This window comes from Ptychodera flava, unplaced genomic scaffold (genome assembly GCF_041260155.1).
Source record: "Ptychodera flava strain L36383 unplaced genomic scaffold, AS_Pfla_20210202 Scaffold_28__1_contigs__length_4768798_pilon, whole genome shotgun sequence".
Lineage (NCBI taxonomy): Eukaryota > Metazoa > Hemichordata > Enteropneusta > Ptychoderidae > Ptychodera > Ptychodera flava.
The window spans coordinates 1,689,827-1,761,915 of NW_027248350.1; the positions used below are offsets into that span (position 1 = coordinate 1,689,827).

The 72,089-nt window shown below is 38.1% G+C and overlaps 1 protein-coding gene and 2 long non-coding RNA genes across 3 annotated transcripts; all 3 read left to right on the top strand.

Annotated features, from left to right (window-relative positions):
* The first annotated feature begins 16,378 nt into the window (after positions 1–16,378).
* LOC139126996 (uncharacterized) lies at positions 16,379–49,568 on the top strand. Its single transcript, XR_011550883.1, has 3 exons — positions 16,379–16,464; positions 46,866–46,925; positions 49,360–49,568. It is a non-coding gene; the product is annotated as an uncharacterized lncRNA (long non-coding RNA).
* Positions 22,452–24,692, top strand: LOC139126932 (uncharacterized). The gene is made up of 4 exons (XR_011550877.1): positions 22,452–22,675; positions 23,051–23,104; positions 23,589–23,663; positions 24,418–24,692. It is a non-coding gene; the product is annotated as an uncharacterized lncRNA (long non-coding RNA).
* Positions 49,569–52,887: 3,319 nt separating the features above from the next.
* LOC139126938 (keratin, type I cytoskeletal 18-like) lies at positions 52,888–58,205 on the top strand. The gene is made up of 5 exons (XM_070692858.1): positions 52,888–53,059; positions 53,730–53,906; positions 55,431–55,556; positions 57,328–57,494; positions 58,148–58,205. Exons 1-5 carry the CDS (start codon positions 52,934–52,936, stop codon positions 58,203–58,205), a joined length of 654 nt encoding a protein of 217 aa, XP_070548959.1. The 5' UTR covers positions 52,888–52,933.
* The last annotated feature ends 13,884 nt before the right edge of the window (positions 58,206–72,089 follow it).

The following is a 72,089-nucleotide window of genomic DNA, read 5'->3' on the forward strand; positions in this document are numbered from 1 at the left end:
AGATCATTAAAAGTCTCGAGGAAAAACAATAGGTTGCATACTCTAGAAATAATGGGCGACACGCTGACCATTTACATTTGTTTATTTATGGGCAAGGGCGAGAGGAAAGCCAAAAATGAACGAGTGAGGTTTGCCGAGCCCATTAATTTTGGCTTTCTTCGAGCCCGTGCCCATAAATAAATGTTAATGGTCTGGGCGGAGACTGTTATTTCCATTATATTATCAACGAACTCAAAAAAAAACTGTCAAAATTTGCGAAAATTTCCCAAGTGAACGACAACGGGCCCTATAAATAAACAATACGCGACGCACTGTCACGTGCGTTATAAAAATTTGGAGAATCCGGAGATGTTTTCAGAAAAAAGGTATTTCAATATGGCCCACAAGTGCTCCATTTTATTGTGTGGTTGATTATAATTTACAATTCAGCTGTAAAGTTACGATACTTTGAGTTGTAATGTTGTTACTGTTTATTTGTGGTCAGTCATGTGGTTCAGCTCGACCAATCAAAATGCGACGGGCAGGGCATGGTAATATGACTGTCAGTATACCACAGTAACCAACTCATAACTCATTAGTTAGCTTGGCCACAAGACAGTAGGCCAGAGGTAATGTTTCAATGTATTGTCTTTGTGAGACTATACATTGAAACAAAATTGATGCTGCAGTGGTCCCTTTGGGCTGAATTGCCGTGTTGGTTCTTATTAAGAATACTTTTAAATATTATTTTATGCCATCGTAAGTATTTGATAATACCAATATGGCTACCAATTAACGTGACAGATTGTCAATCAAATGTTGTATAAACCACAGCATGAATCTCGTTGTGTGTATTTAATCCCAATCCATATCAACTTGGTACTATACACAGATCAAAACAATGCTATAGTCATTTCAATTTGCATTCACCGGTCGTAACCCTAGCAGCACTGTTACGTTAATGGAGTCCTCATTCTTGTTCATATGATCAAACGATGCAATGTAAAAAAAAATATCTGTGTGTACAAGTAATAATTTTGTATGCTTTTCGCTGCGTAAAATTGCGACATTTTTTGTATTTGATCATGTCCCTTGATAAGGTTAGTGAGAATTTATGATAGTCATAACCCTACAATGACGCAAATTAGTATTTTTTGACTTCTACCGTTCAACAGAGGAGCAAACGTATTGTGCTTTTGTGTTTTTTGTATTGTTCTCATTAGCATTGAATTATTATCAATAACTAACTTTGAAACATTTAATTTAGATTAGATGATACCTACTTCCGATCTAAAGAAGTAAGCTGAGCCCTATGCTGGTCATACAAAACGTTTTCTCTAGATTGAGAGCTTTCTTCTTCCGCGCTCGACTACCGATGGTCGACACATGTATTTCTTTCATGTACATATGAAGTGCTAAGCGGGTGCAATAAATTCGAGCAGCCAGTGGTAAAGAATATGTAAAAATGAGACCGACCAGGTGGAGTAGATGTTTTTCAGAAAACCTGAAGTTTTGACCCTTCTATGAATTCTGAGCTGGTTACATTCGGTTCATTGTTTAGAAAACTGTTTTATGTGTACTGGTTAACATACAGCCCTCGTCGCAGCTGAAAGACATGGGAGTAGATCGAGGTCATTAAAAGTCGTCCTGATTTTCGGAAATAGCTGTTTCTTGATGAACATCACCAATAAATAAAAAAAACCTCTTACTGTATTCTTATGAAATAATTTTAACGTTAAGTGTGTCAAAGGGGAATAGAAATCATCCAAAAAAGTTTGGAATGTTTCTATTTCTTTGCTTCATGTCAAAGATACAGAATAAGCGAAACTTCTTCACTTTAAACGTGCCTAGATACATGGAAATAAACAACCTACACTTCGTTGCAGACTGCGAAATCCTAAAATCAAATCTCTTGCTCCTATGGCTTGCAAGATATATGAAAGTAGGATAAATGTCATCCGAAGTCATCAACAAATTTAAGAAACACTATTTGGTACGTATTCAATATTGAAAGGCAATCATTATTTCTTGTAGTTACTGAGATATATCTAAGCAGGTGATTCAAATTCATTCAATAAACCAATTTGGCAAATATTCTTGAGTGCTTCGTGCATGGTTTAGCTTAAACGGCATGTTAACTTATAGTATATAAGTAATTTCGTGCGCATCCATCCCATATAACAAAGTAAAAATCCAATTTCACTGTTAATCTTAAGTATCACTCTCTTTGTATTCAATTTAAATCAGTGATCTTTGACATTTAAAGGGAGGCTCCGCCTGTAAAGATCAAGCTGTTAGCTTAGAAACTCGTCTCCGCCAGAACTAAGCGTGTTTTAATACAAGAACGGTCGAGGTCGTCGAATGCACGCCAGTCCACCTGCACATGGCTGATTTTATGAGCACTGAACTCAATTGCACTTGCTCATATTGGCAGACGAGCAAGGTCAGCATAGTGCGAACACGACACAGAGAAAAAGTTAGTGGGTTTATGCGTTCTGAACGCGTAATGTTTTGCACAGATTCGGACTGAGACGTACTGATTTACACGTGAACACTGAACTCACACATTTACACAAAAAATTTGCTTTTGAACTTAAGGTGATAAAATTTGAAATACTGAAAATTTAATTTGTCTCTCGGTGTTAAAACAAATGACAACATTGATTTTAGAAGCCCGAATCTCATCAGTATGCGACATCTCATCATCTGCGATTCCTCTGCACGAGGTACTTTAAATGGTGTTTAGTGCAACTTTGATCCATTTTGTTACCGAAATATTTCAAAAATCAGATGGCAATCGATGAAAACTACAAAATGAAGGGATATCAGTATTGAACATCGGGTCTTCAACGTGGAGAGCGTAAGGAAGCATTCAGTTATTACGGCCAGCGGTGGGCCGGCAAACTCGAGGGTGGTGGGTTTTGACCTTAAATTTGTATATTCAAAAGGGGGTGTGTTACGTATTTGCCAAAACGCAATGAGGAATTACTGGATTTTCATAAGTATCTATTCCGTCAAAAAGGTTTTTCAATGTTAAAAATATCTCGGGGAATAAAAATAATACTCATTCATTCATTCTCTGAAGTCATTTCACTGTAATCCTGAATATAAGTGTAATGCATTATCTGCTTCATGAAGATCTTGCCATGGCAACGCTATAATCTTCTCGTTAATTGAGCTCGTTTAAGGCAATGGCATATTCCTATAAGTTTTTGGCTTATGTAAGGCAATTGTGAAAGTGCAAGCCACATGTTACTCTTAAGCCTGGCATAATTGAAAAGATCCACTTGTGCTGTTGCATAGGATATTTGACCACTTGTCAGGTAAAGGATGTACAAATCTCTTCTGGATAAATAAAGACAAAGGTTACAGTATAAATTAAACGTTTCAATTATTCTTTTATGTTAATTAGGAATAAGAAAGAAGAAGTACAATATAACTTGTATTATAACTCTTAAAATACATAACGTGTATAAAAATATAGTAAAGTAAACTGGACAAAATGCTTGATACACGTCTTTACGTATATGACGTATATGGAAAACAATATTAATTGTATATGTAACATATGTCTTAAATATGGAACATTTCAATACGTTGATATGCGTAGCGTATATCTATGCAGATCAAGAGTATACGTAATGCATATCTTTGCATGCATATTGTACAATTTAAGGCATTTTATTAGTATACGTATGTCTACACTTAACGTATTTGACACATGTACACAATCAGTATATGTGTATATACTGTTGTATATCAAGCATTTGCAAGGTGGTATCCTAACCCTTCAGGGCTGGTATGATTATGGTATTCTGGACTGTGTATTCCACTACGGAGCATGGCCCAGTGAAGCACATTCACCCTACCCCTACCCTACTTTACTTCTCCTTACCTCAGGAGCGATGGGTATCCAAGCATGTAAATTGACTGTGTGAACCCTTCATGACCTTATATCATGACATTCGTGATGATACAAGGGAATTTTCAAATGCAACATTTCCCTGTGAAAAAAAGAAATACCAGGATGGTGGTCAAAGGAGAGGTCAAGAAAATGGCCATGTAGGCTGTAGTTTAAAGCCTATTGAGAAGTACACAATATGTTAATAATTAGTTTAATAATCAAGATCAAGGACAATTTGGGTAATATCACTACAGATGAGTACTCCTATGTACTATGTTGATGCATTCATGGTTTGTGCAGCCTCTCTTAGGGAACCAGGAAAAAGTTTCGAATACCTATTTGCATGATTAAAATTATTTTATCATGCGTATAATGGACGAAGAAAAATCACCCTTTAGCTACTCAGTCAGATGTATTTTCTATCGCACCCTCACTAGTTCTCGGCCAAAACAGGAACTGCGCTGACTGCTTCCACGCCTTGCGATCGTCTTTTGCAATCAATGTCCACGTGTTTGACACTCACGTCTCTCAACGAAGCAAAAGAGTACATCGTTACTCACCGTTAGTTATAGTAGCGAGTAAATGCTTTATTTAATTACTTTAACTGTGTAATAAAGGGTCGTAATACAGGCAAATGTATCGCCCGGTTCTACTGTTCTCTGCCTAAGAGGTCACACACTGTGCTTTCGCCAGCCACACTTCTCTGTACGGTGGATGACACGGTCACGTATACGCCAGGCAACAGTTTGGGACGTGTTCCATGGCCTACTATCCATCCTTCACGTCTACACATCACGTATCCATGTCTCCCGTCTGCATTGCGACCCCATTGATAACCAACTCTTTTCAACATTGATAGGAATGAGACCAGTGTTGGAAATTAAGGAGAAATTTCAACCGGTCAGAAGGACCAAGAGTACTCAAAAACTCCAGGTCCGCCATGAAAACTGCCGGTCCTTCACTCAGTCGGTCTACAAGTTTATGCAAGTTCAAATCTCAGTTCAAAACCAGTGTTTGATGATAATACTAAAGAATTAGTTTGTCTTTTATTTTATGAACAAAATGGACAGATATGGGTTACTAAAATTAATGTTTGTTAACTTTTATTATAATATCACTAAAAGTCTGCAAAAAGATGACACTCAGACATCCTTGTTTCTTTGCATTGTATAAGGTATGGGTACTAATCAATACTGTCTGCTAAACCAAAGAGGTCAGTTTCATCACTTTCAGGTTGTCCTCAAAATCTGAACCACATGATTCAGTATGATTCTGTCAGAGAATCAGTCACTGTCTCCAGCAGATTTGTTTTGTTCAGCATCTGTAGAAGAAGAACACTGCTCTCCAGCACTGGCAAGCATATCCGTCAACAAAGCTGAACTTGTAGCCATGACGTTTGGTCTACGGTCTGTTTGAACCTGAATTCCACATATGTATTGCTGGTGTGGGATCAAAATCCTCTGTCTTTGGAGAATGCAATTTAATTCTCATAATCTCTGTCATACTTTGAGAAGACAGTTTGTTTCTATAGTCAGTTTTTGTCAATTTCATAATGGAAAATCCCCGTTCACAATCTGCACTACTGGCACTACTGGCTGGAAGACTGGACGTGATCAGGACTAGATCAATCAAATAAATTATGTTGATCTCACTGATCGCTGAGATGAAGTGGCGGCATGCCAATGCTATTCTGATATGTCTGTCCAACATCTAAACCTTTTCTCTCATCAAGGGACGACATCCAGTTAAAATCATTGAAGAGACGGTTTGACAGACATATGGTATGTGCATTTCGGAAAAGGTGGCTAAGTTTACCGAAAACTGCAGTACTCATTTTCTGCAATGCCATCTCAGCTTAACTCTTCCCAGCTGGCGCATCACGGTTTCGAACATCTTCAACAGCAAATTTTTGATATTCAGATTTTGCGTGGGCAGTCAACGTTGAGTGTCTAAAGTTACTTGTTTCCACAACAAACGGGTACTGAGAATTATTCGAGAACGAACGACGACTTACATGGTATTGGCAGTTTATTGACGGAGGAGAGCACCATATGCTTTGCGACAGGTCATGCAGTACATCTGTGATTATCGTACAGCAGCCAGTCCCGAAATTCCACCTGCCATGAAGACTGAAATGATCTCGCCCTCGTGTTTTGTCATACTCTCTCTGATGGCAAAGTTTTTTTTCGGGGGATTGTTTTGTCTTCTTTTTGGGCGGCTCACAGCCTTCCAGAAACCTCAACATCTTGAACACGGAAAATCACCGCCAGTGCTTCAGCGTGTGTGCAACACGTCACAGTTTGATGTATGGAATGATTTCATAGGCGGAAAATTGTGATAGCCACGGAAATTAGCCAATTCGGTACGCTGTAATGCAAAACAAATCTATCGTCTTATAATCCTAACAGTTCACGACCACCTGACCTGATCAGGTCAACTTTCGTGCAATGTTTCGCCGTGCCGTGCCATAGATAATTAATTGTACAAGCATTTATCCAGAGAAAGTTTCGAAATAAAAGCAACAAAACTTATGTAACCGCCAATGAAGAGTGTAATATTTCAGTCGGTCACCAAGGACCACCTACGCGACGAAACTCTCGGTCCAACGGGGAAACAGTCGGTCTCGGACCGCAGGACTGACGTTAATTTCCTACGCTGAATGAGACGTAGTGCCGCCAGACAGGCTGCTCTCAGGGACGTTCCCTTGATGAGAAATTACCGATCAGCTGTTCTGCTATTTGAGCGCGAAACATGAGTTGACGTCTGTATCTCTGTCCACTTTGGCCGTATCCATGACCTGATGCCCTGGTGTTGAGAGAGTTGAAGAGACCATTACCCTTGTCCAGCTCGTGGTAAAACAAATCGCGGCGATGATCGGCCAGCCGTTTAGCTAACAGTTGAGTTAAGTCAGCTGTTGCTCGGTCAAATCGTCACCACGAATGTGTTACAGTCATACGTATGTTCGCGCCCTCCACGGCTAAAACGTTTTCTTTCGGGTGTCGTTTCTAATTAGGCCATTTAAAGGAAATTCTTTGTTTGCCGGAAAATATATTTTATGTAATAGTGTTATCATTGTTTTTGTTTTCTTAATTTTCTCTGAAAACCTACCAGCACGCGGACGGCAAACAAAGTGTTCTATTATGAGCGCCTCATAAAGATGAGGCCGAGATTTCAGACATTGCTTCTCAGTTTAATTAGCAGTGTTTTTCTCTTAATTGCTATGTGGAAGCAGTCAACTGATGAGTTACCCATGCGCTGAGCTGAACACTTACATTGTCGGGTCAAAAAATCAACAAAGTTACCCTGGTTTCAATTGGTCTTAGTGCACTCTAATTTTTCTGTCTATATTATATCAGATAAATTATATCTGGCATATTTTCGACCCGAGCATCCTTCAAGCCGACGTGTCTGTAAATAGATCGTCGACAATAAAAAATCTTATCTGCTTTTAATCGATATTGTCTTTTTTCGATTGCAATCCATTACATTATCCACTTACACCAAAATTCTCTGTTAAAAAATATGAAACCACTGCTGTTTAACCGATGTTAATGCTATTCAATAATTTTGCTTGATAATTTTAATAACTTTTTTGCTAGTATGGTAGACATACTAACGAAATATTTACGGCCTCTAGGCTAATTGGTTATAATGTTGCATTTCTTATAATCTACAAAACACCTATTCTGCCCGCTGGAGTTTAAGGATTACATGATTCAAATATTAAATGGACTCCAAGTAAGCCAACACTTTTCCTGTTGCACATGCAAAATAATCGCAATCATACCAATTCATAATCCGATAAACACTAGGTCAGAATTCGTAATACAATAGTTGTAAACATAGACACAAAACTGCATAGAACAAACAGTAAATAGATGGTACACAAACAAAGTCAAATGCATGAAAGAAAGATATATGGACCCCTGGTCAAAAGACCAAGAAGTGATGTCAGGTGTTTCGAAAATAGTAAGCGCATCATGCCCCACATGTGGCACCCGTCGTATATAAATCTGTAAGTCAGATAGGTAGTGGTCACTAACTAAGGCTCAATGTCACCGATGCCATCAGCGATCATTTGTCGAAGAGAGATATTGTATTTATCTACCAGCTTGCAATAACTGCCAAAAAGCGTTTGAATGTATTGACAAGACTCACCCCGGAGTAACCCTGATTCAACAGTTTGTAAGAGAAATGGCCATGTCTCTCTACAAAATCACCATGTGAACTGCATGCTCTTGCATATCAAATAAGCTGGGAAATGTATACCCCATAAGCCGGTGAAAGTGGAATATTACTGACAAGGTGTGGGAAATTGATTTACATAAGTTGAAATCATTTCTCTTGTCATATAGCCTAGTAGAAAGGTGACCATTAGAGTCAAATTCAAGTAAATGTCCAGATATGAATTAGAAGAGGTCGTTTCTGTAGTTTCTTTAATCTCCAATTCTGGAGGATAAATCATAGCGAGATAGTCACTGAATTTAGAGTTATTATTGAAATAACAAATTTATGTATCTATATGTTAGGTTGAAAGTTCTAGCTACAGAGACCTTTTTCTGTTGATTAGGTTCTGGATAAATTCTGTCTCGTATGAGAACAGAAATAAGTCGGCAAGCAAGGAATCGCAGTTAGTACCCATAGGAATTCCTATACACTGTTGGAAAATTTGTCCTCCAAATCCAACAAATATGTTGTCAACGAGGAAATCAAGCAAACAGATAATGTCCTTCCCGGTATAAAAATCTTTAGCATTAGTAATATTTTTAACAAAATAAGTAGAAGTATACCCTAATACTCCATATTTGTAACGGCGTGTGAACCATTTTCGTAGAAAAATGCTTGGTTGATGATGTTTTTCAAGCGTTTTTTCAATTTATTATGTGGTATTCTGGTATATAATGTGGAAAAATCGAAAGTTTTAATAGATGTTCATCTCACGTTTGTCGTAAAAATGATTTGAAAGTATCCACTGTAACAAGTCAAATGCTTAATCCCTTGTTTTATCACTCATTCCATTGGGACCTTTCCATGGTATTTCAGTAATAGCAAAATAACATAGGTTTCCACGGTGGCAATGTCTTGTCTTTACCGAAGCCAATGTTTCTATGCTTGCAGTACTTTAAAAATTGGCACTGTCATATAAAGTTTTCCCAGGATCTTCAACGTCTTTGTTGACTGAAATAGGCAAATGACGTATTGGAATTGAAATTGAAATTAAAAAGTTTATTGTGCTCATCGTGTCTCTCTACATTATCAAATCAAAAAAAACTTTTCTTGTGTACACCTATCTGAAACACGTATTAATTCATTTTATCCTCACAGATATAATCCTAAGTTTGCTGGAATTGCAGTCTGCTGAAGACGCATTGCTTGTGAATTTAAAATAATGACACCAGAATTGTCACCCTTGACAGCTGTATTTCACAAACCTGATTTGAAGATTAACAGGTTTTTAATTGGACTTCTTATCGGAATTTCGTGCATGTGAGTAAAATTCATGTCAAAGTAAACTGTATGTATGTATGTATGTATGTATGTATGTACATGTATGTATGTATGTATGTATGTATGTATCTATGTATGTATGTATGTATGTATGTATGTATGTATGTATGTTTGTGTGTGTTTGTGTGTGCGTGCGTGCGGTTGTGTGTTTGTGTGTGTGTGTGTGTACGTACGTACGTATCTATCGTGTGTTTCATGCGAATGTGTATGTGTGCACATACATTGTATATATGTACCCATGTGAATGTGTTTTTAAGTAGGTGAATACAGTGCTATCCACTTTCGCTGGGCAAAATGCTTGGTATACAACAATATATACACAAATACTGAATATGTACATTTGTCAAATACGTTAAGTGTACTATAAAATGTATAACATACAGTGTACACTTGGTGTGCAAAGATCTGCATTACGTATACTCTTGATCTGCTTGGATATACGCTATATACATATCAACTTATTGAAATGTTCCATGTATAGAGATATACATTATGTATACAATCACGCTTACTCTACCCCAACGGTTAGGAAACCGCCCTGTTCCTTTGTTTTCGCCCTTGTCTCGATAAATGTTTTGGACGAAAGGTTGTCAACGAGTAGTTCACACGTTGGCCTACTGGTATCCAGTGGCGGCACACGTAATTTTAATGGAACGGTATAGAGTCAGGACCTTTGATGTAAACAACCTGATCCGGGTAGCGAAAAAAGATGGCCGCCGTCTCTAACCGAAATAAAACAATGTCTGAAATCTCAAAAAAAACAGCATGAAAGGCCAAATGAAATAGCCATTGCAATTAAGTGAGCCTGCAGATGTTTGCAAAGACTCGTAACTAACACACTTGTTGAATATTGCACTTATATTTTGTTTGGAAGTATCGCCGCCATTTTGAAAGACCAGCGGGAATGCAATGTCACGGTCTAGGAATCGATCGCCTTTTTTATTTACAGCAAAATGAAATTAACTCATAAAATGTGGAATCAAGAGTTTCAAATATCCTTAAAGCGATCTGTGGTATCTGTGTGTGGCATAATCCGTTCACTGATTGCCATGCATTTAAAAAAAAGCCAAGACACGAAAGAACAAAATGGCGGAGTTCGACATCGTCGGCAATAACATACGTAACAGTCGTGGATAGGGTCGAAAATAATTTAATTTGCAAACAAAGCAATAAAAAAAAGACACATGCTACAAGTTTAATTCTGAGATGTACAGTTTTCAATACTACACATCGGGATTTGAAGGGTCGAAAGACACAGTACCTGTACTGGCGATGCATGTCTGCCGTCATACAACATACAATTGTCGTTATTTGCCAACATTAATTCTTATAATGATAGAAACTACCAACTCCTCTGTTAAGTATGCATGTTTATCCGTCGAGCTGGGCTTTTTACAAAGTCGATCCCTCTCTAAAATGCAAAGAATTTGTGACTTTCTTAGTGCTAAGGTCATGGTGAAGTACAATGATGCGACGCCAGAAGGCACGCCATTACGTCATAGGCTTTGTGTACGCATCCCGGATGTAAGCTCCTCATTCACACCTTCGAACAATACAAGTTCGTAATGGATGGGGTAGAGTAACCGTGATACAATCAATATTGTGTTCCATATCTGTTAATATATGTAAATATACTGAACATATATCAAGCATTGTGTCCAGTGTTTGCAGTTTTTGTGAGTGTTTGAATATCGGCATGCACACACATTTGTGTTTGAGTGTTTTTAATGAATGTTAGCAAGTAAATTATACCATACAATGATACAATTCTATGTCAGTAATTGTTTGTACACGCATTGAATTAGCATGGCCGATTTAGTCTGTGGGCTAGAGGGTCTATGTGCACTCCACACAGGATAACAAACTTGTATTTTTCAGAAGCCTTGGGATCCCTAGAATAGGAAATATAATTTTACTAGAAACATATCTTCTTGTAAGTCATCTGTTGATCTTAGTTTTCAACATAACCAAAATTGTGGGGTATCATTTGAATGGCAATTTATCGTTCTTTGCAATGGTATATTGTAATATGCAATACTTTCTATAACTTTTGTGAAATAGGACCAAAACTTACCAATGCCGAAAACGTATGTCACAATAACAGCTAACTCAAATTCTAACAATTTTTTACCTAACCATAATACAAAAGGCAAAACTTTGTATTCAATTTGTTTTATTTGCAACAGAAACATGTCGCAAATATCAAATAGACTTTTAACATAAAAAGTATATGAAATATTGGCATGTCATAGTTGTAACAGTCATATTTTGAAGGGTATGGCAAAATCAGAGTATTACTCATGTTTTAACATAAAATGGCTCGTGGGGCAAGTAGTATACAAACTACTGCTTCTGTTCCACACCTCCCTCTTTAAACCTCCATTTTACTCAGGAGGCTCACAACATGCAACAGAGCAACTCGCCAAAGACAAGCAACTCTCGCCTCAAAATGAGAGTTCTTGGGCTATAGTGTGTACTCCTTTCCCATACTCCCTAAGCCATTGCAAAGTGGCAGACTTTTTTTAATTTGCAAAATATTTTTACTGTTAGATATATGATGAAGGGTATGCCTTATGCGATGAAGGGCAAAGTGCAAGTGGCTGATGATGGGCTCTTTGCAGCTGTGCAGCCGGAGCTGCATGAACAAGTTTTTTAGAATACCGCTCTAGGCTCCAGAAGGGGGTGGCACAAAGGCCTCTCTAAAGTTCAGGGTGGGCGTTTAGAACCAGCTTTCTCTTTGTAGAGGGTGTGGGTTATGACAGTTAAAAAGTGAAAGCTTGGCAGGGGAAATAAGGCGAATGATGAGGCCAAGGAAACGGGATATGATAGTTTGGAACAATACCCTGCCATTTTGGCCAAGTTATGGTGCTTTTAAGCCTTCGACTGCATTTGAATTTTTTATTAACAGAAATAAAATTCCTACAAAATTATATATCACTAATAAGTATACACATCAGCTATGGCTGATAACAAAGCACCTGGTCTGGGGAATGACTTACCTTCAGCCGCACACTTCATGCAGTGAAGAACTACCTACAGAGCTGGCAGATGGATGTTGCAAAAAAGCATCGACTCGGAGCTGACCCCTGAGCCCTCTTGATGAGGTTGAGACTGGTGGAGGGGGTATTGTTCGAGTTGGTACTGAGGATCAACCTTGGGCTACACAAATAAGGTGGCAACCCAGATCAATCGGAGCCAGAATTTCACGACAGGACTGGGAGATTGATGAAGCACTAGACTTTGTCTTCCTCACTCTCTGGAGATGTTGGAAAAGTGGACACAGAGAGGCTCAGGCTGGTTGGCTGATAGAGTTACCACCCTCTAGCTGGACATCACTTAGTACCACCCCTGAGAGGCGTACATCCCACTACTTGCAGCTCTCAGAAACAAGAAGGCAATCATTACATGAAAAACACAGATGACAACTGCTTCCACTGGGTGCTCCACTCAGCTTTGTTACCTGCAAAGCATCATCATGACAGCCCATCGATGTATGCCATAAAAGACAGGCTAGATAAAGCCTTCAATGGCGTCAATACCCCACCCCCTGTCCCACATTGGTAAAGTTGAGAGACAGGGAGGCCTGACCATAATGTCTTTGGCTAGGACAACAGCGGTATTATTGTATTTCACATCAGCAAGAAGCCCTGGGGAATGACTAAGATAATATGATGGCTACTACATTTTTAGTTTAACAGGGGTACAGTAGAGCTATAGCTACCTCCCACAGGCAGGCTTGCGCAACTTGGCTATCAAGCCACAAAAAAAATTGTAGATGCAAAGGATCTCTGCTCTGCTGGGAATGTGTTTCAGGATGATCGAAACCTCACCAGTGTCGACGTTCTCGAGGATGATAGGCTTTTCCCCCACGCCGGTCTTGGCCATCCTACCACACCTCTGCCAGCATGATACAGACGAGCTATATCCTGGTTTTAGAGCCAAGGAGCCACCTTTTCTGGGCATACGGCCTCTGAAAGTCCACATAGAGTAATGGAGGGGTTGCAGGATCTGCAGAGGGTGTGTGGATCATAATTTTCTTGGGGCAGAGGGCTTGATGAAGCTGAGCATGCTTTGTCTATTTTCCTACTATTAATTGCAGATGTCTCACACATCCGCCAATACATGTCTTGCTCGTGAGAGACAAAGAAGTACGGCAAATCCAGCAGAAAATCGGCCTTTCCAAATACAGCAAGTTGCGGCAAATGTCTTCAAAGACAACAAGCCATCTGCCATTCACATACAACTGACTGCAAGTGTCTTGCTCTTGAGAGACATAGAGAAATATGGCAAGTCAAACAGCAAGTCAGCAGCATAGTCCAGCAGCAGTCCCATCAAAAGAGAATCTCTACCTGGATGCTGACAAGACTTGCCGTGGCATAGATCAATTCCATTTTTCTGTCCAATGCTTGGCGTGTAGTACTCTTCAGTCCCCTTCTTCCACAAAAAGAGCTGTAAGTCCTCATCCATTAAAGACTGCTCTCTGTCTGCTTCGAGTTCTTGGCTCTTTGTCTGTCTTTTCCAGTTTTGGATCTGCTGCATCTGCTCTATGTAGACCTCTGTCTCAATTGAATTTCTCCAAAACCCTGCTATGCCTTTCTGTCTCTGCTTCGAAGGCCTACCCCCTGGCGAGACAGTTTCTTGGCAAGCACAATATAATGCCACCTATGAATGCAGTTGCATTGAGAATAGCCCTGACAACTATCATCCAAATATGATTTGAGCCCTCAGAGTGGGATCTTTCAGGATAATGTTTTATCTGCAAGAGCACGTCTTTTGTTGCAACAACCATTACCACAGCTCCCAAAGCTGTAGGATTCTGTTAAAGGTGGCTTTACCAGGGTTGCCGATCTCTATCTTCATTACTTTTCCACGCCCATCGAGTAGACAATGGACAGCCCTCCCAGCAAAGCCCCTTTATATAAAGTGGTGACAATGTGTTCATCAGGCCATAATTATGTAAATATAAAATTGAAAGGCAGAGTCAATAAATTATTCAATTTCGTAAAGAGAATGTCGAGGATATGGAGCAAGAGGAGGAGAAGAAGGAGGAGGGCCCCTGCGGCCCACTGCCTGTGCCATAGCTGGTTGGCAAGCTGGAGGACAAGTATGCTTTCATTCTGAGTGGTACAAGCCTAGGGCTGTCAAAGTTATCCCTGTCAACCCGAGAATGTCACAATTTTTGTACCAAGTCTGAAAGCGTTCAGATCCTTGAAAGCTCCTTCATGCCTTCGATAGGCAGCAAGCTACCCAGGCCCTTACTAGCCAAAGAAACAAGACTCTTGACAATGTTCTCGCTCACACATGCTGTATTGAAGATGGCGGAGTGTTTTCTGATTAGCTTGGGTTTCATCTTCTCAATGGCCTCTAGGGTGAAAGGCATCCCAAGCAAATCATTGCTTTGCTGGCTGCCATCACACACAGCAGGCACCACCTTTACTTTTCTATTGGGTCCTTCCCACTGCCACTGATGCTTGTTTTGATAAACTCTGTACAAGTGTATGGACAAGGGGTTCTCCATGAAAACAGGTAACTTGTCCAGCTAGGATAGGACATCGCCTTCTTCTCTATGATAGACTTTTAAGAGCATGGATTCATAGTATTTCATGTGCGCCTTGAGTCTCCCCTTTTTAGTGAGTTTGTGGGCTGCAGAGAACAGAAGAGCCACTGTCACCATGCTCATCATCGCCATGAACGCCACAGCTGGGATGTAGATAAGGAGAACACCAGCAACAAACACTCCCTGGCCCACATATGTGTCACCTTTAAGCCAGCAAGCCAACTTATATAATTTTTTATACTCCACCAATATGGCATCCAAGGACACAACAAGCCTGTCGTTGTCCATCGTCCTACAATGTCGGAGGCATCATAGGGCAAATAAATAAATAGTCCTCCAAGAGCCACCACAACAACCAACACTCCTGTTATTTTTGCTTCATGTTTGGCGTCAGGCTCTGCTGCAGGGTTGCAGGCCATGCCCTTTCCTGCAAGTGTAGGGGTATGAGGTGGGGTAAGTCTGAGAAAAGGGCTGGCCCCTGCAGGAAGCATGTCATCGTTAAGCCTGTCTGTCTTTGCAGGGGGGCCTTCCATCTAATAGGCCACATTTTTCTTTGCTGCAGCATTGATTCTATCACTGTAGCTAAAACTCATTTCGGCGATGGCGTACTGCAGCTCATTGTTGTACCCTGCAATACTTCAAGTGATTATCAGTATCTTGCTTGGCATTAGCAGTAGATCCAGCAAAACTGCTTGGCCGTCCTGATCTGTAATCCATAGCTTGATACTGCTGAGGTTGCTTACCTTTTTCATGACACCCCACAGGCTAGGTTAGGTCAAATTAAGCTTCGCAGGCAACTTACAACAAGACCGGTTTAACTAAAACGCATATGAGTCAGTAGAAATGTGACTTTACCCTACCTTTCAATAAATGACGTTGTCGCTATAGTGTGCCAAAACTTTTCTGTTAAAAGTCTTTTTCATATTTGTGACATATCCCTGTAGCAACAAAACACCAACTGAATGTAAAGTATTGCCATTTGTATTTTTTCTTGGTAAAAAAAAGAATTGCAGAATTTGAGACTAGCTGTTTTTGCGAGATAAAGTTTTAGGGTATGGGGTAAGTTTTGGTCCTATTTCATGAAAAGTATAGAAAATATTGCATTTTACAATATATCATTTTAAAGAAGAATGAATGGCCTTACAAATGATAACCCACCAGTTAGGTTATGTTAAAAAAGACTCAACATACGACTTACAAGAAAACAGGTTTGACAAAAATGCATGTGGGTCACAAAATCGTAATTTTGCATAACCCTTCAAAATATGGCCATTACAGCTATTGAGTCCCTATATTTTTCTTTTAAAAATCCGTTTCGTATTTCAGGGATCCCAAAGCCGAAGAAAAATACAGGTTTGTTATCCTGTGAGGGAGAAGGGTACCTAGACACTCCCTCTAGCCCATGGTCTAATTGATCTTTTTAAAATATTTTTCCTGCAGAATTCTCTCAGCCTCAGGCAATGAAAAACATTCATCCGGTACTGTTGTGTCAACAGACGATTTGGGCAATGAAGAGGTTTGTCAATAATATCACATTTTATTTTATATAACTTGGCTGTAAGACACTATTTTGTGTCTTATCTGCAAGCTTCATCCCTATTTTTTGTCTGTATTTTGACATTTACGTTCTTATTGCAGTAATGGAATATGCCAATTGTATATTATCAATTCATAACGTAATTTCAAGAATTACTTGTCACTGTTAGTCGGTACTTTTTTTGGCTACTTCATGAAAAAGAAAACAAAAGTAAACACCATCATACTCGCTACGCCTGTATTGCCATTCCCTTATTGTTTAGATAGTTCTAATATCAACCTGTATTTTAACGTTGTACCAGGAAACCCCGACCAAACCGGAGTAGACCTGAGAAGAATTTCGAACTATCGTTATTCAACATTTGTAGGTCTAATTTTGACACATGCCATGCCGCTCCCTGTTGTGACAGGGGCTACCAGTCCAATGACAGAGGGCAGTGGAAGACCGTTTGCAGCGAAATGTTGAAGAACTTGATATTATATACTAAGAGATTTGCTAAACGTCTCTTGGTGGTCTTCAGAGTTCCCGTTGTATTTGTCTGCAAGATCAAAATTACATTTCTTGACATTGACCACATTCTGAGGGGTGGTGGTGTCCATGTCGGCAGCTTTTGCTGACGCCTCACATGCTTCTTCCGGTAAAACTCGTTGAAGTTCATGCCCGCATCTATTAGCTAGTATGTTGCTTATTTCAGGTGAAGCAAAGAAAATAAGACTACAGCACGATCTAGTGCTAAACAAGGCCATCAGTGTGAACCTAAATAAAGTGATTACTAAACGTTTATAAAAAAATACAAATTGCGCGCTCTTCGCCGACAGTGAGTGCCAGCAGCAAGCTGAACCTCATCGTTGCGCATTGCCAGGCTCTGTTGCCGTAAGTGTGTGTGTGTTCGAATCCCATTAGGGCCGTTGTAAAAATTGAATATTTTTTATAATAATATATACGATTTATGAGATTCACATTCTGATTGGCTCCATTCAGCCAACGCAGGAAATCAGCAATCAATATGCAAATCTCTGCAAAGTCAACTACGGCTTTACATGTTATGTCTCATCAGATGCAAATATCAGGGCAAAGGACTATACGTTTTTCTGTGTTTTTGTGAATATGGGACCATGAGGGAGCAAAGAGTGATTTCCGATCATCGACACAATGGGCCCCAGGTCGAGCCGTCTAGGGCCGAGTGTTCTGTTACGCCGTATTTAAACATGTTTATATAAATCATATTTTCACTGTCACCGAAACTACTTACAGCTACACGTGCGCGTTGGTATATACATTCACATAAAACAGCTGAGCGATCAGAGCTATAGTCCAGTCAAAATATGAAATGACCCACACAAATTGCAACAGAATTATTTTTTCACTACTCACCTCAGACAAACCTATAGAAAAACATATCAAAAGTCTTCCAAAATCCAAGGAGTGGAAAAGTGCCTAATTTGATAAATCCAAAATGGCCACCCCGGTATTATAGGTTCAATGCTTTTGGCCACTCACTGCCCAATATTGGTCCGATTTTGGTAATTTTTTTTTTATTTCCATGTAACTTGTACATTTTCATCATATTTTAGACATGTTTACAAAAATTTCATTGTTTTTATTTACAAAACAGGAACATAATTGTAAAACAAAGGTATTCTCACACACTATGTCTTCTAATCAATACTTGTTTCATGATTTTATAAGGTGCAAATGTCTGTAATGTTAAATAAATAAATAAATAAATAACTAAATAAGTAAATAGATAAATACACAAGGAGTGGAACAATGCCTAATTTGCATAAATCCAAAATGGCCGCCCCGGTATTATGGATTCAACACTTATGACCACATATTACGCGATATCAGTCCGATTTGGACAATATTTTTTTTATTTTCTTATAAATTGTACATTCTTTTCTAATTTCCAACGTTTTTAGGGCATTTCCAATTGTAGTTATGAATAAAATAGGCACACAAGTCTGAATTTCAGGGTAAAACAATGGTACACAAACACACTTCACCTTCCAATCAATACTGGTCTAATTTTGCAAGATGCTAACATATATGGTGTAAAATATATTAAAAGCAATCTCAGTATAACTAATACAGAATATGTATCCATTTGTTTTTGGCTGCTAATTTGCCAATAACCTATTCCCTATTTCACATTAAAGCCACCGGCTGAATTTACGCATTTTTAGAACATTCGTCCTATAAAAAGTTGGCGGTTTATTCATATCAAACACAGTCAACCTGGTTTGAAGTCTAGTTATATATAGTGTGTTGATATTGTGTTACCAGGGTACACTGGTTGTCACCATAGTTGTGAAACTCAACATGAGATTCAATACTAGCTGGTAATTGTAAAATTACCAGTTTCCCAAATGCTGTTTATTTTACCCAAATTGTAGATAAACAGCCGCGCCTGAATTGACAAAGTGTGCAAGCGCGGAGAGCCGAGCAAAGGGAGAGGGGCTTTAAAGTCTCCTGGAAGGTGTACAGATCACATGGGAATTAAATAGTATTGGTAGTAAAGGGAAAGCAACTCCACACATCGTTCATATTTGGGTTGTTTGCGTTTTGTGAATGATATTGTGTATAATATAAGTGTATATCATGTTTGGCTGTTTTATGTAAAATGTTGCTTAGCCATGGCGAGACGTACCCGTAATCTACATGTCTTGTGTTAATCCGCACTGGCGCGGAGAGATTGCTGTGACACTACGATCCTTTGGTGCTACGTTTCGAAAACAGAGTTTTCTTCATCAGCCACTTAAAATTCATTTTTGATTGGTGAGCACAATTGATTGATTGTTAGATTTTTTAATTTGCTAATATGTTGTTCCACTTACGTTTGTTGTTTACAAGTAGGGAAGCTAGAATGTCTACAGTTTGATCTCGTTGTGTTTGTGTAGGTTCGTGTGACTCTGAGTTTGAGCTATTGTAGTTTTTGTGAAGTCTTGCGCTTATAAGTGTGTCACCTATATTTATGTTCCTTCTAATAAATATATGCGATTATAGGTTGGTTTTGGAACAGTTTTTTTTAGTGTTTCACCTTTTTCAAGTTCACTCCAGTTTTCTGTCAGGGCTTGCTTGATTTTTGTCTTTTCTATGAACAGGCTATATGTTGGTATTGTTGGTGGCGTTATTTATTTCTTTTTGTCGTTCAAGCAGTCTTTTTCTGCTTTTATGATCTGTCTCTCTGATAATGCTTTCTATTTCATTTATTTGTATTGTCGGTCTTGTAATTTTTCACTAAATTGTGTGACTTTTGTGTAAAATCGATTTCGTTCTTACATGTTCTGATGTATCGTAATGATTCACCTTTGATCAGACCTTTGAATGTTGCTGCCGGATGGCATAAGTTTCTTTTTAAGAATTGAAATGTATCTGTTGGCTTTGTGTGTGTGTTGATGTCGAGAATATTCTCTTTGTTGTATCGACGACCTTTGTAGATAGGTCTAAATATGTGATTTCTTGAGAGGAGCTTTCAAACGAAAAATTGAAAGTAGGATGCATTTTGTTGATGTTTGATATGAATTCATTGAGTTCGTGTTGTGTTCCGATGAAAATCAGAAAAACATCGTCCCTGAACCTCAGCCAGGTGGATATTTGTTGTTTGTGTTTCTGTATTATTCTCGTTTCTGTCTCATGAAATGTAATATCTGCTATTTCTGGAGAAGACGGGGACCCCATCGAGCATCCCCATATTTACCAGTAGAATTCATCGTTGAATTCGAATGTGTTGTTTTTTTTAAGATTACTTCTACCAGAGCTATCATGTGTTTCGTTGGTGGTTGCTTGATTATGTAACTGTTTGATGATCTTTTCTGATTTAATGCTCTGCCGATTGATTCAATTACCTCATCATGTGGTATATTCCTGTACATGGAAATTACATCCTGTTGTTACTAGAGTCGCTTTGGCCGGAACTTTGATTATCTCAATTTTCCGTATAAAGTCTGTTGTCTTTAATGTATGTTGGTTCTTTCTTGACGATTTGTTTGAGAAAATGGTCAATGAATATGTGAAATGTTGGACTGGAGCATCCACTTATGATTGGCAGTACTACGAACATAGCTCCTGATGGCGGCACTTTGTGCATTTTCGGTAGAAGGTACCAAAGTGGCGTTCTTATTTTTCTATCAACTGGATTCAAATATTCATATGTGTGATGGTCAATGTGTTTTTCATTGTACATTTGTGTTATGAGATTGTGTACTGGTATGTCTTCTATTGTATTTTTTGTGTCATCTGTTGCCAATTTTGTGTAGTATTGTTGATCGTTAAGTTGACATTCTCTTATGTAATCATCAGTGTTTAAAATTGCTGTCCCCCGTCCTTTATCAAACGGTTTGATGGTTATCTTCTTGTTTTTTGATAGCGTTTTGAACACTATTTGTTCTGCACGTGTCATGTTGTTTTTTTTTGTGTTTCGAATAGGTGTGTTAACAATAGCCAATTTTGTTGCTTCTAAATAATTTTCTAGTTTTGTGTTCTCAGTTGTATGTGGGATCCATTTCGAGTTCATTTTGACTGGGTATTGTACGGTCTGTGTCTCATGATATATCAGAGTCTCATTTTCGGAATGTATATTTTATGTTCCCTAACAGGTGGATTCTGTTAGGATGATTTGTTGTGGGAATGAATTTTAAGCCTTTGCTAAGTATGTTGATTTCAATGTTGGCGAGTTTGTGTGTTGATAGATTCTTAATGAATCTGAGTTGTTTGATGCAGTGCTCAATTTTGTTCAATTGTGACTTTTCGTTATTTTTGTCATTCTATGATTCTTGTTTATGTGTTTCCTTTTTTATCTTTGAACTTGGTCATACTAAGACACAATACAAAGCTCTCTCCGGCCATTCTGTCTCTCTCTAAACCGAACCTATCTCCAAGTGTGTACCCAAGAAAACTCTGTTTTCGAAACGTAGCGCCAAAGTATCGTAGTGTCACAGCAATCTCTCCGCTCCAGAGCGGATAAACACATGACACGTAGATTACGGGTACATGTACTTCTCGCCATGGCTGAGCAAAATTTTACACAAAACAGCCAAACATGATATACACTTATGTTATACACAATATCACACACAAAACACAAACAACCCAAATATGAAGTGGAGTTGCTTTCCCTTTACTAGCAAAGACGAACAACAACTGATGAATAATTTCGTCCTTCTTTCTTTCTTTCTTATATATTATTTATTTATTTATCTATTTATTTATTTATTTATTTATTGATTGATTGATTGATTGATTGATTGATTTATTTATTTCACATTACAGACATTTGTATCGTATACAATAAAACAAGTATTGATTACAAGACATAGTGTGTGAGAATGCTATTGTTTTACAGTAAAATTCTGACTCATGTCCCTGTTTTGTAAATAATAACGATGGAATTATTGTAAAAATGTCTAAAATATGAAGGGAATGTACAAGGTATATGGAAATAAAAAGAAATTATTAAAATCGGACCAATATTTGGCAGTAAGTGGCCAAAAGCGTTGAAACTATAATACCGGGGCGGCCATTTTGGATTTATGCAAATTAGGCGGTTTTCCACTCCTCGGATTTTGGAAGACTTTTGATATGTTTTTATATGGGTTTTTCTGAGATGAATGGTGAAAAAATAAATTCTGTTGCAATTTGTGGTGGGTTACCCCCTTTTTTGGCCTAAAATGACTGGACTACTAGTGACACATCGAAATTTAATTGGTTGTCACACAGTCCCTCCACCAAACGGTCAAGAAACGCAGCACATTCTATTGTCTGGGTGCGCGTTACGCTACCGCTATCTTGTTTGCTCGCCAGCTGGAGTTCTTCCGGAGTTTATGACACCCTGAGCTCGTATTAGCATAAACACTGACGTCATTTTTACCCGACATGCAACAATCAAGGCGTCACTGCGCCTGCGTCACTGTCACTGAGACCGGATGTTGTGGTATTTACGCTTGAATTTAGCAGGGTATCTAGTATAGCTGTCAGTGATACAACGATGATGCGCGAGGATTTCATCTCTTTTGACAACAAAGACATAGATTGGGGTTCAATTTTAGGGGAAGAAAGCGGAGATGACGATGTTAAACCACAGATTACTTGAAAACGATCTTCAAATGCCCAGTCTGCGATAAGGAATACAACTCCGCCAGCGGTTTTCGAGGACATGTGCAGAAAGGTCATGGACTGTCAAACGTCAAAGGTATTTTTGAATTTTTGTTTTCCGATCTTCTAACTCCTTAAGCTCAAGTTGGGTGTAAAATTTCAACCGAATTGTGTTCAACATGCTCTCGTTTGATCTAGATAGTTCCCCTTCTGCAAGCCCTTTCCAATGACGTCTCTTTACCACGCGTACATGTAGTCGGAAAGTTTTTATTTATTTGCCAGGCCAGCTGAAGTACGCTTGCATTGGGTGGACTGTGATTCTGAGTATCATTGTGAATTCCGTACTTTCTCATTCATGTCACCTTGCGACTTATTGGAGCACTTGAAATGACCGATTCAGTTATCTTTTGTGACGAAAGTGAAGTGTGGAAAGGTATATTCATTGATATATTTGCATTTTTTTTGTCTACAGCCTCTCAGCATAAACGTACCATTGAAGTGGAAACAGTGTCAAAAGCCAAAAAAGGTGAGTTAGTCACGTTTTTCATTTGTACTATGTAAGTACGGTTAGACTTTTCTACGAGAATGTTACCATGGAGCATTGTGTTTGTAATTTGTGTCACCAGGATCAGAATTGGACATAAGCACTGTCACTAAATTAGAAGTGAATGAGTATGTGATACAAGAATTTGTTTGATCATTGAGATCACTTTTTGAGGAAATCAACATTTAGTGCATGCTAGAGTTACTGTCGCCAAGGGACTGTATTTAGCAGTATCAACAAGGGGGATTTCCCCTTCGCCAGAAAATAAATTCACAGGGATTTCAACAGTTTGTGTTTCTATACTTGCATCGTGTGACTTAGGCTGTTTCATGGGTTAGTCCTCTGAGGAATTGATAAAGGATGTCAGCATGTCAATTATGAATGGGGGGGGGGGGTCGCCATTCCCCTGTCATACACTGTAAAGTATTAGGAAAGCCACATTTTAACATCATATCCCATTGTTCAGAATTCCAGAGTGATGGAAACAATAGCAGTGAAGAGCGCCCAATGAAGTCGGTGAAGAGAAAATCACCAGGTGCCGGTAAGTTGTTTTGTTTGTTTGTTTGTTTGCTTCCATGGTGGCATGACATGACAAATTGCAAAAAAAAATGTTTTGTCGTTATATTACAATAATTTGTCAATTAAAAAGCGGTAGTGAGTGTCCTTTTGAAACTTGGAAAAAAATTGTTAAATGTTTTGCAAAGCACAAAACTATAAATCGGACATGAATTAATTGAAAGACAAATGCTTCAATACATTTTGGGATAGGGAGGACACACTTGGGCAAGTTGTTTGTGCCTCAATGCTGTAATTTTCCTCATTTAGTTGACATAATATAAGGCCAAGAAAAAAGGAAAGGTTTTCCCTCCTTGGCATATGAAAAAGATTGACGCAATAATGTGAATTCCTTTCAGTTTTCCCTTTTTAAAAATAAAAAATGGCCCACCTCACTGAGGGGAATTCAAGTGTGATCATCAAATAGTAAAATGGTTACCAGTGAAAGAAACACACTCAAGTACAGTTTAAGAATATTTATTAAGCATATCAACAGATCCATAACATTAATTCACATGTAGATATGTTTCTGCTCCGCCTCACCAGGCTATGTCATATCTCTGCATTTCCTCACTAGGCTTTGTTAAACACTCTTTTTATTTCAGTATTTTCTACTTATCTTTTTTCAAACTATAAAAAAATCATTACACGTGTTGACGTAGTACAAGAAATTAAAACTCATTTTCGATCTAACCGTTCAATTGTGTTTAAAATGATTTTGTCTTATTCTTTCATTATAGGTTTTTACAAGCCTCAGAGAATGTACACATTGGATAACTTGCAACAAGACATGCCATCATATATACTGCAAACTTTCGAAACAATCAATTGTGATGAGAATCTCGCATTTGAAGGCAGCGTCCATGGAAATCAAGTTTGCGAGTTAGCGGGTGTTCTTGCTTCAAATATACGCGGAGGACTAGCCGTGGACAATAACATCTCTGAAATATTGTGTCAGAAGGTATGGAAGACCATTACTGCAGGTGATGGAATGAAAACCTTTGCCAGCCATCAGAAGAAGTGTGGCATTCTCATTTCAACCTATGGGTAGATGAGGATGTGACGAGAAATTGATGTCATATTTTAAGACACTTATTAGAGTCAAATACATGGACAGACATTTATTTGCCATGACTCGGTTATTTGTTTATAGGCTAGCAGTCACAGCAAGAATTCAGTCTGAGAAGACAACAAGTGCAGAAAACATAGATAATGCTACAAAACTGAGCAAAGAAGAATTGGAAGCATTAGCGGTATTTCGCTGGTTATGTGCCTTCAACATTGTTGAGGAAACTGCAAAAAAAGTCTAAAAATAGTGAATACATTACTATGTTGAATGAAATGCGTGAAGTTCAAGATAAGCAACATGATGACAAAGTGTCTGAAACCAAAGCCTGGATTTCTAAGCAGGACAGAGGTGGACTTTTCCATGTGACAGATGTGGCCTTTTCACTCTTTGTAGAAATTGAGTCTGTATGTAAACGACACCTTACCATTACAAAGATAGGTAGAGCTTCTCAAAACAAGGTCATTCACAAGCCAATTATTGATGAAATACACTCTAGTAGACAGATAAATTCACTGTGGGCATCGGTTACTAGAAACACCGACAATGATGATTTGTTTGTCAGCTTTTCTCAATGATTGTGAACCTTTATGTTCAAGTAAGGTGCTTCTCTTTCAGTAGAAGTGTGGTTGAGCTACATAAAACTACTAACAGCTTACATGTGAAGGGTTCAAAAGGACTGAGGAAAACTCTGAAATGAGGAATTTTCATTAGTCACAAAGGCACTGTGAACTTTTGATGTCTGTACTGTATTTATTACCATTGCCTTGATAAGGAATTATTTGAGGAAAAGTGCAATTTGCATAGCAATAACTTGCAATTGAAGAGATTTAGCCCTGAACACTGAATTTAATGTAGAACTTTTTTTTAACAGTATCTATTTGTAACATTTTCTTTACAAATCATATGTGTTTTATTGGCTATGACTTAGCCCAAATCACATTGACTATTTACAATAATTTCTCATCCTTTTATGTATTTTATTGGCTATGACCAAGCATGAATCACATTGCATATTTGCAGTACTTTTCAATTTTTATAGATTTTCTTGGCTAAGTTATAGCCTGGTCCATATTGAATATTTACGATAATTTCTCAACATTTTATGAATTATCTTGGCTATGACTTAGCATGATTCACATTGAATATTTGCAATAATTTCTTTGCAGGATTTACACGTAAACATTTTAAACTTTCAATTACTAAATAAATGATAACATTAATACAAGAATTTTGCTTCACATTGATTTGGTGTAATAATATCATAATGCTCCTGTTGTGTGAACATACTGTTGGCTTATCTGTTTTCTTTCACCTATGGTTTCACCCAGTCAACTAAATAAAAAAAGCCAAGTCTCTTTTGACTTGACAATGAAAAAAAATATGGAACAGTTTTGGGACAAATAAACAATAACAATCTACTCAGTTATATCAGTCTGCATTTCACAAATTGCAAGTCAAAGTAATATTGCTGTCAGTGGTACAAACAGATTGAAATCACCATAGTACAAATGAAATATGGTATGATCACAGTCCCCCCACAAGTGGTATGATAAAAGCAATTCAAAACAAGTTCTCTCTCTAGAGAATTGATAGCTTTTTATGGACACAAAAGGTCAAAAGATGTAGCTCCTGACCACTGAAGGTGTGATACCACAACATCATTTAGAAAACTGAGAAATTTTTTGTTATCCTTCTACAAGGACATGCAAATGAATCAGGGCTCAATGTGAATGAATATCTTTGACTGACCTAGTAACCTATCATTTTTAAATGGTCTCTCCCCCTCCCCCCAGAGAATTTGACTCTGTGATGAACAAGGTTCAATGTCATTCTCTCAAGGAAACGTGACCCTTGACCTCTTTGGTAGTGGGGTGTCATCGATGATCTCTTCAACAGTCCTTGTGTACCGCCTTGTGTTTCCAGTGACACTGTGCAGATGATGTGATTTCTGCAATCGTATCGCATTTTCTTGATAGCCGAATGCTTGGACTGTCGGATCGTTGTTGGCACCACCACGATGTCGATGCTTGCTAAAGTGAGCTTCAAGAGGATCCTGGCACAACTTCTCACTCAGGAAATACTGAACGCCATGACGCAGCAGATACTTCGTCACTTCCACAAATGAGTTTACTACAATAGAAAGAATTATAATTACCATACCTTTATTGTCCAAAAACATGAAAAATTGTACTTCTAGCACCTGCAGTACAATACCAACCAAACTATTTAACACACAAATTTGGGCTAATTACTGTAACACTTGGTTTATATACCGGGATCAGATTATATGCAAACAGTTGAAAAAATTGTTGAATTTTTTATTGTGCCGATGAAGTCTGTTTTATAATAGCAAGTTGATGAAGTCCAATGCCACTAATATTTACATTTGTAACATTACAAATATTTTAATCTTTTAGTTAAGTTAATCATATTGTGGCCTGACATGCCAAGTAAAGGTCGACTTTTGGCAACGCATGCTTGTGGAATAATAGCAAATCACATGTCCAACGTTTTATTTATACATTTGGGCAGGTAATACGGTATACTGAACCAAATCAGGGAGAAAGAGATAAACTTTATTTTATAAAAACAAGCTGATGTAATTCGAATGCAACTAGAATAATTTTTTCTGGCTTCTCTATGGTAGTATTTTATTGGAAAAAATTCCTGACAATTGTTCTATGTTGATCCAAAATGATTTTATTATGAAAACAAAAATCATTTTTTCAGATCACTAGCACAGTTATGACATGTAACACTACCCTATATCAAAATAGGAATGACCATGCTTTCACATACCTGTCATCCTCAACCCTTCCAGTGTTTGTCTGCTAAGCATCATTGCATCCCTTTGTGACTTGGTAAATGGCCCAGGCCTCGTTCGTACAGCAACCTCCCAAGAATCAAAGTAGCCAAGGAACTCATTCTGCAACCACTGTAAAATGAAATCCACATGTCAATGTATGAGAAGCTGTGCAATGAACATTATTGGGCCTTTGTTGTTTTCACATTCATTGAGAAAAAATGTGAAGAACATTAGTTACCAAGCAGGTTGTAGTAAATGTTTAACACACAAATCTCACTGACAACTGAAACTGTATTACTCCCAGCCCCCCCTCCCCCCCCGAAAAATGAGGAGAGTCATTAATTTGATATTGAAGTATGGATTTACTTACCTCCAGCCTTGGATCATTCTCATTTTCATATGGGGCCAGATTTGGTTTCTTTTACGAATGTGCTCCTCCCTGTTCCTGACATTTAAGCAGTCGAAGAATTTGTCCATGTGTCGAACAAAGTTTGCAGTTTCTTGCGCTTCCTCTTGACCAAACACCTCTATTGCATTAGCTACGCTCTCACTCAAAACCTGAAAATGTAATGAAAAAAGATCAAAAACACAGCAGTAGTTTTCTAAACTAGTCTGCTCCTGTAAATTTTTAATTTGCCAGAACGGCAGGTATATTGTCAAAGTAATATTAAAGACCTACCTGTGCAGCTAGATTTACCCTCATAATTGAGAAGGATGATAGGTTGATGTGCTCATAGCCCAGTTTGTGAAGAAGGTGGATATCTCTGGCTTGGTCTGCTACAACCAGTTGTGTCAGGTGTCTCCATAAAATTGGACTGCCATTCTATGAAAATAGAAATAATGTGTGAATGAGAGAGAAACACCAGATAATCAACAACACAATTTCAAAGGTAATAATGCACTGAGCGATGATCCAATATCTTGGCGGACAACACTTCAGATTAACTTGAATTTCAATAAACAGTGTAATAACAATGTTACTTGTGTACCAAAACTGTGACATGTAATCGGCACAAAATAAACCCAACACCATACACGCGACCAGGTAATAATCTTAGTCCTTGACACCCTGTCATTTTAAAAGTGATAATTATTGTATAAAAGTGCTATATGCAAGCAACTAAATATTAAATATTATTGATTGCAAATGTCATGTGTAATCACCTTCAAGTTCAGCTGCAATTTTCATTTTGTTTCATATACAAAATTTACTTACCCACAAACTTCTTGATTTCCTGTGTGCTTCAGAATTTGCCCAGCAGTTTCTGTAGTCTTCACTAAATGCGGAACATCTGATATGAAGTAAATGACCGTCTATCCAAGCTGTGTGGGTTCTTACACTTGTAAACCAGTGTGTCCTTTGGAGCTCCCTGTACTCTATGCATCCTGTAAAACTTTCTGTTCCAGGATGCACCATCACTTGTTGATACCAGGACTTTTAACCACAAGATAACTCCAGACAACTGATGGTAGGCCAAATGATATCGACCAGGTGATCTGACCTACATCCAACTGTTGGCCAGTATCCTATGCTCATCTCAAGTTCAAATGTCAGTCCCCTTATCATCAGAACAAGGATGTGGCTGGCGATATCTGGAATGTTCACATCCTCCCCACTGATTTGTCTTTCAAGATTGACCAATTCTTCATTTACGTTGCCTAGATTGACAAAGCCAATTAGTTGACCGGTATATTTATCATAGACCAAGTCCTTCTTCACCTTCAGCTCATCATGTAGCAGGGCAACATACCACAAATCTTCAGGTATACCCTTGGCTCTAATCTCTGACACAACCTCTTTCAACACAGGCTTGTTGAGACCTACTTTCGGCTTTATATAGTTTGAGTAATCACTCAATGTTCTCTGGCTTGGTAATTTTACAAATCCCGACTTTCTGAGAGCATCATAACAGGCGGATGACTTGAATTTTAGAAAGAGACACCAGCGAATGATTGTGGGATGCCAGCGCATTTGTCTGCTGTCGGTGCACTTTGCATATCTTAATTGTTCTTCCCAAAACAAACGCTGGAAACTGTCCTCTTTGTAAGCCTTGACACATTATCTGTACATTCCTCCATGATATCTTTAATGTCACACTGTGTAGGTTTGTCTATTTCGATGCCATCTTCGATGATGAGTCGCTTTGCAGCCCTAGTGAGTGATCGTTTTACAACATCCATTTCTTTACGAAGATTGGCAGCACGCTCCTGAAGCTGTGGTTTTGTTAAATACCTGAAGTTCACCCTGCTGTTCGAACATGACAAGTTCACTTCATCTTTCTCCCTTCTCTTGGCCACAAGTGCTCTGAGATTACCGCGGTATTTGGTACATTCGGCACATCGTTGTTGTCTGTAAGCATAGTGCACTTAGTTGATCTGACTGTTGACTGGTAAACACTTCCATCGATGGCCTTGGCACCGTAGTCACTTTCAATGTAGGCAGACACACCTGCTCACCAGAGAAGGATACAGCTTTGACAATCTCCCCACCCTTTTCAGTAACTAGACTAATATATACTTTATCAGCATTTCCTGAACAGATCCAGGAGTTGTTGATCAAGTCAACTAGTTTGTTCAATGTTTGGACTGAATCAATGACTGATGGAAAACCCTGAAAAATTGTGTGAGTTTCTGGAACAGGTTTCCCATGGATAACCACTTTCCATTGTAAATCTTCCATGATAGTAATCCTTCTTGATGTCTTTAAGTCCTCTCCTATCTTTTCTACCTTTTGGAAATAAAGAGAGGACTCTACCATCACGTGTGACCAGCCAGACGGCAGTGTGACTTGGTTTAGTGTTGGTGTAGAAAGGACAAGTCAAAGACTTTGTCTTCCAGAACACCAGATTCAATCTATGAAGAAACAACAGATAAGAAAACAATGTCACTCTGTATTTACCGGAATAAATAATATAACAAAAAAAACTGCACAAGCAGTAAACAACAATGAATCCCCCCTCCCAAAAAAAAAACGACAACAAATCTAAGACTAGCTACAATTATAATACTAATAACATGAACTCCCTACACAAATAAGGCCATCACATATGTGGGCAATATTGAAAACATCTAGTCATTTTCATCATACTCCAAGAAATTTTATAAAAAACGTAAAATGTGGAAAAACTGCACCCACTCCCCAAGAAAAAAAAAAGAAAACAAACATTGGCAAAATTGGGAGCAGATAGATACCATGATACCATTTAATCTTCCTCACTGGTGTAAAATATAAGTATGTTCTTGATATGGACTCAAAAAAAAATTACAATGCAGAACAGAAGGCTGTACACCATGTATCTGTATATAAGTAACATTCTGGGTAACTACACTTTACCTTTATTGTGTGAATATTGTTGTACTGGAAGAACATGTAAAAAATAAACATACCTGTGTTTTAGAAAACAAGTTACGTTTCTGAAGTCGCTCTTCTTTCAGCTTCTTGAAATGGCCTTCATCAAACGCCCACTTTCTTGGTCTGCGCGGCATCTTTTTGAAACGTGGAGACCTGTACGTGACACAATAAACACATGTATTAAGGGGGCGTGAAAGGTTCGTAGGCGAATTTTACTGCAAAAAACTGAAAAATTAGATTTTGCCTGCAAAATGTTCCCTATACAATGACCAATCATGATGGCATATTTTTAGTGCCGTAAGTTTCACCGAAAGACAATTACCTGCTCTTGAACTTTGTGTTAACAAAGGAATCCATAGCGACTTCCTGTGTTTAATTAGCACTTTCTCTGCTTGTCATTTTAACAAAATGCTGTCTATTCAAAAGGGTATAAGTGGCGAACGGACGGCAGGAAGTAAACCAGATTTTCACAGATGATTATCGAACAGGTGGTCTCTAATAACGTATCTCCGAATTTTATATTTTGTTTTGTTTGTTAATTATCATAATTTGAGTAAACTAAGAAGTGTGGAAAATGTGGTTTAAAACTTAACCGGCGACTGTTAAAAAACTAGTGCCTGTTTCAAAAATCTGAGATACCTTATTTTATATAATGTACCCAAGTTGCAAGTTGGCATGTTTGTCAAGTCAATTGTGCCTTTACAGATTGACTTATACTCTTTTAGGTAAATTTTATCAAATTCCGTGTTTACAGACCCAAAACACAGACACACTTCACGTAACACACAATTTTATGATTCAGAAGTAAAATTCATAGAAAGAGCTTTCCAGTGATACATAGATCTTAGGTATAATAACATTGTTTGATTGAGAAATTTTTAGTTTAAAAATATGTCGTCACGAACCTAGTACGCCACCTTAAGCACTTATATGGCTTCATACAACACGAGTGAAATCGTTTACGGAATACTTCGAGGTAAAAGTCAAAACATTAATATACTCCGAGAAAATCGCGTGAATGAAAATGTAAATGACCAAAACGCGACTATGAAGTAATTCCAGTGGTATTTCGAATCATCTGATTCAAGGAAGCCCACAGTAAATACCACATAGTAGACAAACCAGGGCGGACAAAAAAAGATCACAAGAAAATCGAATATCCACTCGGCAAAAAAAAAAATCAAAATGGCGTCAGGAGCAGCCGTGTTTTAACTCTATGTTACTTTTAGAATTAAAGATAAACATTTGAAATTAAGTTGAATTCCACATCCAAAATGTAACAAAAAACTCTTCTAAACTGATCCCGCTCATTGTCTGTATGATAAATATTGGATATTTCGATTCTCAACACAACAAGCGTAGATCGTCAATAGACGCCATTTTGAAAATCGAGCGGCAAGGCAATACAAAAAAACGCTAGGTTTGTTTTTTAATTACAATGCAATCATGAAAAAGGAGCTCGTCACCGGATTTTTTCACTTACTAGAAACACAAAAATAGCAACATGAAAGAAAAAAATGTGTACGGATTTTGCAGTATACTGCGGACAAATTCAAGCAATTATTTAAACGAACGAACGGACGGTCGAGGCGATCCTGTGCAACGGACCTAAACAATGAATACAGACAAATATGTCGCTCAAGAACCGCTAAGGGAAAGAAAATCACACACTTACCTCATGTTCGAGTATTAAAGATTGTCAATATAGCAGAGTTTCGAGAATTCTGTTGATGAAATAGTCGATTTGCGTCAATTTCTTCGCAACAGATAGCACCGCTTGCCCAAGCTCAATGCGACGCTAACAGCTGTTGTGACGTCATCAACAGCCAGCGCCTGCGCAACGCGCATCCTCCAGCTAATCCAGTGATTCACACCTGCTAACAATAGGCGTTTCTTGACACGTTTTCAATGTTTGCTTACAGTTTCTTGGCACATGAACAGTCATACAACAATAAACAAACGAACGCATTGAAAATTGAATGCAGTGCGACCGATGTCGATATCTCGACGTTCAAGGTTCCGTACGGTGTTTCCATGCTTACTACTGCGGTCCTGTTCAACTGCATCATGACAGAAGCGCTCTACTATAAGTTATGACCAGTTTGAATATCTATATAGTAAGCAAGGATATTGAGTATAGCCATAAATGAGCAATAAATGTCAGACTACACGAATGCGTAACGTATAACGTGTCAAATCAACTGACAATGTATTGGATCAAATTATTCATGGAAATAGATTCCAAGGGATAGATATCTCCTCATTCGATCGATCGATCGATACATTGATCAATCGATAGCTCGACCGATTGATCGATCGATGCAGTGCGCGCGCGCGCGCGCGAGAGAGAGAGAGAGAGAGAGAGAGAGAGAGAGGAGAGAGAGAGAGAGAGAGATGGATTGATAGATCGATCGATCGATCGGTCGATCGATCGACGGATAGGTAGATATATAGATCGATAGCGTATCAACCCACCCATAATGTAGCCAAGTGAACAATAACGTACCAAATCAAGCGATAACGTATCCAATCAACCAATAATGTACATAATCAACCAGTAAAAGAGCCAAGTCAAAGAATTAAGATTCAAATTCACTGATAATGCTTCAAGTCAACCAATAAAGTACCAATCACACGATACAGAATTTAATTAATGGAAACTAACTGAGAATAAATAAGTGTTTATCTTTCATTTTTTTCATGATCAATCAGTTACACGTTCAGTATTACATATACCTTGATTATACAGTTTTCGTGATATTACCCAGACGTTGGGATAGACTTGGTTCAAGTTGGTGAATTAAAACAAATCATTTATAATAGTTAGTTCCAGAGACCAGCTCTGGAACTGTTAGTTTTTGCTCACTTTCTTTCTTTCTTTCTTTCTTTCTTTCTTTTTTTCTTTCTTCTTTTGCATCGCGACAGGCTTATGATGTCATCGCTCAGCGCGGACGGGTTTTACGGGCATTTCATGTGTGTTTATTCATTTATTTTTTATTCTGCATTGCTCGACTATCATATTGCGTTCAGCTATTAATAATTCAAGCTTTCTTCCACTTTGTTTTTTGTTGCTTTTGATTTTATTTTTATCTAAATACTCGCCGCACGTGGCGCTATACTATTTCGTCCGAATGCTCATAAGATAATAATGGCGGCACATAAGATGGCTTCGCTCGCATAGAGAGAGAAAAGTAGGCTTTCCGTAAGTTTGCAAGCGCGACTGGGCACATCGTGTACCTAGGCGAGGTGGGTGTGCTCGAAAACGAAGGTCAATGCAAAATTTGGATTCAAAATCGGCTGTTTTGGCGGAGAAACTGCCCGCCGTATTTCTGAGGAGCCACCAGTGGTTTTTCCTATATCAGTCTGCGAGGCCGTTTAACGCAGGTAACACACAGCCTGTCACTGCACCGGCATGCGTTGGCTGCATGTTAAAGCAGCTCAACTTTCCAAGATCAAACGGTCAGTATCTCGTGAAAACAGCAACATTACAATGAAAATTGTTTCAGTCTGTGCTTTTTAATCAAATGAAAATGCATGTGGCCTCAGTTTTCAATTTCAACGGCCTAGGTCCGATGTTTCCTCTCATATGATCATCGTCGTAAACCACGCGCCTCTTTATGGCAACAACTCAGCGCTACCCGTCAAGCGATTGACTTTTGCGTAGGTCAGCGGAGCGAAAATTATTGCTCTGGCTCGCGAGAATGTCGTCTGATATACATTTCCGTGCGTTGTCGCCCCGTATGTATCTATTGCGTTTTTACCGTACATGTAGGCATTTGCAATCTGTAGACTGCCTTGCTTTTAGTTGTATTATGGTGTTTACTGCTAGCAGCCCTAACTATATAGGTACGTGCTTGAATATTAAAATCCAAAGCACTCTTTCATTCTGCACCTATCTTTGTCACACATTCTCTTGTTTCTTCCGCTGCTCTGGTCTCTGGAACTTCGCTTTTGCTTGCAAATGCTTTCTAGTTTCTCTTGTGTCTCTCCTATTTCGTACAAACCTATTCTTCTTCTCACCTCAAAACATAGTCGAAACATACATACATGGTACGTATACATACATACATACATACATACATACATACATACATACATACATACATACATACATACATACATATACAGACAGACAGACAGACAGACAGACGCACGCACGCACGCACGCACGCACACACACACACACACACACACACACACACATACATACATACATACATACATACATACATACATACATACATACATACATACATACATACATACATACATACATGCATGCATACATACATACATACATACATACATACATACATACATACATACACATAAGCTACCTCTGGACATGATACATCATACATACATACCAAGCCAAGATCACATCAGCTTGTCAGTACGCCAATTAGTACTAAACAATGGTCTACAGGCAATCCACTACAGTATGAACTAGGCTTGCTAGCAAGCCATGTTTAAGATATTGTCGCTTGCCCATTTACCAGATCATGCTGAACAGTGGCTTATTTACAAATCAATATCGCATTCCTCTTGCTCAGCGTTGAGCCAATTTTGTTTCCATCTTGTTTGACGATGAGCTAATATTAGTGCAATGTGGCTTACAAACAAACCAATTTCTGACTAATTCTAGTTTACAAACAAGTCACTTTGACGATTTCTCTGATTCACAAACAAGCCATTACAAGCTGGCTTGCAACCATGCCACTCTAGGGCCTTTGTATGGCTTGCTGACAAACCACTTTAAGATGAAACATAATGGGGAAATAATTATTTCTGACCATCCTTCAAATTTAAATTGGATTTCTTCAAATTTTGCGGACACAGGGGAGGATTATCATCCAATGGAATGGTCTATTTGGTCCTCTATGTTATGGAGCTACACAAAGGAGGATTGTAAAACATCTGAAACACAAAGAACTGCTGAAGTTGTTGTTGTTGTTTTATTTTATTTATTTAAGTGTCCTATGTGGACTTATTCACCATTTAAATAAATTACAATAAGTATTATTGCCACAGCCAGCCCGCTGAGCTTATAAGACACGTTAATGATAGTGAAAACCGCATTGAAGAAAAAAGGGTACATTAGTTGTGAAGTGTGCTTTTCCTTCTGGAAAATGCCCCATAAATGTAGTCTGCTACATCATTAAAGAATTTTGTCATAAGTATACATAACTTGTTATCGTTGCTTAAGTCATTAAATCTGGCATATCAGTCAATATCTTGTCTAAAAGTGACTTACGATAATCTTCATACAGAGTACATTGAAACAAAAAACGAAATTCATCTTCAACATGAAGAGAACAGAATTCACATAACCGTTGTTCCACTGCAAGATTACTGAATCTCCCCATTTCTATTTTAAGTGGGAGTATGCCCGTCCTAAACTTGGCCATGAGAGACGACTTCGCACGTGACTTACAACCTGTCAAATACGTACATTCCTCTTCCGTATTCCTTTTTAAAAATACAATACGTTCTTAATTTTGAATTTTGTTGCATATCTATTTACTATTTTTTAGCATGAAAATTTTCTTAAAATTTCACGAGCTTCTTCTTATTTTGTCGTTCTCGGTTCATAAATTTATTTTGAAAGCCACTTTCTGTGAAAATACTTTTTATAATGTTAGACCATTTTTTGTTTGCAAAGTATAATACCAAAGAAAAACTGATGATTTCGCCATTCTATTGTATGGTGTTTTCAACAGTCTATTCCAAAACGTAATATATCAAGCTTTCGACAAAAACTTGGGTTATCCTACCCCATGTCTCCATTGAAAGCCAACTTTGGTGCATATTAATGTACACTCATGAAATATCTCGATGTTGTATCTTGTATTATATCACAGTTTTTATACTGTGCAAATCCCCGTATTCCCGCACAGTAGTCTAAATTGGTATACCACAGGAATTGTACAAAGTAGAAAAAGTATTGTAGTGGAAATCCTTAAATCTACAGATTTTAGAAACAACAGCTCCCAAAGCCCTTTCTGCTGTATTGCACAAGATTTTTACCGTAACTTTGCGTTACTTTGTAATCTAAAAACTCATTAAAACCACACCTAGATATTTATAAGCAAGCATTTTGTGATGTTTGCTGAAGGTGTTAAATTCTGCAGCATGGAAAGAGACAATGTTGTGCTAGGTTTGCTTAGTTATCTAGGGTAGTTAGTTAGAAATCCTGCAAGCTACATTAATAAAACCAATAACAATCATCAAAATGAATCTCAGACTTAAATTTATTGCAAAAGAAATGAAACAGTAATTGTTGCAACATAATCAATTCTAATATTTACAAGGTTATGCTTGCAAAAAATGAAAATGTCTTATGAATGCTAATTATAAGATCATATTGATAACATAACTTGATGCAATAAAATTAACCTCATGCACCTGATGCAAAATTCCTAGCTGTTTCACTTGGAAACCCACTGCACACTACAGACCACTCATAATTGCCAGCCCATTTAACTCACATCCAAGCTTTGTCAAGCCAAAAGTACTCTACAGACTGACATGTTCCTTTCACACATCTGATGTACTCAAAGTTTGAAACTCTAGATAACTTAGCAAACCTAGCACAACATTGTCTCTTTCCATGCTGCAAAATATAACACCTTCAAGAAACAACACAAACTGCTTGCTCCTTCATAGACGAGCACACCTAAACACGGCTGTTGCTTTGCATCTCTTCCTCAGAAAGTGAGTTTTCCAGCATCCTGGAATATAAAAGATGTAAACATTCAAAATTTGAGTTCAAGATTAGCTCATGGTAAAAACACTGAGTGTCAAGCTGCTAGTACAATGAGGGCAAGGCCTAGAAAGTAGTATGTTTAGGGAATCTGTACAAGTATATTGGAATGTTCATATCATTCTAAATTACAGTCATCTTCTGAAACACATATTTGGCAGCAGAAATACAATTATCAGGTCTTTCTTGGTTCACCAATAATCCGACATGACTGCTCAGGGCAAGTCTCTTAGCATGACAAAGATAGTCCCTACAAGTTATTGTCAATGTCATAGGTCTTGCTGAACCACTGCACTGGCAAAAATGTGCAAAAAATATGGTTTGAATGTCATGGCATTGATTTTCAGTTCCGGAATATCAGAATGAATTTATTACAAGGCAGGATATATTAGAGTCACAGTGCAATGTCCTTTTGAGACTTGCAAAGAAGTTGGAAAGATCTTTGAGAAAGCATTTTATCACTCTTGCTATGCAACAATCATCACAGATGATATACTTCACATGTATAAAGTTTGAAATAAGTAAATGAGGCTCCATTAATTGTAACGCTTGGCCACTTTTTCAGTATTTCAGTACCGTTTATCAACTACAGTTTCTTGGCCTACTTTCCACAGCATATTAAAATGCCGAGTATTATGTTTGTAAACACAGCCTGTATATTTAATCATATTTATAATTGACAAATGAATTCTTGTCCGGCCGTAAATGAAATTGTCAACAATAACAATGCTACATGTACATACTACTGAGTAGCTAAATATTCGGGATTTCATCATGCTTCAATGACTTCAATGGGAAACTGCAGTTGATAAGGAGAACAAACATGCTGGAAGAAAGCCCCAAAGTTGTGGCTAATGGAGATCAGAACAACATAATTAAGCCATAATATGCCAAGTAAACATATGATTCACATGAATGGGGTGTGATTGATGGTCATGTTGGCCTTTTTATCTTGAAACAAATTCACAAATGCAGATTTGGCATGGTCATGTCATTCTTCAATATCCTAGCACTGCTTTGAGAAGCACATCTGTGTACCACCTATGTACTTGACACGACTGTAGCAGGGGTACGTTTTACACAGCACTGATATAGGAATGTGTTGCTTCTACAGGGTTGATTTGGAAGCAAATGTGCAGGCTCATTTTTTCAAACCCATGTTGTATGTACTATTTGCAAAACTATTGTACAGGACTGCTGACACACTAGGTAAATGGATGTGAAATGCAGCTGTGCTAGTTATTTTTCTGACAATGCTATACTGGGGATATCATTTTAATAGCTGGTAGTCTCTGTAGTTTCTAAGGGCTGCTACGGCTTTGTGTACATCCCTGAACTAGCCCTCAGAAGGTAACAGGGTTATCAGAGATTTCAAGAGTATGGTTACACGAAAGTCCTTGTACTGAATCGGATAGAAATCAAATCAGGGCATGTTGAAAGCTCCATCAGTTGTAACTTTTGGCAATTTCCAAGTAGTTTGGTTTTGTTTATATACTGCAGTTTCTTGTTCTACATCTTAAAGCATGATGAATGTCCAAGATACGTTATCAACCCAGTTAATATGTGTATATTTAGGGGCCCAAGCCTACCGGCGTGGGCCTTCTTCTACTGGCCCTTTTTTGTCACTCTTGATCTCAGAAACCGCATGACAGAAACTTCTCAAACTTGCAGTGCTAATAGCTACTTATGGGTACTCGTGCATATTATCCTTAAAATTTTGATTGGTCATGTGACCGGGCGGCCATATTGGATTTTCCGAAAACCTAAAAATGGCATTTCCTGCTGACCTAGGGGTCTAGTCAGTTGGAAATTTTTTATATAGCAAGCGTGACCTAAGGTCTTAAGAATTGGCAAATAAAATTGCATGCGGTCACGTGACCTTGGCCGCCATATTGGATTTTCGAAAAATACCATTTTAATCTTTAAAAATCTTCTTCTCCAGAACCAACACACCGATTGAGCTGAAATTTTGCTCATGTTATCCTTAGAGGATCTCTTTCAAGTTTGCGAAAGGCGTTTTGATCGGTCACGTGGTTTGGCCGCCATATTGGATTTTGCGAAAATCGTGATTTAATCTTTAAAAATCTTCTTTTCCAGAACCAACACACGGATTCGACTGAAATTTGACATGTAATATCTCAAGTGTAATCTCTTTCAAGTTTGCGAAAGGCGTTTTGATCGGTCACGTGGTTTGGCCGCCATATTGGATTTTGAGAAAATCGTGATTTAATCTTTAAAAATCTTCTTCTCCACAACCAAAACACCGATTCGACTGAAATTTGACATGTAATATCTCAAGTGTAATCTCTTTCAAGTTTGCGAAAGGCGTTTCGATCGGTCACGTGGTTTGGCCGCCATATTGGATTTTGAGAAAATCGTGATTCAATCTTTAAAAATCTTCTTCTCCAAAACCAACACACCGATTTGACTGAAATTTGACATATAACATCTCAAGTGTAATCTCTTTCAAGTTTGCGAAAGGCGTTTGATCGGTCATGTGGTTTGGCCGCCATATTGGATTTTGAGAAAATCGTGATTTAATCTTTAAAAATCTTCTTCTCCACAACCAAAACACCGATTCGACTGAAATTTGACATGTAATATCTGAAGTGTAATTTCTTTCAAGTTTGCGAAAGGCGTTTTGATCGGTCACGTGGTTTGGCCGCCATATTGGATTTTGCGAAAATCATGATTTAATCTTTAAAAATCTTCTTTTCCAGAACCAACACACGAATTCGACTGAAATTTGACATGTAACATCTTAAGTGTAATCTCTTTCAAGTTTGCGAAAGGCGTTTTGATCGGTCACGTGGTTTGGCCGCCATATTGGATTTTGAGAAAATCGTGATTTAATCTTTAAAAATCTTCTTCTCCACAACCAAAACACCGATTCGACTGAAATTTGACATGTAATATCTCAAGTGTAATCTCTTTCAAGTTTGCGAAAGGCGTTTTGATCGGTCACGTGGTTTGGCCGCCATATTGGATTTTGAGAAAATCGTGATTCAATCTTTAAAAATCTTCTTCTCCAAAACCAACACACCGATTTGACTGAAATTTGACATATAACATCTTAAGTGTGATCTCTTTCAAGTTTGCGAAAGGCGTTTTGATTGGTCACGTGGTTTGGCCGCCATATTGGATTTTCCGTAAAACATGCAATTCCAGGTGAAATGTACAGTAACTATGAGATGATGTTCAAAATCCTACTTTTCCAAGCTCGAATTTTGCACATAATATGATTAGTGCAACAACTTTCGACCATGTTAACCGCTTGGGCCCCGCCCAACGCTGCTTGCAGCTTTAATTAGCATTGTTATTGTTGAATATGAAATTTCGATCTGGAATAGAATTCATTTGTCTACAATAACAATGGTTGTTAAATATTTACACAGTACATTGTCAAGCAGAATATTGGTATTCAAAAGGCTGTTATATAGCTATCGAAACTGTGGTTTGTACACACAACAATGAAGATTTAAAATTGCTAAAACTTACAGCTAATGAGTCTTTACTAATTGCACTGAATTACAGTAACAATTTTTTTCAACAAGCAATTGTTATGTAATTGCGATCTTATGCAATTCTTATTACAACTGTAACCGTTTGTCCAACTGCAATTTACCACCAAAGAAAGGCTTGAGAACCCAAAACGTTTGATGCCTGTTTAACAATCAGGAAAATAGCAATTGTTAATTCTACTCTTGATACATCAGACTAAAATCCAATATCATAAACCACGTGTGTGCAAGTGCGCTCCTTATATGATTGATTATAACAATAATAACTGTAAACGTGTATGTCTTTTGTGTGACCACGACAAAGATATGTCCAAGATATGTAATAACAGCTGAAATTTGAACAAAACACAAAGTGTATATTTGGAATAAGGAACATTCACGCCTGACGTGAGTATAATTGCTGAACACAACGATATTTGATCACCTTTTTATATCCACTTTTTCAGTTCCACCATATCTGAGGGCAGAGTCTTCATTCTGCTTTCATATTAATCTCAGAGAATACGAAAAGAACACATTTATGTTTATTCTTCACGATGTCGCGGTCATGAAAAGCCATACAAACACTATAACATACAAAAGGGACACACGCACATATCAGTTCAGTCTGATAAAATGAAATTAAAGGCTAATATGTTGCACTCTTTGCAATGATCATTGATATGAATATATGCACTACCATACTAGCACTGGCAGTGCTATCAATTTTCGCTGGTGCATCATGATGTAGTGGTGAATGTCGAGGACAATGGTGAATATTTGTGACAAGGACATTTTCACTTTTTACAACAATTTTCAAATACATGCATGTTACTTAAATGTTTCAAGCTAACAGACATGCTTTGAGGAAAAATCAAGCCCGGTTTAAATTAATGACTTTGCACATCTTACACGGAATATAACATGGAATAATACAAATACATAAGCTTACAGGTTTTTTGTGTACTTACTTTCAATTTCAAAGTTAGCGCCTATCGACATGATCATCATGTCTATAGACAAAAATGTTTTACCGACACGCTGATCGTGTCGATAACGTTGTTTTTCTTACCTATCGACTCGATGGTCGTGTCTATAAGCATGTCCTTTTTAGTTATTAACGCGATGATAAGATGTCGAGAAGAAGCATTTTCAGTTATTTGCACGATCATTGTGCTGGTAAGTCAAAAATCCCAAATTCAACACGATGATCGTGTAGATAAGAGTAAAAAACTGATTATCGACACGATAATCGTGTCAATTAAGCATTTTATGTTAATAGACACGATGGTCGTGTCGATTATAATATTTTTCCCGCTTATAAGTGCAAATAAGCGGAAGAATCTTATGATCGACACGGTCATAAGACTTTGTTTTGTAAGATCATCAAACACAGCAAATAACCGTGATGTTAATGCCTGATAGGGCAAACAAATTTACTTTAATGACTATGTGTTTTGGTGCAATTGTCGTCCTTATAGCCTACGGCGTAATGCTTTGCAAGTTTAAAGTTGTGAATCTCCATCCAAGACCATCATGGGTTAACTTTCTTACTAATTTAGGTATGAAGATTAAGTTTATCAAATACCATGGTTTGCATCATTAAATAAAATAAATATCCTGCCCAGGTAATGTATTCCTTATGGCTGTTGATATATGATTGAAGTTGCAACTAGGTAAGTCTTAACAATCGTGGAAACTTACTTATCACTTGGCAAGATCACTTCGTCCACCAACTTGTATTTGCCGAAAATACGACCATAAATAATGAGGAAAATACACTTTTATGACAGAACTCCATGACCTTGCCTTGACGTTTGTGTGGTACGGAAGTTATTTTCACGAGTGATGCGGTGTATCCTGCGGCCGTATTTTCACGAGCGAAGCGAGTGAAAATACAGCAAGGATACACCGCATCACGAGTGAAAATAACTTCCGTACGACACAAACGTCAGGGCAAGGTCATGGAGTTCTGTTATTATTACATATGTTCCCAAATTACACACGTTGGTAACTTCGTCGAGCAAGTAAATTCTTGGGTCGGCGGATGGATATTACTTAACCTATAGAGTTATTCGCCCCTCAGCTGGTACACTCAAACAACGTCACGACACACATACACACATGACACTGCAAATTTTTTTCAAGTGAAACCGTTCGTATTTTATATCATTATAATCGAAATTCATGTACACTGGAACAAGAACAATGAGTAAAACTTCAAAACGAGAAAGTCTAATTATGTTATCGGTTGAATCATTCAATCTGAGTCGGAATCGGAGTAGATCACTGAAGGTCGGCGACGTTTGGAGGCGATGCAACGACGTCGCGTGATATACAGGCGAAGACTGTTGAGATAGGGAATTATTTCCGGTGATGTTGAAGGTAAAGTTGAACGATCCACCACTGATTTGTGCATTTGAGAACATCCCTGGTAGTTGCGAAAACTGATGGAGGGCATTTTGATGCATTGACGACAAGGGACCTCGAATAGTATACGAAGGACTGGCCACCGGTCGCGGTGTATGTTCTCCCGGCATCAGGCTTGTACTTCCCGTCGCGGTCGATTGTGGATCAAATGCAGGTTGTGTACCGGCGAGTATGTTGCTCATCTGACGCTGCTGGTCTGCACTGGCCATAGAATAGCGGTTGAGTAATGTTGGATTTTTGTGCCCGCTTAGCGTAGTTGTGAAGCCACCACAGTTGGTGGAACGCCGGCATCGAGCAGTCGTTGTACGCAGGCTTTACCGTACGAGCGCTGTCAGTGAGTCCGTCGCTCAGAAAAAAACGGGCTAGCAGTATTGATTAAACTCAAGTGGTGGAATGTTCAGAACTTCGCAAGTTTCTTCTGTCATGGTGTGAAGCCATTCCTTGAAAAGAGCCACTTCGCGTCTTGTTTTCATTTCCGTGTTTTGGTTTTTCTGCGGTGCAACTTTCGACATGTCAGCTGTGTTGACACAGGCACATCTCCCTGTGCTGTCCCAGACGGCACTGTCAACGACGCTACCGTCGCGTTATCCTTGGAAAATACTTGTTTCTCAAGTGTCACAAGGTGTTTCCATTGTGTCTCCGTAATAAAATTCACTTTCGAAATGATCAACATATTCGCAATTTTGCCAGTCGTAATGCCGGTCCTCCATCGAGCGGGTTTCAATATACAGTAGACGACAATTTTTACCAATTTGAAAGTATAAAGTAGTCCGCCAAATTTGATACTCATTTGCATAATTTAGCGTGAAAATACCGAAAAATTATTGAATGGGCACGTGACTAATTTGCATAGTTATTTGATGGCTTGTGACATTCTCCCTCAATCTGTAAGTACGTTTTTAGCTGTTTGACAAGGAGTTTATTGTTAACATCTTGTATTATTATGATAAAATTAATAAAGTATAGGAAGCAACTGTGTGGTCAATATGATATGAAATTTATCCTGCCAAAAACCGAATTTTGAAAAGGAACTATTTTTCTCATATGCACATTACTGAGATTCAATACAAACTTTATGTGGTGGGGCACAATAGAATAATCTGCAGTACATATGTAATAATGCGTAGTATGGCGCTTTGCTTGCGGCAGTTACGGGTGTTATTTTTACTCAAATTACTTGCGGTGAATCGGCGGAGATAATTAAATGCAATGAATTTAGCTAGAAAAGAGAAAAAACGGGAAAGAAGAGGAAGAGAGAGAAGAGAAAATTACAAATTAACTGAGAGAATAAAAAAGAAAAAAGGGTCACCAGAGGCGAGCAGGATTTTAACGTGCTCGTTATGGGCGAAGATTAATCTAATTCACCATGACGTCTGTGCAGACACTTTGTACCACCCAGCAGTCGATGGCAATGGAGGAAACAATAAGTGATATAAATGTAAGAAGTATTGTTGCCTCTTTTAAGCTGCGATTTTGTTTGCTATGCTCTCTAATTCAATTTTTGGCAGTTTGAGTCTTGAAAACGTGAAATATTGAGATCGCGAACAAGATTTCATTGGTTGATTATTATAAAATGGAGATTGGATTTTAGTAAGCGCGCGATGTCAGCAACTCAATTGTTAATTAAACTTCCAGGCCTTAGGCTAAATTATGTAGAACATACTTTTTGTCAACACTGAATCCATACATTATAGACCATTTGATATAGGAAAATGGTGACATAAGTGTACAATTTGCATTTAACCGCAAGTTATCATAGTCATATCGATAAGGTGCTTTTCTTGCTTACCGACACGATCATCGTGACGAAAGCTAGAACGATTTCAAAGATGTCGGTTGAACGTATGAACGCAAATTGTTATTGCTGAGATACATAACCAGTTCTTCCAAAGTCACCACCCTTTGCCGGTGATGGAAGCCACTACTGTCGACTGTTATGCGGGAAATTGTAGCGAGAACTGGCAGTTAATGCAAATCGCCCGGACGCCCAGGCAAGCATTGAACATTGCTGTAAAGAGCAAGGAGGCGCTTTATATATCCTTTAGGCCATCTATGGCCACTATTTGGATCTAATATTGATTTGACTGAGGAACTTTACTATCGGAAAATTTGTAGAAAATGGGCGATATTGTCCCTTTAGCGGATTTTGCACGTTTTTGACAATTTGCCTAAAATTAATCATTAGCTTCTGAGGGGGTCACTTTTAGTGTTAAGTTTACGACTCCCTGTAGGTGTTAGGGGTTTTGACATCTGCGAACTTAACATGCAAAGTAACTCGTCAGAATCAAACGATTAATCATAGGCTAAAGTGTCATAGAATATACCATTAACTTTTCGTGTTAGTTTCAAACTTTTGGCTCTATTTACAGAAAGGTCGTAACCTGCCACAGTTTTACAGACAACTGCTGCAGTTACATCCATGTACTCATTATTTATCTTAAGTTTTTAAAGTACTGGTTGTTCTTACATTTCTTTTAAATTTTGTTGTTATTGCCATAGTTCCACAAAAAGCTTATTTAGAATAACCCCTACAGTGTTTTGTAATATCTGACTCCAGTCGTATCGTAAAACAAACCCCTGATTTCCGGCGACACCTCTGTATTATATCAAGGCTCCCTAAGTTGGTCACGTGGTGCCGATTCTAATTTATAATTTCGATTTGCAGTATACATTGCACAACTAGCGGTTCACGTCACTATTCCTAATCGGGAAACCCGACTACAATTCAGTATTTCACCCAAATCGTAATTCCCATTTGCATTATTGATTACAAATAAGGTTGGCCGCAAAAGATACCGCGCTGAACGTGTCATTCTTAATTCAGAAATAGAATGCTAACAGAGCAAATTAAACATCGAAATTTGGTGCAATATTAATGTAAATGGTCTAGTTAACCAATGAAATCATGAAATTTGCCCATATTTCGACTTTCGTTCTCTGATTTCAGGGTGAAAAAATGGTTGGCCAAATAAGTCCGGGACGGTCGTTTAAGTGTGATGTTACAAAGGGTGAACCGTGGGTCAACGGGTAAGGACCTCCCTCCATGCCCGATCTTTTGAACGACCGCAGCTGTTGACCTTTACTGACACACGCTCCATCTCACAATATAATCAGCTGTGCTATGGCATGCATATTTTTTGCACACTTCAGGGCCATGGAACATGCATGTCAAACATGTCTGTTAAAAACATAGTTTTTAACAGGAACCTGAATAAAAGTCTGATGTATGTTTTAATCAATGGTCTACCTTAAAATGATTGTTCTGCAGGGCAAAAAGGATGACCTATATGGGATAGATAACAGCAAAATTGACGGAAGTCCCTTTTTTGTGAGTACATGCTTTAACTTATTTTCACTGTTATGTAGATGGATTCTTTCACGTAAAAATATGTGTACAGTTCTATTCTATTCGCATACATTTACATTCATTTGTTCATTCATTCACTCATTTATTCATTCATCCATTAATTCAAGCATGTCTATGCCCACTGAGACTTACATAGATCAGGGCTTTTATTGATGTTTTTATCAACAGGCTGAAAACATTTATCAGGAGGCTAGTTAAGCAGCGACCGATGGTCATCGGCATGGGGGGGGGGCTCTAAAGGGGGAATGTGCCCCCTCCCGAAGGGGGGTAGAAAATTTTGAGATTTTATGGCTTGTTTACAGCTATTTTGTGGCTTTCCAGATGCTTTTCCATGCATTTTAGGAGCTACTTTTTTCAGCATTTTATCAAGTTGATAGCTATTTTTGTGTAAAATCATTAAGCACAACAGTGAAACAAAAATCCAAGGAGAGCAAGTGCCAAAAAGGGACTGAGGAAGAGACCGCACACTGGTTTCGAAACGTAGCGTCAAAGGATCACGCTGTCATTCGACAGCCAGGTTACGGCTACGTATCAAGAGCCACACATACACAAACAAACATAAACACAACGACACAAGTAGTAAAGGCGATGTGTGGAGCCGCTTTCCCTTTATTACACTTAATAAAAATAATATGAATCGAACAGTAAAAGTTTTCTTATGTGATCAGTATAGTATAAAACAACACGGGAGTAAAATTTGTTGAACCAAACTTAGAGTCAGAGCCACTGAAGCCACGCTTGAAAGTGGAGACTGTACAACCACAGTCACCATGATTACGGTATATAAACAAATTAGAAACGGAAAAAAAATTCAACGTCATATTGAACGTTAAATTATGAGTATTTTATGACTCATTCGACTCACTATTCAAGATAAAATACCGTCTGGCAAATTTGCTTTACCCTGATCGTTTCTCTCGCTGCTCATCGCCAGAATGACTACATACGTTCTTCATCATATACTAGCCTCGTGGCTTTATACGGTTCGCTCAGGTGAGTTTGTAAATCCGAGATTGCGACTTAGTAAACGTCCGTACTCCATTGTAAATCCTTATCGTGGCATAAATTCTTGACTTTCAAGAAATTTAAAACAATTAAAAACTACCTCTTTTCTTTCCTCCCGATCCCCCATAAATCCAACAAAGTCGTCGTCGGCCGCTTGAAATGGTATAAGGCGAATCAGTTGTACATAATAAACGAATCACAGGATCCAACAACATTTGACGATAGTGGACAAAAACAATTCGAAGACGCGACGCATCAATGTCAATCGATTTGATTGGACAATTAGATCATAGTTTTATCTGACTTTTGAGTGAAGCTTTCGTATGATGCGGAAGTATCGTCAGGATGTATTTTCAGCAAGTATTCTCAGGAAGTATTGTCAGGCGGCAAAATATCGCCGCGGAGGATCGCCGGTGAAAACAAATATCGATATCACTTCTTCCACCTTTATTATTGGCGTTTACATAGAAAAGGGAACGATCACCGTTTGAAATCAAACACAGATCCTTCCTTTTGCACTTTATGATCGGCTTTTACTCAGAATTATTAAATGTTACATTTGAAAATGTGATCTACGCTTCAATTAAGGATAAATCTATACCTCGCTAACTTACTTGCTAACTTGCCTCGCTAACTTACTTACACAAATAGCTATCAAAAAACTTGATAAAATACTGAATAAATTTAGTTCCTAAAATGCATAGGAAAGCATCTTGAAAGCCACAAAATAGCTGTAAAAAAGCCATAAAATCTCAAACTTTTCTAGGGGGAGACCTCCTAAACCCCCCCCCCTTCGAGAGGGGGGGGCACATCCCCCCTCTCGAGCTGTCCCCCCTGCCATGCCACTGACTTTCGGTTATCGGCCGTAGGTACCTTCCGTCGCTGTCTTAACTAGCCTACTGATAAATGTTTTTAAGCTATTGATAAAAAACTTAATGACAGCCCTGCGTACATACATACATACATACATACATACATACATACGTACGTACGTACATACGTACGTACGTACGTACATACATACATACATACATACATACATACATACATACATACATACATCAATACGTCAGTACGTACGTACGTGTGCGTGCGTGCGTGCGTGCATGCATGCGTGCGTGCGTGCGTGCATGCATGCATGCATGCATGCATACATACATACATACATACATACATACATACATACATACATACATACATACATACATACATACATACATACAGACAGACAGACAGACAGACAGACAGACAGACAGACAGACAGACAGACAGACAGACATACAAATATACAGACAGGCAGACAGACAGGCAGACAGACATACAGGTATAGGTACAAACAATCTTGCGCATTTGCCAAACGATATACTCATTACAGACACGTGTTTTACAGCTGTCATGGGAAGATGCTTATTGTTCTAGTCAAGTACTGTCCAACTTTGCCATATGGATGAAGAGATTAAATGACAAGTTGCTACAACATATGTACTTAACAAATCGACTAAAGTCAGAAGAAACGAAAACAACGATCTTTGAGTGGATAATCAGCCAAGAGGAGAGTATGTACATAGAAATCAAGAAATGGCATGATGCTTACAGTGACTTCGCAAAACACATTGGGGAATTGCAAGAAAGTTGTTACAACGAGAGAAGGATCTATGAAGAATATAAGGAACGAATGGAGAAACTATAAGAACACAAAGGATTGAGTGAGTAAAAGAGTGAGAACCGTGTGAGACAAAAAATCTCAAGTCCCTATAAGAGTAGATGTGCGAGAATCGATGTGTGTAGGATCGATTGTTCTTACACTCTGTATTGCCGTTCAAGCAAAATAATTTGTTTAATGAATAGTCATTGTCCTTAATTTTCCCGACGCTAAAGCCAGGAGTATAGTTTGACGAACTAATGGTCCAGTGTTATAAAACCTGACCTATAGAACTATTGGGCAGACAAAATTCTTCAGAGTTTATGAGTTTGTGTAAATTGACCAACGCGCTATGTCATATATTTATTATAACCAAACACATCGTCAAAGTATAAATACTATTCAAAGCCGCATTACATAGCGAAATCAATAGGCCATATGCTAATTAAGTATAAATAGAATACCTGTCAATTAGACTTTCTCCCTCATTGCGACACGACGCTGAGCGTACACACCATGCCTTAATCTTCTCCACCCACGGCTAGCTGCTGACAAAGCATTCGTTGCAGCTCATGCCAGAAGACAATCGGATACACAACCACCACTACACAAGACCACGGCCCCAACTCGAGGAAAAACGAAAGCATGCGCAAATTAAGTAGGGACAGGGGAGCCCTCCTCGGGGAATTACACACTGAAGGTAACGTCCTTATTCCCGCTCAGGTTGGAGCTCGTGTTGGGATTCGTCACTTTGCGTTGTCTCCATGTCAGTGCCTTCTGTTCCGGCTTCTCAGCGATAATAGAGTATATAGCGTTTGACAGGCCTGGTCATTCTTGGCTTTCTGCTCATCTTTGTTCAGCCGAGCTCCCTGGCTTTTTCGTGGGTGTCTGTTTTCTCTTGCTCGTTCTGTCTTGAGCAACACCCCCTGTATAACCTGTCAGTAATATTCTGCATTTCTAAAGTTCCTGTCTTTGTCTTTTTCTTCTTGCAATCTACCAACCTGTTGCTTCTTTCCTTTGTCATACTATTGGCACATTTGGCTTTTTAACTACCAGGGTGTGGCCGCCAGCGCACATTTGCTACTCTTTCATGGATATTAGTTATCCTGTCCGCCATTTTTTTTCTCTCTGTAACATTGCGTATCGGAAACGAACATCTCACTGTTCGCTAGAAGAGAGATTTATTCTGATGTTTCTGTGTGTAGGCACCGATAGGAAAATAACATCTCTCAACAGAGGTGCTGTCAGAATATACAATATTTTTTGTGCGTATGAAAGTAGGGCCAGGCAGTCGACCCGATTAGGGTTGCTGCGAGGGTGCCCACGAGTGTCCTCAAAAAGGTGGGGCCAGGTAGTAAACTCATATAACTGGAATTACTGGGTGGGTGTCCAGTAGTCTTTACAAGATAGAGCAAGGTAGCTATCACCTTGTTGGGGTTACTGCAAGGGTGCCTACGAGTATCATTGAGGGTGTACGAGCAAAAAACTACAGAAACAAAATTAATTCCCCTCAGGCAGGGAGGGTTCATAGTACCCTTATGCAGTTACATGCAGCCTCGGTTTCCGAGGTCCTGTCTTAGAACATTCTCAAAGTTTGAATGTTAGTATACTGTGAAATGTCCTCTTTTCTTTTGAGAGTGTACCTTTTTAGCTTAGAAATCCTGATTACGCATATCCCCTTACCAGAACTACAACCTCTTGTTAAACCTGAGAGAGTGCCCCGCAACAGGACTCGACAGATCACGGCCCGACTATCAGTCGCTTAGAGGTTGGGTAAATGAGTCATGTTGTCTAACGGAATTTAGTTTATGGAAGTATACATGTACATAGTATACAAGAAAGGATACGTAGGATAAAACAATGGATATTATTGGTGGGTTGTGATAATGGTTCGTGTATGAGTGCCAGGAAGGTATACTGACATTGGGTAGCCGATAAGAACCCCGGCCCAATATCCTAGCTATGTCCTTGAGCGAAGTTATAAGGCTTTAAATAATAGTTAAATAAAGTTGCATTACATACCGAAATCAAAACGCCATATGCAAATTGAGTATGTATAAATAGGAGACGTGTCAATTAGACTTTCTCCAATTTTGCAAGATGACAAAGAAGAACACAGCCAGAGCGGATACAAAGGGTAGAGAGGTAGTGACCAGGGCGCCAACCGCCAACCTCCCTCACTTCAGATCGCCTCGTCATGGTTTAGCCGACCAGAACCCTGGCCCAATGGGCTATATCCTTGAGCGAAGTGATTAAGGTTTTACGAAAGCTTTCATCAGTAATATGTAACGGGTCTGACCTTAGAGCAAGCACAACGTAATATATGATTATTATTCCAACCATTGTCAATCGTAAGCAAATAACTATGTTCGCTGGATATTTTGCAATACCTCAGTACTATAGAGGTAAAATGCCAAGAAAGAGAGTCATCCAACGAAAATCAATTAAAACTATCACCACGCACAGCATAAACTGAATGCAGCTTCTAAAGTGATTTAAACTACTCATTTTGAACTTATCTTCCCTTTCTTTGAACAGAAAGATTCTCTTGTCAGCAAAAGATCGAGTACGATCTTACATATTTTATTTCATGTAATACGTGACAAAGTAGTCAAATGGCCTGGCGCTTCCATGTAAGGACAGAAAGCGCGCTATTTTCAAACTCGTGGGTATAGAGATCCCATTTCACTCCAAATACATTGTATATACATTATCTAAAGCGCTCGCTTTGCGAGCAGCCTTCAGCTGCTCTCGCTGCACTCGCTATATACATCATATATGGATGGTGATGGACTCTGTTTTATTTTTTGAATGGAAATGCTTTTAACCTGAAAACGTTAGTTACTACAAACATGTTTTCTTTCTGTTGGTTATCCCACGTAAAATTCAACTGTTGTTACCAAAATATAAATGAAAGCAGTGAGAACATTTATTGTGAACAATGTTATAATCTTGAGATTCAAATTTGATTCGGTACGAGACTTCTAATTTCATTATACCGAGTCTAAGTCACCAAGTCTCACTCTATTCAATCTCTGAATGATTTTCCGAAAATGGACTCCCGGCGAAAATTTGAATAGCACTAATGTTAGAAAAAAAAGTTTTTCACTTGTTTAGTGTTACAGATATTTTAAAAAGTATCCCTGGGTTTGAACATGGGAAATAGTTAACCTGGTATTAATTTCGAAATAATTCCTTTTGCCCATCACATACTGGCTTTAGACAAAAATAACGTATTTTTGCTTTTGTTGTGTGTAAATGTCTCTACAGATTGGAAAGCGTGCGGCAAGAACTTTCTCAAAAGGTCGTTGAACTCGAGGAAATGACCCGACAAAGAGAGGTGTACTATGCTAGATACGAGACAGCTGTCCAGGAATGTTCCCTCAAAGAGGCACTACAGAAGGTTCATAATGAAACCATCGACATAAGTGTTTTGTTCAAAGAAGAGGTTGGTAACTTGTCGTGTCACTTGTCGTGACATATATATATATATATATATATATATATATAATATATATATATATTATATATATATATATATATATATATATATATATATATATATATATATCACATAGGCAAGCGATGTAATCTTTTACATCATAAAAGCCACACATTATCAATACTGACAACTCCACGTCATTAACAAACGCTCTAATTTGGTTTCAACATGTCACCACCGAAACACATCCATATACACTGAAAATTAAAGATGCATTTTGGCTTGTTCATAGTGTTGCCCGCGATGATTATCAGTATTGTTAAAATACAACTTTAAATACACTTAAGTCATTCTTTGCAAAACAAATTTGAAGATAAAGATACCACAAGCAAAATATATTATGACGTTCAAAAGTTTCTGCTTTCATAAACTTTCATTAAAAAGGTCTTTTACTTAAACAAGTGCATGGGTAATATATCGTACATTGTCGTGCAACAATAATTTTAGATATGTGTATTTGTTACTCTTCGATTATCGCACCTTCATGACTGTTCAGTTACTTTACAAACATGGAAATGTAGCACATTCGACTTTGTTAGACTAAAAGCAAAAATAATAGCACAAATTACACCAAACTTTGAAATAAGTGTTTGGACAATTTTTCATTCTTATACAGCGACATGAGATGAAGGAGTTTAAGATACTGATCAAGGAAGAATTATTGAAAAGAGAAGTCGAAGGCGGGAAATATGTTCTGGCAAAGCTGCGGGCGCTTCTTCTTGAATACAACCAGAAGTTTGAGACAGAACTACGAAAACATGAAGAAAGTGTCAGATATATTTCGGTCACTCAGGTAAGTTAGAAACCACAGGTGTATAATAATGTTGAAATGATATTGCTATGTGGCAAACACAAGGCATCCTATTGTAGCGCTAGCTGTTCAAGACTTCAAGTTAGTTGCTAAATACAGCTGCCGTCCCATTTGGACAAATTTCATTGTTGTATGCTTGGCTGTTGTTGAAGCCTGTAGCCTACGACATGAATTATTGTGACTTTTAGTTTATTTGCTACACTAGCAGGTTTTATTTTCCTCGTTCTTGCGGAAAATGTGGACAAATATTTATTTTTGTTTACGAATGAAATAAAAATGACGTCATTGCGATCAGCATTAACATTATAGAGGGCTCATCCCTTGGTGTCGCGCCAGGGATTAAGATTGGCAATGTTATTTGTATTGATTCATGATAAACTGTAATTGTTACTTGCTATATACGTTTGTATGACAACTATGCCCAGTTTCCCTCTGATGAAAGCAGTTCACGTAGGTACACGACGTCAAAAACTGCAGCAGTCACTAGTGCAGGTATAAATTTTCTGTATTATGTAAAAATGTTGGACAAAAATTGGCAATTTTTATCATGATAACAGCCTATTGTGTTAAAACAAGGGCGTATTATGCCAGCATTTCTGGCAATGGTAACCTCACTGCCCACCTCCACTTGCAAGCTGAAAACTATAGCGTTCCGTCTAAAACTGGCAATTTTCGAATCTAGTTATTGACACAGGGGGCGCTTTTTCTAAAATTCAATCCCAGCATTCTATGCCTATGACCCCCGTTCGTCTGCACGACAGTTTTCTCCCTTTTTCTATTTTTTATGCGTTATATTAACGATCTTTTGTACCAGCGACAAGGTGGATAATAACACTTACTGGCTAATGAAAGAGATATATTTATAAATGGCATGGTATAAAATAATAATTTGCACGTTTCAATTTTGTTTATTTACGAGATCTCAAAAAAAACATGGCGGGGCTCATGAAAGAAGGGTACACTTCCGGTTACTCGCATACTATATTATGAATCTGCGCATGCGTAGTCAGTAAGCCGTTGGTGCGACTATTACAACGGTGAACCAAGAAAAACCCACTAATTCCGAATTTGAAATTATTTTACTTTCTGTTTTGCGTCCCTCAGGAACTTCAGCCAAAACGTAGGCAATAGCCTCTAAGCAAAACTCATATCAATGTAAAATATTTGTTAAAGTTTCGTTTAGTTGGCTACCATTAACGGACACATGATAAAAAGTCGATACAAAACTTTCGTACGCACCAAGATTTATGACACACATGCGAGTTATGGTAACAAAGAATTCACTGGACGAAAAATCTTGACAAGATATGACTTGCTTGGCTTGTGCATATGATAATAAATGTGCTTGAATAATGATAATATGACTTCAGTTGCTTCATCACCTTTGCCAATTGTGTGATGCTCTTGTGCCGGTAATTATATGGACGTTGAGATATTTTTAGATTTTATAAACCCACCAATAGAATAAGAAAGGAAATAAACATTTATTTCATTTTCTATCCATAGATTGCCGAGATAAATAGCGAACTTCAAGAGGTCCGCACCAAGTACGGCGATCTGTTTGAGAAACATATGAATTTGAGCCGTTATTATGAGAGAGAGAAGATTCTCCGAAGTGATCTAGAAAGGGCTGTATGTATGATAAAATTACTTGAGATAATATTTTGTAATGCGGCTTAAATTATAGCGAAATCTTGCTTATTTTGCTTATTAGCTGCCATTGTATCACATACATATATTGATAAGGAAGTAAAGGAAGTTACTAATACCAAGTGAAGTTTAAAAGGTTCTATTGGCTCACTACGTTAAATACTTTCTTAGTTTTAGCAATATACGTCGAAATATGTGTTCCAGTTTGATCTGTAAAAAAATTGACTGTAAAGGACAAAAATGTCTTGTTGTTTACACTGTCACAGTCCCTCTATAAGAGTGCACAGTTATATTCTTTTCATAATTACAACTATAGAACACAGAGGCTCTTAAAATCTTACTTTGATCAGTTGATTTTATCAATTTTGCTATTTTAGGGACAATTATCGTCCTGGAAACTAAACACGCAATTCAGTTTTTATGCCAGAAAAACTTCCAGAGCGGTGAATTTAACCTTAGTTGATTTCTTTAAAATTGTGCTCAAAAAAAACTAAGCAAGATATAAAAAATCTGAGACACACTTTTAAAGAGCGTTGTGACAGCTTGCATTCCAGCAAGTTTGAGTCAGATATTTTGAAGTATTGAGATAAAACATAGGGAAAACCGTTTTTTGAAAGGTTATGCAAATTACCGTGTCACGTGATAGTTATGTAAACAATGGAGACACTGTGGTTACCAAAATGTTCCCCTATATCTAGGCTTTCAGAAAATTTATACTTTACAGGGGTTCTGAGCTTATTAACCGTTAGAGAATTGTTAGATTAAAAAGGTCAAATTTCTTGTCTTGGAACCTTAAGATCGTTGATTATCTGAAATCTATTAACATTGGAATAAAATAAGTCATATCAGCATCTTCAGAATAGAAAATTGTTAGTTTTGGCACCGTGATTAGCGTGTACGCTAATTAGGTGTTTGGCTCATATGAACGTACCATCTTTTAATGAAACCTACGAACCAATACCCAATGCTTGTTGCAATTAAATTTAAAAATGAGACACAAGTCAAGTGGTTAGCTCACGATCATATTGATTGTTTGAATGATTAACATTTTATGACAGGACAGATTATGCATGCTCTCTGCTTCACATTTCCATGGTTCTTATATTTTTGCAAGAGCAGGGAGGTAGATTTCTACTGTGCCACAAATTTAGATAGATGAGAGAGAGATAAAACCCATCGTTGAAGTACTTGTTTTATGTGATAGTTTACCAACTCGCTTCCATACTGTATAGTATATTTTCCTACATTAAGTATCACATGCTGGTATCTGTATGTGATAAATAATATCTTTGTTGAAAGTTATTCTTTTAGAATTTTCATTATTCAGATGCAGTTTTGCGTTCAGGTCGAGTCGACATATACAAAATCCTCCTTTACTTGTCCTGTGTTTGCCTAGGGAGATACGCAATTCCACGAACGCAATATGCCCATGAACATACTTCTTCATAATATTCTAATGCGACAAGATACGTTGTAATGAACTATTTCGCGTGTTCGTGTGAATATGTTATTCATTTTTAATCAATGTCATGCAATTATAGACTTTCTGATCAAGTTGTCAAGTAATGTGTGCTCCTTTTGTGCGTCTGTTGTCCCATCAAGTTTAAGGCTTTATTTATATTTGGTTGTCAAAATACAATCAGAGATCATGAGCTTATGAAAGGCACCTTTAACTTCGATACTTTCTGTTTATTTATAAACTTTATGTCTTTCTCCCATGGACTTTTGATTTCTTTCCCATTACCACTGATAGATGAAAACGAATGAGCTGGCTTTTAGTGAACGGATTGCTGAACTGAAAAGTGGCATGTCGGAGCTCTTGGTATTTCGCGAAAAGTTTCTCAAATGTGAGTCTGCCTTTAGTGAATACACTCGGCTCCTGGAGATGCGAATTCATTCTTATGAAAGACTACTCATGAGGTATGTTTTTCCTTCGGGTGAAATTTACCAACTTCAAATTACTCTTGTAGTCGGTAACAATCACTCAGTAGAGTTATGTTCATTGGTATAACTACCCCTCTCACCAGTAGATACCTTTTTTCTAGTTTGAAGACCGAAAAAAATCTGTATGAACGATTACATGCCTTTTGTTTTAAATGAATGTTTTTCAGTGTACCATCATCGATTTAACAAACCAGACGATCTATATTGATTTTAAACAATTGTTGTAATGTTTGGTTTTAAAGTGTCCTAGTGTTTTAAAGTGTCCTAGCATCAGACGTTTCGGAAGAAGACGTCATCTGTCGCTCCAGAGACTGGAAGTTTCTGCTTCTTTTCCTCGGAGTTTCTGACGCACTTTGTGACCAGTTCAACATGGCAGCGCGTACTCTCCTATTACGTCACAGCCTTTGTTCTTCACTGTACAAAACTTCCAACACCGTGGACGCAAAGCTGGACGGAAACATCCTAAGCCAGTATACCGTATTTCGACCATCGTCACTACAGATCGGACTTCCAGGCTACTACAGAAAGTGTTCGAACAAGTGTGCTTCAGCAGATATGTGTTCAAGATATTGTATACAGTGAGCCCAAAGCCATTGAAACTCTCGTTACAAATCGTACCATTCAACCAGCTGCAAAGATGAGAAAACCGGTGCTATTGAAAATTCCAAAGTTCTCCACATGTCTTAAAAATTGCAACTGAATGCTGCCTTTTGGAATACACGTTCAATGACTGGAAAAATGTGCGTCATTGCATCAACTCTGATCGAAGATAATCTCGATATCTTGGTCATAACGGAAAAATGGCTCAAGAGTCAAACCGACCCTGTAATCGCCGATTTTCATTCAGCGGTCAGTGGCTACAATGTTCACCACCAGTCTCGCTCAAGTCGAAGAGGCGGTGGTGTCGCTTTGATCGCTCACTGCAATTTGCGTGTTAGAGAAAAACAATCTGGTTCATTCAATTCTTTTGAATCTCTGGACATCAAACTTCCATCATCAAGTCAGACAGTGCGTATTATCACCATCTACCGCCAGCCGAAATCAAAGAAAAACAGTTCGACTACAAATGATTTTCTCACCGAGTTCTCCACACTACTGGAATTTGCTGTACCAACACCAGGCTATCTTGTCATTGCTGGTGACTTCAACTTTCATCTTGATGACGGCAACTTGCCCGATACAGTGAAGTTTACCACCCTACTGCACTCTATGGGATTGCGTCAACACATTCTCTCGCCTACACATAACAAGGGACACATCCTAGACCTAGTTATTACACGTTCAGCAGACCAGATTCTCCACTCCGTCAATATCACTAATTCAATGAACTCTGATCACAGTCTTGTACGGTTCGGTTTGACCGTTCAGCGTCCGGCAAACAGTAAGGTGAGGATCTCGCGGCGAAATTTCCGTAACATGAGCACCGATGACTTGCGAGACGAAATCGCTGCTAAGTTCTACACCTATCCACGTGATATCGACATTGAGCGTCTATCAAAATTCTACATCGACTCAGTCACGGACATATTAGACACTCTCGCCCCCATCAAGCATAAAGTGGTGACTGATAAAGTAAGAGCTCCATGGTATTGTGAAGAGCTACTATTGCTACGGAAAACTGTGCGACGACTGGAGACAAAATATCGCGCCACAAACCTCGAGATTGATCGTCAGATTTTCCTGACAAGACGGAATGAATACTTTCGCCGCTGTGATGATTTGAAGGCTGACTACCATAGGACTCGTATTGAAGAGGCAGATAATAAGAGGCTGTTCAAGATCATCGCTGAGTTGACTGATGCGAAGGCGATTCACGCCAAAGAGCTACCTTGGCAAATTCCATCGAAGGAAATTCCATCTGAATTCATGAACTACTTCAACACAAAAGTCTCTAAACTTCGCGAAGGTTTACCCAGTGTCAGTGTTGACAGTGACTGCGTTTTACCATCCCATACATTTCCAGCTTTCAGTGATGTGTCTGCAGACCAAGTTAATACCCTAGTTCAACGAGCAGCGCCGAAATCATGTGATCTTGATGTACTGCCAGCGAACTATATCAAGAAATTTGCCGTTGTTCTATCGCCATTCATGGCTCATCTCTTCAATGAATCGCTGTCATCTGGTAGTGTGCCCAGTCACTTTAAATCTGCCATCATCCGACCACTGCTCAAAAACCGGACCTCAACCCAAACATCCTGAAGAGTTATCGACCGATATCAAATCTACCATTCTTATCTAAAGTTCTTGAGCGCATTGTTGCATCGCAGTTGAGCAGTTACCTCAGTGATCACTCTCTGTTTTCCAAGTTCCAGAGCGCATATCGCGCTCATCACAGTACAGAGACTGCCCTTCTGCGTGTCCATAATGACATCATGCTTGCTCTCAACGACAAAAACGACGTTCTCCTCATCATGCTGGACTTGTCGGCGGCTTTTGACACAGTCGATCATGAGATACTACTTCATAGACTTCAAATTCGGTTTGGTGTCACAGGTACAGCTCTATCGTGGATCAAGTCTTATCTCACCATCGCAATCAGTGCGTCAAAGTTGGCTCTGCAGCATCAGCTAGTACACACATGAAGTGTGGTGTTCCCCAGGGCTCAGTTATGGGTCCGATTCTTTTTACTCTGTACACATCGCCACTTGAAGACGTCATCGTCCAGCATGGTTTTAATCCTATGATGTATGCGGATGATACACAGATTTATGTTGTGTGTAGCAGACCTGATGAAGTTCGAGTTTCTGTCGAGGAATGCGCCAACGAAATCCGCTGCTGGATGAAATCCAATATGCTTATACTTAATGATGAGAAGACAGAGGTGGTTCAGTTTCGTCTCGTCTCAGATCGATGCAGTGAAACTCTCAAGTCTAAGGATTGGCGAGTCAGATATTGTCCCTTCGCAATCTCGGTGTGAAACTTACCAATGACGGCCGATGTCAGACCATATCAGCCACATCTGTAAGCATGGATTTTATTCATTGCGAAGAATTGGCAAGATCCTTCAATTGTTGGACAGACCCACCACAGAAAAGATGGTCCATGCATTTATAACTTCTCAGCTGGATTACTGCAACAGCCCTTTGTATGGTGTTGGGAAATTTCAGCTCGGACGCCTTCAATCTCTTCAGAATGCTGCAGCTCGCCTTGTCTCGCGTACTCGAAAATTTGATAATATCACAACTGTTTTCATTGATCTACACTGGCTGCCCGTAGAAGCTAGAATTAAATTCAAAATCTCGTTGACGACCTTGAAAATAATTCATCGTGTTGCTCCACTTTATCTCATGGATCTGATCGAGATATACACCCCTACCAGAGATCTGAGATGGAGTAATTCGTTACGCTTAGTGCCACCGCGTGGAATGTTCAACAAGGCATATGGGCAGAGAGCTTTCTCTTTCTGCGCACCTTCTCTATGGAACTCATTGCCTCCTGATATTCGTAATGCTAGCTCCGTTGACTGTTTTAAGCGCGTTTTAAAGACTCACCTTTTTGTAAAGCACTATTACTAATGTTTTGGAAGGTCACCATTTTACCGTAACCGCTGATGCTTGATTTATTTTAACGTTTTTTTGCTACTTACTCTGTATAATTTAATAATGTTTTTTTTGTATTTTGACTGTTTTACTCTGTAGAAATTCTCATCATTTTTTTAACCATTTATGTTTTTAGCCTAATTTGATCGTTTTTACATTTTAGTTTGTCATGCTTTGCTGGTATTTTATCAATTTTAAATGTGTAAAGCGCACTGAGACGTATGTGTAGTGCGCTTTAAGGAAATCAATATTAATGTTGGTATGTATGTATGTATGTATGTATGTATGTATGTATGTATGTATGTATGTATGTATGTATGTATGTATGTATGTATCACTTTGACGCCCTTGTCAATTTGCCGATAGATTATTCTTAAAACACAATAACTCTTCTGTTGTTTGCTTCGTTTAAATACATATTGTTTCGCAGAGGTTAACGCATTGAAAGAGCCAACATGATTGCTATTCAGCTTTGCTGTCTGCGACACAAAGCTTATTAGATTTGTTGTTGTCCATCATTGTCCGTCGAGAGCTCTTTATGCTGATTAGCATGATGGAACATCTGTAGAAAGCAACTAAAGTATGCATCATAATAAAACGAGCATTGTTTGCTGTTTAAGGTCAAACGATACGTATGTCTAGATGGTCGAGCTATGATTAATTGTCAGTGCATCATCACAGATGTACGCTGTCAACAGTGACAGCTGGCACCGATCTATGCCATTGATCATCTCAGACTCTTTTTCACCCAAAAATAACCATGTTAACCATATTTGCTGTCAATATCCAAATATGTCCGATGTTTATTGGTATTCACTTATGTACACAGCAAATCCACACCTACTAGTATTGTTTAAATTATCTTAAATATCGAAGCGGGCTTATCGGTCGCCAGGTTTCTTCAGTTAAAATACGCATTTTAAGTGGCAATTAGTCGTAGGGATAAACATCGTTCTACTTCGTCGGCTGTTCTGGACGACGCCTCAGAAGTAATACCAGTTGGTCAGATGTAGTGAGGCGCCAAACAGCTGATGAGAAAAGTACAGAATAAGCAGAAACGGAAACGTCGTCACTTCTACATCTCAATTCAACATCTCTATGCTAGTATATCAGTTGCATATTGAGTGTTCTTCTGTTTCTCCACAGAGGATTCTGGCATGTTCAAGACGACTATTATTTTGATCTTGAAATAGACGAAGAGGGCAAATGGTTAGATATCACCTATCAACAAGAGAAAGTTAGTAAACATCTTCCAAGTAAATCTAAGCTGCCATACTGAGCGCTATTATCTTAAGTTTGTAAACTATACAGTGAATATGAATGGAGCACATTTCTCAAGGTAGTTTTTTCCCGAATTCATGCAGTGCAACAATTTTTTGCGGTCAAGTTTGAAAATAACAAGGGAGAGATTTGCATATTCTTCAATCATATCAATGCTATTTCTGTTCTAAATTCTGCAGCAACACGTATCACAAGATATATAACGGATGAGTACTTTTTGTCAGATAACACATGGCGAAATAGGAAAATGCATGTATTTATACCTTTCAACAGATAGGTTACTGTTCAATGTTCAATATTAACCCTACCCGTAAATAATCGGTAGCACCCGTTGCCTCCCCCCCTCTCTCTCTCTCAGGATGTTTTCGTAGACGAGTACGTATTGCAAGGTGTCTGCCGAGGGAGATCCATGGTCTTCAAATTCAACACGGGGCAGGTTCTGAAAGGCAGAAGCACCATGCGAATATGGGCAGACCGAAGTGAGTTGTATGGAATGGCCGACGTTGACTTTATTTGGTACGATATGGATTGCATTGAAAGTGTCAGAATCCAGGGAGTTGATGACGATGGAGATGATGAATGGGTACGTATTGCCCTATTGTTTAATGCTAGATTGAAAGACGATTTGAGGTGTCGAGAAAATAAAACATTTTCTTTACCTTCTCCAATTTAGATTTGCTAATATGAGAAATTATTTGATCTATGTCCAAACCAATCCTGCGAGGTGACACCAAAATGTAGGCACCGTTTTCACCAACAGTACACTTCTTCTCGTGAACAACGAAATGAAAGACCCGAGGATGAAACATTTCCACAGACAAACAACTTAGTTAATGTGAGATAAGGGACTAACAGCTCTTTGTTTGTGAAAATAAGTCATCATATCGTGTACAGAGGCATCGTTAGTTTATGCAAATACGACCTTTCAACTTACAATAAGACATCCGAGCAATTACAAATAGCTAGTCGTATTCTATGCCGGTTCCTTGCCATTAAGCTCACGTTATGTGATTCGATTACACAGGCCATATTCTCCATGAAACTGTAGCCCACTTTGATTGTGTCATTGTTGAAGATCTTGTGTAACTTAGAACACATAGATGAGTGTTGATAAACATATTGAAGACATTTCTTGATGATGTTAGTTTCCACGTGCACGTTTTACTGAAAGAGGGCTCAACCAAGTGATGTAACCTTTCCTGTTATTTTTCTTTCTCTAATTGGTTGGTCTTAGCATAACGAATTCAGTCGGTGTAACCATTAAAATTTGACACTGTATTGTTTGACCTTTGACTTTATCAAAGACGCCCTTATCACTTGGCATTGTTGAGATGTGTTTACTTATTGTACTAGGCATGTGTTTAATTATAATTGTTGGATGATTACACCGCTTATGGTCGTGCAGTTTATGGGGCCGACAGAACTTGCCGCCATTAAGATTACATGTCAGATCCATTAAGTTTTGTATTTGCTCTTTCGTCTCAATTGTAGTTTTCAGACCAAGGTCATGAAATACCTCAGTGATTTCTTTCGTTATCTTCTCTGCCTTGCTGCCTTAATTACACCAAGCCTATCAACAAGATATAAGCCGATTGAATGTCTATCAAACTTCTCAGTGAGGGTGTTCAGGACATATAAGCCCATCAAGTTACATATTTCAGCAACGTCGTAGTTTCCCATTGCAACACCGAATGAATCCTTATTCTCCCCTCAAATCCAGGGTACTATGTTGTCAACGAGATAAGTCTTTCTTAAGTGCATTATGATATTAACTACTTTCTAAGAAATTATACCACTCTAGGTCATGTGACCTATTGTTCTTGCAGTACATTTATTCTCATAAACTCACACGGTTTCTATTGTATTTATGCAGATTATATTATCGGCCACACTTCTTTTCCATTTGTTGATAAAATATCACCACACTTTTATGACTAGAGATAATTAACATACCACAAAAGGGTGGTGATAACTTATCAACATATTATAGAAATGGTGGCTGATAACAAAATATGCATACGAGTAACAACCATCTGAAAATTCAGGATTCCAACTATTCATACGCATATACAATGAACACAAACGTCACGTAATTTTTGAAAGGTATATGATTGACAAACACTGTCTAAAAATGGATATCCATCTTTTTTCAACCATGTCCAATGCGAATAAGAATACAATCTGCAGATTACTTTAGACACGTAGAAATACACAGCTCAACTTGGCAGAATTGACTGAGAAAACTTTCTCCGACATTCTTCTCGTGTGAACGGCTGTGCTTGTTTATTGTCGACCCGATACCACGGTCTATCCATGTTTTTCATAATTCAGATCCGTCAATTGTGTGGTGGAAGTCCTGAAAAATATGCGTCTAGGTGTTCATAAATTCAGGTCTCGCCGACGACATTCTTCACTCAAATACCACTGAATGCAACGACGCGAAGCTCAAAAACTTTGTGATGGATATTCTGTCCTTCCACTCGACGAACTTCAACCACGAAACGACAAAGCCAGAAATTGAGTTCCCTCGCTTCGATATCAGACGATAGTGCAGGCACAAATGTGAACACTTCACTACTTCCACAGCCTGATTGACTGATACGTTCATTCCGTATCCAGACCCCAGGGTATCGCAGACTGTAACACCCCAGTTAATAGCTCTCCTCATGTTCTCGTGAATGTTGAATTTTAACGACATCATCCGCGCCTACTGGCACTGCAAAACGTGTCTGCTTTTGTGTTTTGTCAAGGTGAATGCTGCCTCCTCCGCTATTTCCTCTTTAGCTGCTTTGTCATATTGTGATACAAAACGTTCAATACCACTGTCATAGACGGAAATATCGGAATATTGAGCAGCGTCCATGCCTGCACTCCAGGAGTCAAATATAAACTGAGAACTCCGGCTTGGGCAGTGCACGTGGTGATAACTTCATGAACAATTAATTGATTTGAGCCAATCGCATGAATCTCAAAGCGTATGAAACTCAAGTAAGCCAATCAGACAAAAAAAACTAGCCCATTTAGCACCACCTGCGCTTGCAAGGACGATTTAAAACAAAAAAGGGGCCTGTTTAAAAGAACCAATCAGAAAACAGTCTCCTTCCACACAGATGCTCTGTTCAGTACTTGTTTCTAATTCACATGTAAATGAACGGTCGTTATTCAATTGACATTCGAAATGATGGCAAAGGCAACCATCGCAATTCTGGCAAAATTTGTGTGTTTGCCGTGGTTTAAGTAGGTTACCACAACTCGTAACGGTGAGTTTACGGTTGTTATCACGACACTTTTGGTCATCAGTTTGTGAAAGCCACTTGGCCTGCGGCCTCGTGACTTTTACAAACTGATGACCAAAAGTGTCGTGATAACAATCGTAAACGCAAAGTTACTCTTGCGATAAAATATACTTAAAGGGTCATGCAAAATCACGCAATTTGTACAAGAGTTAATCCGAGATACATGGAAGAGGTTCCTAACATCAAATTTATTAAATGTACATTTTACTGGTGCCAGTAACAGGTAACATACAAAGAGCTCAATACAAAAATAGAGCTTTATATATATATCTATATCTATATCTATCTATCTATCTATCTATCTATCTATCTATCTATATATATATATATATATATATATATATATATATATATATATATATATATATATATATATATATATATATATATATATATATGTATGTATGTATGTATGTATGTATGTATATATAACATTTACCATCAATTTACATTATTTGTTTCTTTGTTTTACTTACAGTATGATGATGTCCATATTTTTAATGGAGAAGAATAAGGCACATCCGCGCTCTCAAAGTCTTAAATAGTTGTGATTGTCTAGTATGTTGAACACTTAATTGTTAAAATCAACAATAGCTTTTGTTTAGCTGACTTTATTTGTCTTGTATACTCGTTTTAAATATTAAATACAAGGAGTTCATGATAATGACGTTGCTTCACGTCTTATGGACGAATGTTTGAAGTTTTGAGATATTATGATAATTCTTATTTCTAATTTTCAGATTTAAGATACCGTGTGTCGTGACAAAACGAATGTGATGAAAAAATATAACATATCTATATTTTTGATAAACGTTTATAATCCAAAACACAAGTTTAAATGAAATGACGAATAGTGACAAATTAATAAATGTTTCATATTCAGGATATTTTCATAGGCTTTATATACTTATCACCTTGAATCTTTAGAGTCAATAAGCCAAGTTCACTGACTGGTAGAAGTTTGATCTTATCTGAATGTATGAAGTTTTCATTAATGACTTTTGAACTATATTGTATTATGTTATGTTTAACTGGCATGTAAGAATCGTTATCGCATCAATTAAAATGTTTCAAGCTCTCAACTATGACATTGAATTGCGGCATTCTTGCCACACTTCGGGAAAGAGAAGTGAGACGGCTTAACCATGGATGTGTTACACTACAGCTAAATTTTCTTTTTCGATACTGTTTTGTAATTTCGGAATCTGTATAAAGGTGTGTGAAGGACAAAACTAAACTATCCAAGTCTGTGTAAAGGTGAATGAACGTTACGAATATTTCTTCATTTGGATTGGAGCTTCGTTGTCAGCGACATCAAATGCGTCTACGTCCTTGGTAACTAATTACCATGGATATAAAAAGCCAATTTGCGTCAGTGACATCTAATCGTCAAGGTAGTAGAAAATGAATCTGTGTCACTAGCACCTAGATCCCCGTCAGGACCCTAGGATGATTACATAAGAAGTATGTTGTATAAATATGATGTAACAGATGCAGATTATGTAAAACTTAATATGATCGTTGTCCAATGAGAGGAAGTTTAGTAATGTTTTTTCAAAGGAAAAATATTTTAATCGTTCTTAGCCAATCAAGAAATACTGGCTGTTTACTGATTGGAGACTTAGCTAATTAAATCTACTTATGATGCTACAATTTCTTATAAACCAGATATGAACTGAATATGCTCACGTGTTTACAACCGGTTCATTAATAGTAGTGCGCTTCACAGAACAATAAGATATATGTTATCACTATAAGAAGCAGGTTTTCTTCAACATTGCACAGTACTCTCAGATTTTAATGACTTATTACAAAACTTTATTTAATATGCAAATGAGCTGTTAATTAACTTGACACTGCTCAATGCTTCATGGGACTATTAGATATCCATCAGATCAACATTTGTAGCACGTTTCATTTAATTTAATGCTGTAATTTTAGAGTAATGTCACTAATTACAAAGTTCATTAAATATGCAAATAATCCCAAAATCAACTTGACACTATTCAATGATTCATAGCACAATTGAATATCTTTCAAATCAATATCTGTATTACATTTAACAAAATTTGGTGCCGTAATTTCAGAGTTATATACCTAATTACAAAGTTTATTAAATATGCAAATGAACCCTTAATTAACTTTATACTACTAAATGCTATACAACACAATTAGATATCTGTCAGATCAGTATATGCAGCAGTTTTCATCACATTTGATGCAGTTATTTCGGAGTTATATGACTAATTATAAAACTTCATGAAATATGCAAATGAGCTAATTATTACCTTGACACTGTTCAATGCTTCTCAGTACAATTGGATATTTATCAGATCAACATCTGTAGCAAGTTTCATCAAATTAAACGCTGTAATTTTGGAGTAATATCACTAATTACAAAGTTCATTAAATATGCAAATGAACCCTTAATTAACTTCACACAAGTAAATGCTCTTCACCACAATTAGATATCTGTCGGATCAGTATCTGCAGCAGATTTCATCACATTTGGTGCAGTTGTTTTGGAGTTATATCACTAATTACAAAACTTCATAAAATATGCAAATGACCTATTTGTTAACTTGACACTGCCAAATGCTTCTCAGTACAATTAGATATTTATCAAATCAATATCTGTACCAAATTTCAAAGACTTGGGTGCCGTAATTTCAGAGTTATATACCTAATTACAAATTTCATTAAATATGCAAATGAACCCTTAATTAATTTCACACTACTTAATGCTTTACACTACATTTAGATATCAGTCGGATCAGTATCTGCAGCAGATTTCATCACATTTGGTCAAGTTATATTGGAGTTATATGACTAATTACAAACTTCATAAAATATGCAAATGACCTATTTATTAACTTTACACTGCCCAATGCTTCAAAGTATAATTAGATATACATCAGATCAATATTTGTTGCAAGTAACATCAAGTTTGGTACAGGAATTTCAGAGTTATCTCACTAATAACAAAAGTTCATTAAATATGCAAATGAGAAGGTAATTGACATGACACTCACAGTACCATCATAATGTTCTGAGATTGTCATCTCTGAAAAGTTTCATGAAATTTTGTGCAGTATTTCTTGATATATGTCTACTCTGTCATTACCGTCTCCATAGGGAAACCATTGTACGGAAAAAAACGATATTGCATAACTTCATTAATATGCAAGCCACACTGACCAAAATCTAATCAGTTCTTGCAAGTAGCATATGGTACCTGTGTACCAAATCTGACTTGAATCCGTTCAGGCGTTTTTGAGTTATCGTGTAAACAGACAGACACACACACACACACACACACACACACTAACACACACACACACACACACACACGGACAGACAGACAGACAGACATCGCTATGACAATAGCCCACGTGTTTACACACGTGAGCTAAAAAAGGGATGATCACCCAGTATCTTCAGTTAGCTGGGCATCTCTGATGTGTAAACATTACACTACAGCAATAAATCACCATCGATTGACATCCAACTACTTTGCGACTCTACCGTGACTCTGTCCAAAATCTCGACGTACCTCTCAGCAGTGAGTAAACTCCCCAGATCAACGAATTGAGACATAAGAGATGAATTGAAAGTTACTTGACTTTTAACAGTTGAATTAATGCCTTTAAACTTATAAACGGGTACCTTGATCACTTCAAAGTACACGTTCAAGACAAGTAATCCGTGAGCTTTTCTCTCACATAGCCACAAAAAGACTCGACTGACATGAGGTATTAACCTTTTCATCTCTGTCTTCTTACAGACAAAATTTGTCCCTCTGCCTGTCTCTCGTTTTTTTTTTTTATGTAGCATCTTTCTTCACTCCTCGGTACTGGGTTTGGTATTTACTTGACAATAATGTAGAAATAAAGTAAAGTGACTTGTTTCAGACGGGGGAAAGAAGCTTCAGTTCAGATGTAGATGATTGTCCCATTGCACCAAAATGTGTACTTGTAATAGTACTAAACTAAAATATAGTACCACTAACTGTCTCTCTTCCCCTCTCCTCTCTCCTCTCTCCCTCCCCCTCCGCCCCCCCCCTCTCTCTCTCTCTCTCTCTCTCTCTCTCTCTCTCTCTCTCTCTCTCTCTCTCTCTCTCTCTCTCTCTCTCTATAACACACACACACACACACACATTGGGGTATCGAACTATTGAATGCTTCTCTTTAACAGATTCAGAAGATATTCTGCAAAAAAGATACTGCGATACCAGTCCAGTGCATGGTAATAAATTTAAAGGGATGTTGTAGACTTTGTAGTGTGAAAAGCCCGGGAGTACTCTACCGTGCAAAAAGTGTGGTAACAACATGGAACTCATTGTACAATCGAAGAAAAGTGTGAATAAACAAAATCATGCTAAATTTAGTGTTTTGAAAACATAGCAATAATTGTAAATATAAATGATGTAGGCCTACAAACGTAAAGCTTCATTGGATCTGTATGCTGTAAATTTTGCTTTCACGATTGAGTTTTTTTTTCAGTTCCAAAATTTTGTCAAATCGCACAGCGTTCGACCTGTCACCTGTAGCGTTGAAATACAGCTTTCGGGTTTTAAGTTGCTTGTTCGGAGCATAAAAATCAAGGATAAAAGAGTTATGATAATGTAATTTTGATTTGCTCAGTGGATGAAAATGAAACGGGCGCGAACAATTATTACCACGAGTGTTTAAAAAACGCACGGCTCGTAATTTCCCCGTTTATGTGAGATTTGGCCATAAACAGCAGTGACAACCACAAACATTAGTATCAGTGTACATTCGATTTCTCTAATCAGAGTCACCTGCATCTACGCTTTAACCCCCGATAGGGATACTCCACATATTTTCATACAGGGGTGAGCGGCCCACGTTGAAAAACATCAACCCATGCAAACTCCACAAGCTGACCCGTTCCGAAGGATTTCAAGCCAAAATCAGATCAATAGTTAAGGATTTCAACTACAAGCACTACGAAACCAGGTGTCAAAATGTTAGTTGTCTTTATAGTACTTGTTTGTCATACGATTTTTAAATGTATTTCCCGTAAATTTTGTAAAATCAACCTAAAGGACCGAAATGTTTTATTTTCAAAGTACCACTGTCATTAATTCCATAATAGGCTAACTGCTAGAAGTAATCAATCATAATTTAAAATCGTAATTTAAAAATAATTATGATCATGTCACATGATACTGTATACGACAATATAGCACAGACTTACTGCTATATTAACTCAAGAAGGTGAATATGCAGGATTTTCACCAGGACAACTGACAGGGAAGAATTTGAAAGTAAAAGGGATAACGCATAAGATGAGACCGCAAGAGGGGGATGTCCCCTCTTACATCGAAATTCTTTAGAAACTTTTGTGTGTAATGGTGCAATCTAAGAGGTGTTTTCAATTTGTTTTGTACTCAGTAAAACTGTTTGAAAATAACATAGGCCACCCTAAGAGTGAGAGTGCGAGAGGGATGACCCCTCTCGCATCAGAAAAATTTAAGAAATTGACGTGTTAACGGTGCAATGGTGCAATTTGTGAGGTGATTCAATTTACAAGGTAAATTGTTTGAAACTGACACCGAGCCCTTATAATGTTGGTACAAGTTTTACATGATCAGAGTTTGAATCAAAGTATTCAACAAACCAACAATGACAATATATTTGGCAATTACCGTGTTCTGTGATTTTCCTTCACACCTAAGAGCAGCTAAGCCCGAAGGCTCGAAGGCGGGTGCAAAGGGAGGCGGCAAAACATCGAGCTGCACCGACCGGCCACTATAGCGTAAGCAGTTGTCGACAGTCTACGTCAATGAGGCGAGGTTTTTAATCGATTGGCAGTGGTAGGTTGAATATTACATACCCTCGAGAAACAAGGGTCAATTTTTAAATCTGTCACTATGGCTTGAAGGATTGTGTGAGAAGGAAAGCATGCTACCGATAATTCAGAAACGCTTTGGGTCATGTGGTGAACATGACTAAAACAGCATAGTACTCTGTTCAATCGCTTGTACCGGTGCGTTCTCTGGATGATCGAATGTACAGTACGTGCATACGATACCGGTGTATGGTAAGGAAAATGAAATTAGAAAATCAATTGGAGAATTGTACTTTAATATATCGATATACCTATATTTCCGAAGATTTATGATGCGAACAAAGTAAGGCAAATACAAACTGTGCCGGGAATTATTTGCTATTTATGTCAAGTTCCGCTACTGTGTCAACATCGCATTTCTTACAACGTGCATTCTAGGGAGACGTCATCAATCTTTGCAGTGTTCGTCACTTGCATAGCAGAAAACGCCAATGTTTTGAAAGTTTGTTTTTTCTAGGCTGCTGCATTGCATCAAAACGAACGTGTTTGTGTGTAAGAAGTTGTGAGATAGGCTTATCTGGGACTATGGGAAATGCATTAAAAATCAAATGGACTATTTTCGCAAAGGTCACTTTGTTGTG

Excerpts from the sequence above, each read along its gene's own strand:
- LOC139126938 (XM_070692858.1), top strand. The coding sequence starts at position 52,934 with ATGACCCGACAAAGAGAGGTGTACTATGCTAGATACGAGACAGCTGTC. Across the intron at positions 53,060-53,729 it reads GTGTTTTGTTCAAAGAAGAG|CGACATGAGATGAAGGAGTT; the intron begins GTTGGTAACTTG and ends ATTCTTATACAG. Across the intron at positions 57,495-58,147 it reads TATGAAAGACTACTCATGAG|CTGCAAAGATGAGAAAACCG; the intron begins GTATGTTTTTCC and ends CCATTCAACCAG.